At 46.7% G+C, this 56,041-nt stretch overlaps 2 protein-coding genes across 2 annotated transcripts; both read right to left on the bottom strand.

Moving 5' to 3' along the window:
* Positions 1 to 578: 578 nt before the first annotated feature.
* Positions 579 to 1,709, bottom strand: LOC146041741 (putative G-protein coupled receptor 33). The gene has a single exon (XM_083161648.1). The coding sequence runs from the start codon at positions 1,707 to 1,709 to the stop codon at positions 750 to 752; it is 960 nt and encodes a 319-aa protein (XP_083017774.1). The 3' UTR covers positions 579 to 749.
* Positions 1,710 to 16,807: 15,098 nt separating this feature from the next.
* On the bottom strand, positions 16,808 to 44,604 carry LOC146042232 (serine/threonine-protein phosphatase 2A 65 kDa regulatory subunit A beta isoform-like). The gene is made up of 15 exons (XM_083162154.1): positions 44,446 to 44,604; positions 41,863 to 41,953; positions 39,192 to 39,292; positions 37,571 to 37,803; positions 36,038 to 36,185; positions 35,759 to 35,914; positions 35,348 to 35,462; positions 34,200 to 34,270; positions 31,644 to 31,778; positions 28,673 to 28,846; positions 26,654 to 26,714; positions 24,982 to 25,136; positions 23,841 to 23,983; positions 19,129 to 19,220; positions 16,808 to 17,680 (listed from the first exon to the last, which is right to left on the bottom strand). Exons 1-15 carry the CDS (start codon positions 44,521 to 44,523, stop codon positions 17,664 to 17,666), a joined length of 1,770 nt encoding a protein of 589 aa, XP_083018280.1. The 5' UTR covers positions 44,524 to 44,604; the 3' UTR covers positions 16,808 to 17,663.
* Positions 44,605 to 56,041: the final 11,437 nt, after the last annotated feature.

Raw genomic sequence — 56,041 nt, 5'->3', positions numbered from 1 at the left:
GAAAGTGGAGAGAGGAGGAATAGGGGAGATGGGAGGAAGTGGAGAGAGGAGGAATAGGGGAGAGGGGAGGAAGAGGGGAGATGGAAGGAAAAGGGGAGATGGGAGGAATATGGGAGAGGGGAGGAATAGGGGAGATGGTAGGAATAGTGGAGAGAGGAGGAATAGGGGAGATGGGAGAAATGGGGGAGAGTAGAGGAATTGGGGAGATGGGAGAAATGGGGGAGAGTAGAGGAATAGGGGAAGGGGGGGAAGATGGAAGGAAAAGGGGAGATGGGAGGAAGAGGGGAGAAATAGGGGAAATGGGAGGAATAGGGGAGAAGAGAGGAATAGGGGAGATGGGAGGATGAGGGAAGATGGGAGGAATAAAGGGAAGATTAGATTTTATAGAAGTATAAGGGGAATGAAAAGGTGGAGAGAGAGGGGGGATGTGGAGGAATAGAAACAATACCTCGGCACAATAGCTAGCAACACAGAAAATGACAGATCTGAAATACTAGTAATGCTATATTATATACCCACATGATCACATAATTCCACAAAAAAGTATTTTTAATGCAAACAAATTGTTTTGGCTATTAATCCAAAATAGTTGGATTATTTTGTTTAAATGCAATTAAAAATTCAAATTAAACCAATTTAATTATTATAATATAGCAGAAAAAAAAACATGTTCTATCTCTACCATGGTTCGAACTTGCTGGAATTTATGTATCCTCTGAGGGATCTCTTATATCAGAATGTACCTGTTGTTATTTAGTTTCGGCAAAAGTTTCCTTAAAAACGGACTCAATGAGATTAAACAGGGATTTCCTGAACATGTTTTTGAAGCTTTCCACAACGAACAGGTAAAGTATTGGGGTAAAGCAAGAATTAATGCAGTTCAGACATGTTGTTAAGACCTGTAGAGGTTGCAGGACACTCTCTGAGAATCTGCCGTCCACAGACATTCCATACCATATATGGTACGGGGTCCAGGAAATAAAGAAAGATATTATAGCGATGATGATTATCTTGTAGGGTTTACTAGAGCTTGCCAGCTGTTCCGTCTTTATCTTGATAAATATTTGGACATAACAATACGCAACAATAGCGAACGGAATTAGTAATCCCATTATCAAACGCACGACGAATAGGGCCCATTTCATCTGCTGTTCATTCCACTTTCCGGAAAAGCTAAAATCATTGTGGCAGAGGGTGAAGTTCTTGTGGTCATCTCTTACTTGTCGAAACACGAGATAGGGAGAACTAAACAAAAACGCAAAGATCCACAAAAAAATGCAGACAATAGAAGCGTTATTAGGTGTCATGTGATTCCGGTACCAAAGTGGGTGGAAAACCAAGAAGTAACGGTCAACACTGATTGTTGTAAGGACAAACACTGCGCCGTACATAGCCAATGACAAAACCACATTCACGAACTTGCACAAAAACAATCCAAAGATCCAGTGGGGTTTCATCAAAAAATATATAGCAACAAATGGAATGATGAGCGTGAAAAAGAGATTTCCCAAAATGAGATGAAAGAACCAAGTTGTGTTTATTGTTTTTCTCATCCTGAACCAAAGGACCCAGAGGTATAAGGTATTTCCAACCAAACCAAACAAAAATGTTATGAGCAAAACCACGGCGGAAATGATCTTGGAAGCCGTGAAGGTTTCGTAGGTTGTCCCATTACTGAAATGATAACTTGAGGATGAGTTAACAGTCATTGTCGCTGCAAGATACAGATCACATCAAATTACATCTTATAACATTTATGTTATATGTGCTAAGCGGTCCCCCCCACCCACCCCCTGCACTTTGTAGTCAGCGCTGCAGCTGCCATTGATAACGAGGCCCGCAGCCTCAACAATCTACGCCACCACATCTGGCCCACAGACTGATAACATATACAAGTGCAAAATAAAATGTCATTTAAGCATACCGTACCTTCTCCCTGTGCTAGTTCAGTATGTTACCAGCGACTATAATGAGATAATGTAAAGCCAGAGGGTGTGGTTTTACTGGCACAAATATAAAATAACCAAACTTCCTGTTTCATACCAAGTAGGACAACCAGATGTTATCAACATTAAAAAAAGTTTCTTCCTTTGATGGTACTTTCTGTTTTGTTTTCTTGCCTATGTAGTTAGACATTAGAGACAGTTCAATAAAGATAATGGGCCATACAGTTATAGTTATATGGTGTTTTTTTTTTTTTTTTAAAGAGAATGTACCTCCCCCAAGGGTCTAACCAGGGCTAGATGGAGGGAACAGGGGAAACCCCCACAGGTGGGCCCCACTTGCTCTTATTGATGTAGCAAGAGAGAGAGAGAGAGAGAGGGGGGGGGGGGGGGCTCAACCAATGCTCTGTCTAATGGTTAGCCAAGCCTCTTCATTGACTACTACACCCCAACAGAGGATGGGTGCATTCTTAAAGCGCAAATATGTAAATTGACAGGAGCCAATTGGCTGGAGCATCATCCCCTTGTTCTTTATGGGGATAAATTTCTTCTCCTCCAGGCTTCATACATTTCCCCTTACTAACTGCATGAGCTTATGAATACTGCACATCTAAAGACATTCACTCAGGTACCTAATACCTTTTTTTGTTTTATTCTAGACTAGCTGACCCGCCCGGCGTTGCCCGGGAAACCCTCGGGGTTTTTTTATTTCCAAAATTGCTGAAAAATTTAATCTTACAATATGCTGTGCCAAAGACCTAAGATTGTAATTTGTTATAGATTCCACCATAATGTTAGAATGTGTTTGCATTGATACTTTATGACGGCAATGAAATCAGGTGTGGTGTTGTTGTTTGAAACACAACGCTCCTGAGTTGATAACTTGTATGTGTTGATGAATTCCACATCCACTCCTGAGATTTAGCACCTACTTGTATGACATATCCTCCAACATCTGAGGGTCAGAAATCGGTACAAAATCAGAAAGGGACGTGGCCACACCTCCATTTCTATACTTTCAAATTGTACAGTTTCTAGGGTGTATAATTACAGGCGCTGAGTGCGAAGGGACCGGGTTTGGCGTTACTTACCCCGCCATAATTAATTAAAAATTCACTGCTCCCTGCCACTGCCACTCCCCTCACCGAACCTGCAGCAGTCTCTGAGGTCTGGGGATCTGTAAAGCATATGCACCGGGCATCTCTACCAAACAGTGGGGTAGCCCCTGAGTGTGGGAGCAGGTCCACGGGCCTGGCCACATGATGTCATGACGCAACGCACGCTACCCGCACCACTGTAATGCCCCACTGGGAATGGGTGCAATGGGCGAAATTCTTCCCTACACCCGCCGAGCCAATCCACTGATCCAGCCATCACAATCATCAATGGGTGCATTGATAAGGTTTGAGTGTAAGAAGTTGAAGAATAAGACTGAGAAAAAGAATTGCCATGTTACAAAGTGTACAATTTACTCAATAAATCGTGAAAAAAATGTAAGTGTACATAGAAGTACAATCAAGAAATTAAATTAGGATTAAAAAATAAATTCTGATTCAAACTGATAATTGTTTGGATGGGGTGGGTTGTGAAACAAATCTATAGGTGGGGGCATGGATATTGTGGGCATAATTGGTGTTTGTTACACCTACATGGGGCCCTCAATTGATGGGATTTTCACTACAGTGTCACGGTCACAGTGTCACCATAGGGTGATTCCCAATTGGGGTCCAGGTGGTCTTTTAGGGACCCTTTACAATCCTGTAGGTCTCTTCTCCTTGAGCTTACGGTCTCCCTTAATGATAGTCAATCACCGAGGGAGACCATAGGCTCCAGGAGAAGAGACCCATGGAATTGTAAAGGGGTCCCTAAAAGACTACCTGAACCCCAATTGGAAATCCCCCTACGGTGACACTGTAGTGAAAATTTCTCATCATCTGGGTACCCCCTGTAGGTGTACCAAACACCAATTATGCCCACAATATCCATATCCCCTCCACCTATAGATTTGTTTCGCAACCCACCGCCATCCAAACAATTATCAGTTTGAATCATAATTTATTTTTTAATCCTACTTTCATTTCTTGATTGTACTTCTATGTACACATATTTTTTTCACGATTTATTGAGTAAATTGTACACTATAACATGACAAATCTTCATCTCAGTCTTATTCTTCAACTTCTTACACTCATAACATTCAAACAAATGCATGCAGCGCTCATGCCCATCGACCAAACATTATCTATGAACCAAAAGAGTCTGGGAAACCCTTAAGGCAGAGCAGTGCCTGATATCCAACTGACTAACAGGGTGAGTGCAGTGTACCCACTTTGTATAGATCAATGGGTGCATTGGCCAGGACAAAGATTTCTCAGTGCAACTGGAGGACTGGAGAGACGGATATGGGGAACAAAGTAGAAATGGTACATTAGGTACAGTTTTTATTTGCCGGTACAGACTGTTAAATAAACGGCAAATTATTTTTTATGTGTTCTGTGTGTTTGTGTGTGTTGTACTGTTTTTGTGTGTGTGTTGTAATGTATATGGTTTTGTGTGTTATATTGTATGTATCTGTCCAATGCGTAAGTGTGTGAGGTGTGCTATGTATATACAGTATGTGTGTGTTGTGTCTTTGTGTATCTGTGCAAAGTTTAAATGTGTGTTTTGTGTGTGTTGTACTGTTTTTTGGGTGTGTTTGGTGAATGTGGGTGTGTGTTGTGCTGTTAGAGGTATGTTATGTGTGTGTATCTGTGCAATGTTTAAGTGTGTGTTCTGTGTATTGTACTGTTTTTGGGTGTGTGTTGTAGTGAATGTTGGTGTGTGTTGTACTGTGAGTTGTGTGTTATGTGTGTGTGTGTTGTGTGTATATCTGCCGAATGTGTAAGTTTGTGAGGTGCGCTACGTATATATGTTTGTGTAGTGTGCTGTGCATATCCTGGCAATGTTTAAGTGTGTGTGTTCTCAGTGGCGTAGCTTGGTTTGGGGCGCCCCCACCCTGCCGTTAATGGGGGGGCGCCTCCCCCCTCTCCCCACCCCCACCGTTAATGGGGGGGCGCCTCCCCCCCTCCCCCCCTCGGCCGCCGGTGCCACCCCCCCCTCCCATCGCCGCAGGCTTACCTGTCTGCGTGTCCCGGCTCCCATCCTGGCTTCAATTAATCATTCTATGCAGACAAACCACGATAAAATGGCCGCCCCCATACCGCAAACAGTTTCAGAGAACTGTATGCTTTATGGGGCGGCCATTTTATTGTGGTCCGTCTCCATAGAATTGATTGAAGCCAGGAGTTGTGTGTTTGCTGTACTGTTTTTGGGTGTGTGTTGTAGTGTGTATGGATTTGTATTGTACTGCATGCGGTGTGTTTCCACCGATTTCAGCCCCTATCTCTCCCGTGTGTACACAGCTTAAGTGTGTGAGGTGCTCTACGTATAAATGTGTGTGTTGTGTGCTATGTGTGCGTATGTGTGTGTGTGTGTGCGTGTACAATGTGTATGTGTGTGTGTTTTATGTGTGGTCTATGTATATCCTCAATTATTTCCTAATTGTTTAAAGCCTTCACCATAATGTTAGAATGTCTCTGTCATACTCAATGACAGCAATGAAATCAGGTGTGGAGTTGTTCCTTCGTCCACGGTTTCCCAGATAGTCGATCTTTTCCCCAGATCATCAATGAAGGAAAATTAAAACTTGGTGTTTTTTAAAATTCTAAGTGAAATTTCCCAAAAACGGCTTCGAGGTGCACACCACCGGGTCCAGAGGTATCTTTTTGCCAAATTTGGTGTCTGTGAGTGCCACGGTGTGTCCGCAATGCGACGGACACGCACACACACACACACACACACACACACACACACACACACACACACACACACACACACACACACACACACACACGCACACAGACTCTTCAACTTATTATATAGACTAGCTGACCTGCCCGGCGTTGCCCGGGAACCCCTTGGGGTTTCTTTATTTCCAAAATTTCTGAAAAATTTCATCTTACAATATGCTGTGCCAAAGACCTAAGATTGTAATTTGTTATAGATTCCACCATAATGCTAGAATGTGTTTGCATTGATACTCAATGACGGCAATGAAATCAGGTGTGGTGTTGTTGTTTGAAACACAACGCTCCTGAGTTGATAACTTGTATGTGTTGATGAATTCCACATCCACTCCTGAGATTTAGCACCTACTGTATGACATATCCTCCAACATCTGAGGGTCAGAAATCGGTACAAAATCAGAAAGGGACGTGGCCACACCTCCATTTCTATACTTTCAAATTGTACAGTTTCTAGGGTGTGTAATTACAGGCGCTGAGTGCGAAGGGACCGGGGTGGGCATTACTTACCCCGCCATAATTAATTAAAAATTCACTGCTCCCTGCCACTGCCACTCCCCTCACCGAACCTGCAGCAGTGTCTGAGGTCTGGGGATCTGTAAAGCACATGCACCGGGCATCTCTACCAAACAGTGGGGCAGCCCCTGAGTGTGGGAGCAGGTCCACGGGCCTGGCCACATGATGTCATGACGCGACGCATGCTACCCGCACCACTGTAATGCCCCACTGGGAATGGGTGCAATGGGCCAAATTCTTCCCTACACCCGCCGAGCCAATCCACTGATCCAGCCATCACAATCATCAATGGGTGCATTGATAAGGTTTGAGTGTAAGAAGTTGAAGAATAAGACTAAGCAAAAGAATTGCCATGTTACAAAGTGTACAATTTACTCAATAAATCGTGAAAAAAATTTAAGTGTACATAAAAGTACAATCAAGAAATGAAAGTAGGATTAAAAATAAGTTATGATTCAAACTGATAATTGTTTGGATGTGGTGGGTTGTGAAACAAATCTATAGGTGGGGGTATGGATATTGTGGGCATAATTGGTCTTTGTTACACCTACATGGGGCCCTCAATTGATGGGATTTTCACTACAGTGTCACGGTCACATTGTCACCATAGGGGGATTCCCAATTGGGGTCCAGGTGGTCTTTTAGGGATCCTTTACAATCCTGTAGGTCTCTTCTCCTTGAGCTTATGGTCTCCCTTAATGATAGTCAATCACTGAGGGAGACCACAGGCTCCAGGAGAAGAGACCCACGGAATTGTAAAGGGGTCCCTAAAAGACCACCTGAACTCCAATTGGAAATCCCCCTACGGTGACACTGTAGTGAAAATTTCTCATCATCTGGGTACCCCCTGTAGGTGTACCAAACACCAATTATGCCCACAATATCCATACCCCCTCCACCTATAGATTTGTTTCGCAACCCACCGCCATCCAAACAATTATCAGTTTGATTCATAATTTATTTTTTAATCCTACTTTAATTTCTTGATTGTACTTCTATGTACACATATTTTTTTTTCACGATTTATTGAGTAAATTGTACACTATAACATGACAAATCTTCACCTCAGTCTTATTCTTCAACTTCTTACACTCATAACATTCAAACAAATGCATGCAGCGCTCATGCCCATCGACCAAACATTGGCCAGGACAAAGATTTCTCTTTGCAACTGGAGGACTGGAGAGACGGATATGGGGAACAAAGTAGAAATGGTACATTAGGTACAGTTTTTATTTGCCGGTACAGACTGTTAAATAAACGGCAAATTATTTTTTATGTGTTCTGTGTGTTTGTGTGTGTTGTACTGTTTTTGTGTGTGTGTTGTAATGTATGTGGTTTTGTGTGTTATATTGTATGTATCTGTCCAATGCGTAAGTGTGTGAGGTGTGCTATGTATATACAGTATGTGTGTGTTGTGTCTTTGTGTATCTGTGCAAAGTTTAAATGTGTGTTTTGTGTGTGTTGTACTGTTTTTTGGCTGTGTGTCGTGAATGTGGGTGTGTGTTGTGCTGTTAGAGGTATGTTATGTGTGTGTATCTGTGCAATGTTTAAGTGTGTGTTCTGTGTATTGTACTGTTTTTGGGTGTGTGTTGTAGTGAATGTTGGTGTGTGTTGTACTGTGAGTTGTGTGTTATGTGTGTGTGTGTTGTGTGTATATCTGCCGAATGTGTAAGTTTGTGAGGTGCGCTACGTATATATGTGTGTGTGTGTAGTGTGCTGTGCATATCGTGGCAATGTTTAAGTGTGTGTGTTCTCTGTGGCGTAGCTTGGTTTGGGGCACCCCCCGCCGTTAATGGGGGGGCGCCTCCCCCCCTCCCCCACGCTATGTGTGCGTATTTGTGTACTGTGTGTGTGTGCGTGTACAATGTGTACGTGTGTGTGTGTTATGTGTGGTCTACAGATGGGTCTGGTCCCATCTTGGCAGGGGATGGCGCTGGCGTCGCCAGCCGCCATCACCCGCCAGCGCCATGGCGATGGTGAGAAGGGGACGCGCGCGCACGAGAGGCGCGCGCGTCCCCTTCTGACGGCGCTTCCATCCGTTCCCCCGGGTCCCCGCCGCCTGCCCGCATCCCCCCCTAACCCTGTCCGTCTCCCTGAGGCGGAGACGGACAGGGTTTCCGTCGCGCTGGCGACGGAGACTGAGACGCGCGTGCGCGTAAGACGCACGTGCGTCTCAGTGTATTCGCTGGCGCGGCTGCTGGCGGGTCGCCAGCGCGGACGTTCTGGCGACCTGCCAGCCAGGATGGGACCTGACCCATCTGTTTGTATATCCTCAATTACTGTATTTCCTAATTGTTTAAACCATAATGTTAGAATGTCTCTGTCATACTCAATGGCCCTTATTCAGATCTGATCGCAGTACAAATTTGTTCTCAAAATGGGCAAAACCATGTGCACTGCAGGTAGGCAGATGTTACATGTGCAGAGAGAGTTAATTTTGGGTGGGGTGTATTGATATTGAAATCGAAATTGCAGTGTAAAAATAATTTAGCCACTATTTACCCTGCAAAAAAACAAAAATAACTCACACAAATCTAACTCTCTCTATACATGTTACATTTGCCCCACCTGCAGTGCACATGGTTTTGCCTATTTTGAGAAGAAATTTGTACTGCGATCAGATCTAAATAAGGGCCAATGACAGCAATGAAATCAGGTGTGGAGTTGTTCCTTCGTCCACGGTTTCCCAGATCATCGATCTTTTCCCCAGATCATCAATGAAGGCAAATTAAAACTTGGTGTTTTTTAAAATTCTATGTGAAATTTCCCAAAAACGGCTTCGAGGTGCACACCACCGGGTCCAGAGGTATCTTGTTGCCAAATTTGGTGTCTCTGAGTGCCACGGTGTGTCCGCAATGCGACGGACACGCACACACACACACACGCACACAGACTCTTCAACTTATTATATAGAAAAAGAAAAGATTTTCTTTTTCGGTACTTATGTATTATCTGGACTCCCATGTTAAATGCACCCCATTTTTTCATACCCCTACTATCCAACTACGCACGGAGTTGAATTTATATAGTGTGGCGAGCGCAGCGAGCCACCGTGCCCGAAGCGTGGTGAGCGCAGCGAGCCCCGCGAGGGGACGCGGTCTCATAAGAAAAGCGGGAGTCCAGATATTACATAAGTACCTCTTTTTCTTGGCATTTTAAAGCAAGGATATTACAAAACAATGAACAAAGATTAGAACAGAGTCAAATTACCGTGAGAATCGGTGCGTAGGAAGATTACCCCACATGGCTGTCAGTGTGAGGCCCCTTTTAGAGGTTTTGGGCCAGATGCACTTAGCCAGTGGTAGCCAAACCTAGCCCTCGAGAGCTACCAACAGTTCACTTTTTCCAGACAACCTAGCTGCTGCACAGCTGCACTCATTAATCACTGACACATTTTAAAAGATCCACAGATGGAGCTAATAAGCTCACTTGTGATTCTGTGATGAGACCTGCAAAACATGCACTGTTGGTAGCTCTCGAGGACTAGGGTTGGCTACCCCAGCACTAAGCTTTATAAATTATAAAATGGAGAGTGATAAACAACCAGCCAATCAGCTCCTGCCTGACATTTTTCAAACACAGTCTGTGCTACAGCAGGTAGGAGCCGATAGGCTGGCTGTTCACTCTCCATTTTATCACTTTTTGAAGCTTAGTGCATCTGACCCTTTGTATTTTAAGGGGTACATTTACTAAAGATTTTAAAAGAGTTGACGTTGCCCATAGCAACCAATCAGATTCTGTCTATCATTTTTCACTAGTGTGCTGCCCTGGAGTGATTGGCTGTCGGCAGCCTTTTTGGAGTCCTGCGCTCCAGATTATTAGGACTCACCAGATATACAAGGTCACCTAGACGCTGGTTCATGGTGGGCTAGTATTTCCTGGCCAATAAATATATCAAGAACCTTGATTATTGCTCAATATGAGATGGCAGAGATTAATATTGTGGAGTTGAAGTGTGCTCCTTACCTGAACCCTACGGAGTCCAGCGTCAGCAGCAGGAGCACTGCAGAAAAATCCAGAAAAATGGTGCAACAGACCCTACTGCTTTCCTCGTTGTCCTGGCAGAGAGTAGGGGGCCGGCTGAGGAGGCTGCACGCGCACCTCCTCCTCCTCTCTTAAGATGCCCCTCTTATTTGTTACATAGTACCATGAGCGTTGTATTGGATCTGGAGATTGTTACCGCTGCCGAATAGATACTCCGATTCTGGGGTGGTGACTGGGATTACATTCGATACATTCATTTTGAAAACAACGTATCGCATGAGATTCAGCCGCCAGGGAGCTGTCGGGGCATTTGAGGAGGTATCGTACAGTTAATACATACACATACAACTGACTAACAACACAATTACAATTTATTGTACTGGAACTTGTGCAAACTGAATTAAAACATTAATATTTTGCAAAGGCAGCAAAGTGGCAGCTCATTTTCACTTCTGCAACATTACAAGTTCTAGCTCTGACACTTCCTCAAAGTTTTTTCAGTTTGCAATTATCTATTCCTATGGTAATGGTAATTATACCTAACTAAGTACACTACACTACTATACATAAGAGCCTCATGGGTTTATTTACTAAGGTGGGAGGTCTATTGAACTATGCTATTGCTATGGGCAACCAATCAGATTCTATGTATTATCTTCTAGAAGGTGCTAAACAAGAAGTAGATTCTGATTGGTTGCCTATAGCAACATTCAGGGGAAGAATAAGCCTTCGGGGGCCCCTCCCACTTGTCATTACTGGCCACAAACTAAACAGGAGAATATTACACTGTCAAAACTCAGAGTTAAAGGCAGTATAAACTTGGTCAATGGGTAACTGCAGGGTGGGGGGGATATATATATATATATATATATGAAGAAAGAAGAAAAGTTCAGAGTGTGCTATAAGAGACTAATAAGCATATAAAGATGTTATTTTTTTTTTATCAAATTTTTTTTACCCTTTGGGTATAAAATCGAATAAACACAAAATAAAAACAAGTATACCATTCAATCCATTTTTGTATGTGTTTTTTTCACAGCATATGGACAAGCGGTTGTGTCAGACCCAACGCGTTTCAGCAACATGGTGACTTCATCAGGGGCGTATAACAATTTGAAATAAATGATGCATAAGGTGGTCGAAAAGAGACGGCTCCTTCTAAAAGATTTTAAAGGGACAAAAGACCGGTATGGAATCCAATATAACCGACTATCCTCAAAAAGCAATTTCTTCACAAAACCAGGAGCTGATATTCAGCTTAATGCAATGTTCACAGATATTCAAATATCAGCAGGAAAATAATGGCTAAGAGGAGATGTTTCAAGCAAGGATCCAAAGGTTTCCAGCCTTGTTGGGCAAGTATTCGTTCGTTGATGCACTTCTATAAATTTTGGCTGACCAGTTGTTTGCGAAAATATAACTGAAGTCAATGGAACTAAAGAAAGCTGGATGAATAAGAATAGTTGTATCCTTTTTACTACAACTAGGCCCCGTAGGTCTATAAAGCTAGTCATTGTATTGTGTAGATGTCTACAGAATTTCTAAATATGTTTCCCCTACCGTTCCTTTAGTGTAAGTTTTATAACTTATTCAATAAGTTCTGGAGTTTTATATGTCTTTGGATTTTTTTTGTAGAATATGAATATCCAGAGTGAATTCATTGGGGCTATAAAGTTTAGATGATGGTGAAAACCATTCTCCAAGCGCTCCTACCTTCTGTAGTGCCTTGGGTCTTTATACTATGGTGTCCATCATACCATGTGGTCTTCCTGGGATAGGTAATACGGTATGAAGACCACAGGCACACAGTGTTCCTTAGTTGGTAATTTACAGAATGTATTAAACAACAATGATAAAATAGCGACAGATAAAAACACATAAATTCAAGATATGAAACTCAAAAAAGAGATGAAACATACAGTAACAGAATTCCAGGATGATGGAGACAGTCTTACTCAGACTGTGGCATGGAGCCTGTATTTTCTCCAGAGGTGCAAATACCCTACTAGACCAGGCATTACCAACCACAGTCCTCAAGACACAACAGTTTTTAGTGACATCAGGCTTGAGCACAGGTGACTTAATTAATACCTGAGTGATTCTGATTAATCCATCTGTGCTGAAGCCTGGATATCACTAAAACCTGCACTGTTGGTGTGCCTTGAGGACCGTAGTTGGGAATGCCTGTTCTAGACTATAAAGGCTGAGGCTGGGTAAAGTCTTGGTACATAACATAAAAGTCACCAGTTGATTACCGACTTGTTTCGAGCCACTGCGGGCTCTTCTTCAAGGCTATAAAGTGTTTATTTATATTTGGTGGTTGTAGATTCTGTAAGCAGATAACAGTCCATCTATGTTAGCAGATCATTGATCTTTCCGGTCATCCCATTGATCTCATAAAAAGGTCTTTCTGGTCTCATAAAATACTGTTTGCCAAATCACTGCGCGTCTCTCTTCAGATAGATCACACCACTTTGCTGTATAACTCCGCCCCTCATTCCCCCTGTGAGGGATACCAGTGTATCTCCATGAACCTTAATGTCCCAACAGTTGTTTTTATTAATGTACATATATGCACAGTAATGTCCCATATACTGTATATATCATAATAGGTCATTACACTAATGGGGGTTCACACTCACCTGAGCGATTTCATTCACAATCGCCCAAACTTTATGGTTTTCAGGGTCTCAAAAATCTTGAGAACATCTGTAGTATTGGAGCTAATAAGAATTATCCTAGAATCTATTGGAAACCCATTATACATATGGGGTTAAAACAGGATATTTGAGGACTGATGGAACACCCAGGTGATGTAGATCATCCTGTGTTACAGAACCAGTCCGGATAATAGGCAAGATTAACTAGGGAATGGTTATGTCTGAAAAATGAGTTCCCCTTAATGTGATTCTTTATGGACAAACATTTTGGGTTGTTTTGCACAAAAAAAAAATAAGTCCAGAATTTATTTTTTTTTTTTTTATGAATACATTGTCCACTGCATGCTCCTATAATGGGACAGATGTACTAAGTCTTGAAGAGTGATACAATGGAAAGTGATAAATGTCCAGCAAAAAAAGCCTAAAACAAGGCAGTTAGGAGCTGATTGGCTGGTTTATCACTCTCCAATTTATCATTTTTTAAGGCTTAGTCACTTATCATTGGGTCACATGTTCTATCAACACGATCTTAATTTTGTTGCTTCTCTTGTGTTTAGTTTTGTTGCCACTGTCATCCTTTTGGTGCCCAAGCAATAACTATGTCCAAGAATAAGATCCACAGGAAGTTGCAAGGATGTAACTTCCTGTTTGTTAACACAGTTCACACCCTCACACTCAGGGGCTCTGGTCATGGCAGGGGATAGACCATAAGTGATTCTTCACTTCAGAATGAATGAATCCATCTTTAATCTATAGACAGAACTTACTGTCTGTTCAGAAGCTCCCAACATGATTGGGCAAGCAGTGGTCTATAACATGTTTTTTTAGAGTTTGTTTGCTATAGAATCAGTAACTAGTTTACTTCAAATTTACTGCATCACCCCCCCCCCCCCACACCTCACTTACTGTATGGCAGGCACCGGGTAGGTGAGCAGGAGGCGGAGCCGGCAGTACCTGCCTCCAGTGCAAGTGTAGCTCCCTGCTGTGAGCACGTGTTGCTCATGGCGGCCTCTGGTGGCAAGCGCCCAACGTACCAGTGTACCTACTTTTCATTTGAATGCTTCAACGAATTCGGGGCAGGTGCTGACATCATCCACCCACCCCGAGCAGGCAGGGGTACGTTTTTGGTCTGCCCAGCACTTCTACAGGCACGACCCCCGTTTTTGACATTTCTCTAAGTTACAGCTGTCAATTGCTATAGAAACGTGCTCAATGTCTACAGGTAAATTCTATATTTACAGATTGAGCCGGCGCTCACCAGAACGTCCCCGCTGGTGGAGAGGGACTCCATTAGACTGAGACGTGCAAGCATCTCACACATGCGTCCCAGTCAGTCAGCAGGACAGTGCCCATCTCCACTTTAGGGAGATTGGCAGTGTTAGGGGGCATTCGGGGCAGCGGTGGAGACCAGCATTTGGGACTGGAGAGGCGGTGGACGGCAGCGGGGAGCTCCGTCAGAACGGATCACGTGCATCCCTTCCGACCGCTGGTGGGGCCTGGCAGCCGGCGAGTATTGCCAGCGCCTGCAAGCATGACAGGCCGCTCCATCTGTATATTAGAACTGACTACAGGAGGATACATTTTTTTGTATCTTTGGATTGTATGGTTCATGCCTAGAATAACTTTACGTTTCATGGAATAAGGCTGGATATTGACATTAGCATATTATGTATTCTGGGACAGATGCAATGTATCCAGGGGTTCCACTGTGAATAATGGTCACTAGTGATGACAATACAGAATGTGATTAGGTGGGGAAGAACTGCTGCATGTAATCTGTGGCCGAGACAGGAATTATACTACAGATAGGATTGTAAAATACTTGTGGATAAAAAGAACCATGTTTATAAATGGATTGAGTTAAAATCCAGGCCGTCAAAATACCAACGCCGGAATCGGAACAATTTCTCCCTCTATGGGTGTCCACGACACCCATAGAGGGAGAATAAAATAGTGTGCCGAGCGTAGATAGGCACCGGGCCCCCTGCGTGGCAAGCGCCGGTATTTCGACCGCTAGGATTTAGTACTGAATCCGTTTAGAATACATTATTACATTTGTGGAATACCATGAACAGCATAGACTTACAACAAACCCTGTTTCTTTCAACACAGTAGGATCTAGCCACATGTACTCATTAGCCAGCAGATTGAGACCTAACAACCTAGGTAACAGAGTATACAAATAATCTATGTACCCACATGCTGGGATCTGCCAATTCATATGCAACAGACAGCAGTTTGAGACACAAGACAAACACAAGGTAACAAAAAATATCGTATTAAACTAATGTATGGTTTCATCATTGTGCAAAAAAGATTGTTCTAAAGCAGGAGTCCTCAAACTATTTTTCTCTAGGACCCCAACAGACAATAAAAATAATGACAGGACCCCAGCAATCTACTGCAGAAGGTCATCACATCACACATGTATGCAGCAGACAGCACATACATGGCAGCATTGTGGAGGCACAGAGTGATGGGAGGAGTCTAATAACAGACAATTCAACAGATTTTTCAGACTCCTTCAATCACTGACTGAGATTAGAAAAGTCATCAGCCTGATGGTCAGCAACATGGAGTCACAACCCCATACTGAGAAGGTCAGGACCCACAGTTTGAGAACCACTGTTCTAAAGCAACACAAAGAGGAGTGAGCTGTCATGTGCGTGGTGCACCTAATTATATTTAAAAAAAAAATAACCTTTATTAAATCTTTTTTAGGAACTTGTGAAATATAAAAATAGAATGTGAAGCAAAAAGAAAATATATGTGCATTAAAAATGGGGTGGCTCACTGAGGGTGCACGGATTTGTGATTTTTTAATGGCATTTATATGGTAGTTTTCAGGCGACGGGACTTGGCGGCACTAAACTGTACCTCTTCTTGGATATCATTTCTTTATTTTTGAATCTGTATATACAGATATTCAAAAATACAAAAATAAAAGAAATTCTACCCAAGAAGAGGTATAGTGCCACCAATATTGACTTGTGTATGGAGGCCTTAAGAATTCCTCTTCAAAAACAGCAGATGAGAAGATCATAAGAAACAATGGGGTAGATGTATGAAGCAGTGATAAGGGAGAAGTGATAGTGCCTAGAAATGTATCACCAGCCAATCAGCTCCTGACTGTTAAGTTAAAGGCTGGGTTTAAAAAGGGACAGTTAGGAGCTGAATGGTTGATGATAAAGTACCAGGCACTTTATCACTTCTCCCTGCTTCATACATCTACCACAATGTTCTAACGATGAAGTAGTCGACTTTAGGCCACGTGTGTACATAATGGTGTACCTCATGCCCCGCCAACCTGAAGTCAGCGCTAGATCCCATTAAATCTCTTCCATTTGTTTATTATTCAGTATCCTAACACACTCACTGCTATTCCCCTAGATCAGACCATTCTACACGGTGCTCAGGAGATCAAGGGGCAGACCTTGTAAACCAGTGGTAGCCAACCCTAGCCCTCGAGAGCTACCAACAGTTCACATTTTCCAGACAACCTAGCTGCTGCACAGCTGCACTCATTAATCACTGACATTTTAAAAGTTTCACAGATTGAGCTAATTAGCTCACTTGTGATTCTGTGAGGAGACCTGGAAAACATGCACTGTTGGTAGCTCTCGAGGACTAGGGTTGGCTACCCCAGTTGTAAACGATTGCCGCTTTTAAAAAAAAAAAAATTAAAAAAAATCCATGACCGACTGGTAGATTCGGACCCCATTACATTTAGGCAGAAAAGAATCCACCCTGGAAATTGGGGCTCAATCAACCAGTTTAAAAAATTGTGCATCTGGTCTCCATAACCGTGGTCCATATTACAGCAACCTGTACCTACTCACGGAATACCACAAAAGACTACTTCGGTATTTAAATTTCTTTATTTTACAACCAAGGCAGCTTGGGTGATGAACATTAGCCTGTTACACTCCAAATACTTCGACGGTGCAGGTTATGACACTAATGAATGGCAATTTTTTTGTATTTTCTCACCAAACGTCTGACCTTTTTGAAGGTGTTGAAAACCATCCAGAACACTTGTAGCTGTAGGTGCAACACTTGCTGAAGTTGATTATAGAAAGTAAAGCAAGATACTACACCCAGACAGAAACACGGCAGCGTGTACACAATTGACAATATGGAAATGTAGCGTTTCAAAATTCCCGGTGATTCCCAGTGAGTGAAGGAGACGCCAGAGCCACAAAAATCGCATGAGAATTTGACAATCCTTGGCTAGCTCCTCCGCCGGAGAATAACGTAGGAGCTTGGCCCCAGGTGGAACGATAGAGGGCTGCCCAAAAATTACTGATACATTTAAACAGCATTGTATAGGAATATAAACACAGGCCTGAAAGCGATCGTTTACAAAAATAAAAAAAGCTGCCAAATTTCCTTTCCCACTTGGTTTATTCCTCGTCATAAAAACAAAGCACCCATATGAACAAATGCTGCCCCCTTCTGCATCCATCGGAACGGTGAAATAACGTATTAGGGTTGAAAGTCACAGCCGATAATCTATTGTCGAGTAATGTTCAGGGAGTTAAGGAAGGTAGCGGAGATCCGGGAGGCTGTGGGAGAGAAGACGACACCACTGCGCAGGACTGGACCAAAGGGTTGGTTGACGGTGTAGAGCCAGAAGCATTAACGAGAGTCAGAGTCGTGCAGGGAAGAGTGTTGCCCTAGTGGTAGCGGTGCGGGGGCTTCTGAAATGGATGTTCTCACGCCAGAGCTAGCACTAGGAGAAAAAAACATGCCGTTATCGTGCACTTGTAGCTTTTCCACGATCTGCTCTATATGATCAGACGCTCAGGAACAATCACAAGACCAGTACAGACAGACTATGGGGATAGAAGTATGAAGGGGTGGAAAAGTCAGCCACTGGACAACCAATCAGCTGTGATGTAAGATTTATTAAGTGCATTCTATATAAGTACAGGCAGCAGTTGCTTATTGGCTGCTGCATTATCACCCACGACTATCACGGCACCAGGCTTAATAAATCTGCCCCTCTGAGGAAATTCCTGGTCTACCAATGTACAGAGTTCACCAATAGCCAGGTTCGTTAATACCGAGCCGATTATGGGGGGTATTCATCGTCGGACGCTATTTCTGCTGGGGGGGATAAAGCGGCTGCTGCATATTCAATGCTGTCGCTTCCAACAGAACAGACTTCATAACAAGTCTATTTCGGCGGATTGTTGAATTATGTGTTGTTTTCGCCACTTTAGCACTCGACAGCCAGAACATTGAACTCCAGCTGTCGAGTTTGCCTAGCGGAGAGAACGGTCCGGGATTCCGACTGTCGGGACTTTCTGACAGTCGGAATACTGCCCTCTATCTGACAAACCGCCCCAGCATCACCAGTACCTAATGATGGCCCATCTCACTTGACAAATCCCAGGCTCCATACCTAACCCTACCATATGCAAGACCTGTCACACTATTGCTTATCCAAGCCCAATGTAATCGCCTCTGTGTTACAGGCAATTGTGAGAATTCAGAGATGTGTCTTGAGATTCTCAGACACCATTTTTATTTTTATATTATTATGTATAGGCAAAGTCAGGCCGATTTAGTACAGACGAGTAGGTACATTTACTAAAGCTAAGAGTGAAAACTGGAGAGTTCGCCAATAGCAACCAATCTTTTGTGAAGCTACAATAGAGAATTACAGCTAATTTGACTGGTTCCTGTGGGCGACATCCCACTTTTGGAAGCTTTAGTAAAAATTTACCCAAATGTGCCTTCCCCCTACATAGTACCAGCGGGAACATGCCGGGGTGAGCAGAGTGACAGCTGGGGCACACAAAATCCCAACTGATTTGTGTTCTATTCAAGGCGTCGCCGTTTCTGCGGGGAAAATGCAGACGGTGTAAGTGGACATAACATAGGTACAGTAATAGTAAACCGATTTGGAAAACCAAACGAGGTAGATGGGATTCAGGCAAGAAGTCGAGGTGGGTAACTCACTGTATCTGGACAGACATGCAGATGACCGTCACAGTGAGGGGACGGCCATTCAGCACTCAGTGAAGGGACAGCATGACACTAAGACATTGGAGCAACAATAATACTAGGGACAAGCGTGAGGAGGGAGGGCCCTGCCCTGAGAGGCTACATGCAAAGATGTATGTAATGAAGATGAAACAAAAGAACGTGCCACATCCAGCCACAATGACATACCTGTAAGTGCTTCTTGTGCAAAGTATTTCACATCGACATCTTGGTCTTGAGTGAGTTTCTCCAGGACCGGCTTCACATCGTTCATCAAGGTACTGAAACGGCAGAGAACACAGAAGCATTAAGCAGAGGATAGAAGGTAATCGGAGATACTTACACAGATGGGTTTCTCTGGGCCTTCCACCACCGCGCGAAATAGGACATTAATCTTACTATAAAAATCTAAAATCGTATGTGAGATAGTGTCCATACAATAGAGCAGTGGTTCCCAAACTTTTTTGGTTTAAGGCACCCTTTGGGTCTCCATGATTTCATCAAGGCACCCTTAAGCCGGGATCGGCAGTGTGCACAGGCACGGCACACCCGGGCTGGCTTCAGGCGTCTGCGCGCTCACACAGTGCGTCCATGTCACTGTCCTCAGCAGAGCCGTTCCGCAGCATCATCACTGTGCCGGGGCGTACAAACGGCAGTATGGGTCTGTTAACCCTAAATTTGCCGCCCTTAATAGGTGCCTCACGGGCTGAGTGGCAAATCCGGCCCGGTCTATCACACTGACGCAATCCCTCAATGTGTAGCCTGCACTCTATTACACTGACACGCTCCCTCACCATGTGACCTGTGCTCTATCTCCCTTGCCCCTCAGCCTGCGCTCTATCGCACTGACGCACTCCCTCACCGTGCAGCCTGTGCTCTCACACTGCTGCGCTCTCTTATCCCATGGCTTGCTATTACACTGCCGCAATCCCTCACCACGTAGTCTGCGCTCTATCACACTGCCGCAATCCATCACCATGTGACCTGTGCTCTATCACACTGACGCTCTCCCTCAGCGTGCGGTCTGTGCTCTATCACACTGACGCGCTTCCTAAACACCACCCCCCCCCGCAGCCTAATCCTGACCCACATATATACACACACACCACTCTTACCATAAAAATTACATTGAAGTCTGGCTGGGTAGGGCAGGAAACGCAGCAGCTTCTCCTCTCCCATTTTGCATAGAGCAGAAGCTGCCTGATTCTACTTTAGCTCCGCCCCCTGTCATCACGTGAAACTCCGCCCACATGTAGCAAAAGCCCGACGGTGCAGCTCCTTCCTTACCTCGCTGGGTGTTCTGCTGGCTGAGGGGGAAGGGAGACTACTGGAGGTACTGGGCAGGGGGGATGAGAGGCTGCTTTGGGCAACATCAGATCGGCAGGCACTAGTTGGCTGTCCCTTTTGATGCCCCTTGTCGCTGGGAACGCAAGCCCCCCCCCCCCTTCCTCCTACTCCATTCACCCGATAACCAGCCCTCTCCCCCCTGCCACCAGCTGATTACACTCACATCTGCCCGCCCATTGATCTGTCCTTAGCGCATCGCATCCAGCCCGCACAATACACAGACTGGCTCTCCACTGAGAAACGTGGCTGGCTGCCAGCAGGGTGCCTCAATAGTCCTGTCAGCCGCGGCTACCCTGTGACAGTGCTACGGCACCCCAGGGAGCCGCGGCGCACAGTTTGGGAACCACTGCAATAGAGGTATAAAGAGAAAGGACACTTTTACATGAGTCTGTAAACCAACATAAAAGCACCGCACAGTATATAAATGCCGAGGTTATGAGCAGACATGGTTTGATGCATGACCACCCCACAGTGGTTACAGAGTCCTTGTGCGGGGCAGTGAGGCAAATTCCGAAACCCTAGGGACAATTACTGTTCCTGTGAATGTTGCTGGCATCATTAGAATTTAACTTGTGGTCTTTAATATGTTTAATGTGCCAGGACCAACGCCTTTCTGTAACCAGCCCATTAAGTCACCCATGCACTTGTGATTTGATGCTTTTGTGACCAACCAGCATCTGCGACAGACCTGGTACTCCAGGACGCTCTCTCAAAACACAGACGGGGGTTACTAGGTGACCCACTGAAATTTAATTCTGTTTTGATGAGGCTTATGTCCACACAAACTGCAAATACTGCACCATACTGGAGCAGATTTACTATTAAACTATAAAAAAAACACTAAATATGAACACCTATTAGAATAACCATTTAAATAGGATACACTGGTATGTGAAAATATTAAACGCGAGATCGTAGGACGGGGTGAGAAAAAAAAAAAAAAGACAACTTATCCCTTTGAGTGCCAAGTGAGATTTTTATCCATCATAATGACCTGTAATGTTATCTATAGGAAATCATTTTTTACGCTTTTTTGTTTGAATTTATATAACAAATGAGAGCGATGCTGTAATTTTTGGCGGTTGTCTTGAACATCTCACATAGATGTTGGCATTCAAAGGGTTAATCTGCCACATAGAATACAAAGATGCATTACGTACAATATGACGTTTACGATCTGCTCACAAAATATCACGGTTTTATGGATCGTAGGTTATCACTTGAAATACAAGAAAAATGCACCAAACTATTGCTCTCCCCTTACAACGGAACATGTATTTAGAATTGATGAGAACGTATTCTATGAAGAGTCCATCTCCCAATGGTTCTGGACTGAACTGCGCATTGTTCCACTCCGTAGGGATTTGCGCATTGCCCGAGGCTCTACATCGCAGCGGACAAAGAGTCCGGGAGGTGTTAAAATTTTCATGAAATAAAAATACCCATTTTAATGAGGAGATAGAAATTTAAAGTACTAATAGGGCAGTATTCAATGCACCCGAGTCGGGGGGATTTACCTGCTCGCTAGGCCTAACAAGCATGTCTGAATCAGACCCTTAGACACCATTGTTTCAGTGTTGTACAAATCAGCTACAAAACATCCACAGAACGGATCTTACATTCGATAGGGGAGAAATTTGTTATAAGGATCGAGCGGCGCGGTAGTCGCCGGGGGCGGGGTTTGGTGGACTCTCAAGGCTTTGAATTTGCAGCCTTGTGAATCAGTCACAATAACCTTAATATCTCTAGCTAAGATCCCTTACACACAGAGCAGAATAGAAGTGGCCATATATAATGTATCAGTCATATTTATCATCATTGTATTGTCCTTTCATACGCAGGAGGGAAACCCGCAGTGCTACAGAGGACGGAGGCCCCACAGAAGGAGAGCGGTTCTGTAGTCACCGCTAAATAACGGGGTCTGCTAGCGATTACCGGCCGGATTCTGTGGAATTCAGAGGCACACATGATATTGGTTACACTGTATATAACTGGAAGCTATAGAAGGATAGAACAACGCTTTAAAAACATACGAACTGCCATGGACCATAAACAACAGACTAAGGGGGTCTATGTATGAAGTGATGGGGATAATTACTACAAGCCCAACACAGATCCTGAATTGTGCAACTCTGTAGAAACAGGATTCTTTCCTGCACTGGAAACAGACCATACACTGTAGTCATTAGGTCTTCATTTACCTTATACATAGGCCACCCACATAGAGGGTGGCCTATGTATAAGGTAAATTACCAAGATGGGAGTTCTATTGAAGATGGGCTATCGCCCATAGCAACCAGTCTGATTATACCCATTGTCTTCTAGAAGGTGATAAATAAGTAGAATCTGATTGGTTGCCCATAGCAACATCCCACCTTCAAACTGGCCAAGTGGAGACCCCTCATTACCTGGCAGTAGTGCTGTTGCTGTTCTGCAGGGTGGCCAGGGAGGTGCATTGTTTACAACTGTATATTATTCTCAGAGCATGGCCACGCCTTCTATGATTAGGCCACACCCCTTGAGAATGACCTGGGCCCAGCCAGGATCCCTACTGCCTGGGACATAATACAGATGTAGCTGTGCTCATCGTTGCAGCGGTTCAGCGGCTCGTACTAGTTTGCACACTCCAATCGCTGGCAATATGGTCACTCAGCGACCATATTGCCAGCGATAACTGTACCGTGTGCACACAGCTTAACCCGTAGTCCGCCAGCTCAGGTCATTTGGAGATAGAACAGGCTGGCTGACTCACGCTTCATTTGTAGGTTCACATATGTGGCGACAGCATCACGTCATTCCCCATGGGAGTCAGAAAGGCGCAGCACCGATGCGTGTGGCTACATCTGTGCCTCAGTCAATTTCACTAAAGCATCTGTGCGGACCCACGAATATACTTAAAACCTGGAGTGTTGGGGTGCTTTGAGGACCAAGTTTGGGAATCTCTGGCCTATAATGTAATAGTCTTCAGGAAGTCCATGCAGCGCATGTTTTGCATATTTCTTTAGCATTCGCTCTACCCGTGGATCTTTTAGGAGTTATTAATGGATAATGCATCTAATAGGAGATCTGGCAAACATGCACCGCTGGTGGTCCCTATAGACTGGAATTGGGAATCACTGCTGTATGGTCATGCTGGGTACACTAAGCAGCGGGAATACCCAGCGACGGTACAATACATTACACCGTCCTTACATACTGCCCCACGCAGTGGACAATACAATGTAAGCAATAGTTGACCACCCCATTTACAACGCATGCCGCCAGTTCCTGGGTTTTCCAATTGGATATGCAGCACTCCAGACAAAAACAACCCAGGGAACGTCCCACCAGAGTGTGCGATTACAGGAGCACACCGAGCGATGTGGCCAATATATATATCTCTTTACATTCTTCATCTTAACAATATATCGACCAATCAATCGTCCACTGTGTACATGGCTTTACATTCTGAGGAATAAATAAATCTCATATAGCAACTGTCCTGCTAAATGGGATGACTACGTTATGGTTCCGGCTCTGATCTTCCCCATGAACTCTAGCGGCCAGACTCCTACCTGTTGTCCAGGGTGGGTCCAATCTTCTGGAGAGACTTGGCGACATTAAAGCGCACATTAGCCACGGCATCCCCGGCCATCCGCACAACTGTCGGCAACATGTGCTTCGTAGTGATGTCTTGTCCGCACACCTCCGATAGAACCTGCAGCCACAATTAAAGACACAGCCCAAATTCAAACCGATTCAGCAAACCAGTTGCTCTACTGGAAACACCAATAAAAAGGAAGGCAACCGTATCACAATAAAAAGCACAGTATATTATACACAGGAAGAGATTTAACATGCAACCACACAACAGCCGCGGAGGAAACGCTGAGATTTCTATGTGGCTCAGACGCTGCTCTCAAACACAAACGCCAAGTAAAACAGAATACAGAAAAATAACAGAAGGAGACTTCTAGAGCAATTAAAGGGATTAAATGAATGATGGGCCTCAAACAAGTTCCTTGCTGTACTTGGAATAATTTTGTCTTGTGTGATTGAGAACAACGCCATCAGATAAGCATCTGTATTCCCACACTGTGTGTATACGAATTACTTATAATTACCGTTAATGGTCTTGTGAATATATTACACTAGGAGATTTCAGCCGGCGAAGGGTGAGCGCTAAGCTCCCGTTGCTGAAACGCCACGGCAACAGCACATTGAATCTAATATCATTGCCCTTTAAGTACATTTTGGGTCTCTGTGCATACAGAATACAATAAAGCAGTGCCGCCTAGTTAGGCTTATCCAGGAAATTTTACATTTTACCTACTGGGTAATTCACTATTCCATGAGCATCACAGTCTGATGCTCCTGGAACACGTTATTGAACTAGAAGTGATCTTGTGTTTTGTTCTGTCTTAGCTTCTCGGCCCACTGCATGGCTTTTCAGAAGGCGGCTAGTAGATTTTATATATAGGACCGGCCATGTTGCAACAATTTTAACTTGCATTTTTTGCAGTAGATCAGATCCCTTAAGTCACAGCATGCGGCATCAACTATAGGTGTGGAGTTCTTAAAAACCGTACATGCCGCCACCCCCCCCCATTTAATGTTTAGTCGTCTTTTAAAAGTAAAAGGTCAACATACATACGGGAAATAGATCATCTAATTGTCGAATACAATAAGGACAAAGAGTTGATGTAGTATACTTACATTGATACAAAACAATGTAGTCATTCGATGCAAATAGTTGGGGTCGTTGGACATGGCGAGAACTTTCGGGATGATGGTGGCCTGAGCCCAGTCTTTGCCAAACTTCTCCACCAGCTTCTTCAGGTTGCTCGTCGCTGCCTCTCTGATGGCATAAACTGAGACACAAGAACGGTACAGACGCCATAAGCACTAGGGTACACTGCGGCAACTGCTCCCAATTTTATTCACACAATCACACACACACAGGCGCAAGCACAATGGGGGCGATTCAACTGTTCCTCCCCGCAGTTAGCACTAGATGGCGTTTATGCTCAATGAGCTACAGGAGACGCATTTCAAATTGCAGACGCCTCTGCTGGCATGCTGAAATGTGACAAAAGGGACTTGTTTTCGGGTTGTGGACAGCACTTGTCAGGTTTAGCCATTTTAAGAACCTTTACCGAGCCTGTCAGTTATGTGATAAACAATTGAATCACCCCCTCTGTGCGCTATGTTACACTGCAGCAACCACTCCAGCCATTGTCCATCTAAACGCACAAAAACAAAACTGTTTGTAGATCTTATATTTTGGAAATTAAATAGCTTTACTCTTTGTACTCGAGTGAATTTTTCAGTTTCCTTTGTAATCAACAGGGGGAAAGAAAGAAAAGCTCCCCCCGGTGAGTTGCCGGGGGGAGCTCACGGGAAATCAGGTTCATCTTGTGCGCCAGAAAAGTCAGACCAGTGTATGGGCCATTACAGTCTATTACACAGTTAGCAGATAGATACAGTGGTATATAATTGTGCACTTTGATTGGATAAAGTGTATGCATGCAAAACAGAATGTGTAGCATATTTACTAGCTGTGAAGGGACGTATCAAATACTAACTGGGCAAAACCATGCTGCACCGCAGGTGGGGCAGACGTAACATGTGCAGAGAGAATTAGATTTGGGTGGGGTTTTACAAAAGTGAGATCTATATTGCAGTGTAAAAATAAAGCAGCCAGTATTTACCCTGCACAGAAACAAAATAACTCACCCACATCTAATTCTCTCTGCACCCTTTACATCTGCCCCCCCCCCCTGCAGTGCACCAATGGTTTGCCCAGGTGTGTGCTTTTTTGCTTTGCTAATTAATCTGCATCCGGCTTTAACTAGAACTCGGTCCTAAAGCTGATGGAAGATGCAAGGCTACCATTGGTGCAGCACTTGCAGTGCACCAGGGCCTATAAGGACTGAGGGGCCCGCTGTTAAACTGGCCACCCTCTGCAAGGGTTGCATATTGTGAACGTGAGTTGGATTGGAGGAGGGGGCCCCAAATTCTATTTCACCCCCCACAAGTTCCGCCACTGCATGAATGAGAAGGGTTAAGGAAGAACCGTTATGAATGAAGTCTAGTTACATTGGGCGTGCAATTGCATTAGCACTAATGGGTTTATCGCCATTTCTCTCCCCTGTAATAGGAAACTGCTGTAGGCCGGTGAGAGAGGACACAGGGTTCCGGGAAACCAAATACTTATTACTCATATTAAGTGGAAAATGAAAACGATATTCACATTGGATTGTTTATTACACCCCGCGGCTGCCGGGGATGGTGTCTTAGTAATGTGCGTGGCAGCCATATCACCAGCATCAGGGGGGGGGGGGATGCCCTAAGGCATTACTATATAAGTAACAGACACGTTCCATACCATGATCCACTAGCCAGGCCATGCATAATGAGTTCAGCTTCTCATCGAAGAACTCTACACCCTGCACAGAAACAAAGATAAATCATTTGCAGGAGCCAAAAATCATCACGGCGCACCGTCGCTGCGAAATATGCTGCCAGCATATGTGATACATGCTAAACACTCTGCATTAGTAGTCATGCACAAGAGCGCCCTCTTCTGGTAAATAGGCAGATATGCTTAGATTGAGTTCAATCTCAACAAAGCTGTGGATTGCATGACGCCAGCTCTCGGACTCTTGTATGGCTGCATCCACACAGACTGGCACCTACTTAAGCTCTTCGAACACCAAGGGCAAAAGTGTACTAGCTTTTAGCAAGTTACATAGGGGCAGATGTATTAAGCCTGGCAAAGAGATAAACTGGAGATAAAGTGTAAGGAGATAATGCACCAGCCAATCAACTCCTAACTGTCATATTTCAAACACAGCTGATTGGCTGGTGCATTATCTCCTTCCACTTTATCTCTTCACCAGGTGTTATACATCTGCCCCATAGTTACATAGTAGGTGAGGCTGAATAAAGACTTGCGTCCATCTAATTCAACCTATAACACAGATGCTGTAACCCGTATCAACAAGCTTTTTTTTTTTCTTAAGGTGTACTAGGTGGTCACAGTGAATCCCATAGGCTGATAAAAGTTCCCCCCCAAAAAAAAAAAAAAAAAAAAACCTGTAGCTCCACCATGTAGCATGAAAGAACACCTAAAGGTCCAGCGAGTAAATCTGCAATAGATATAAGTATGCCGCCTACACATACCTAGGCAGAGCACTATTATATGGGGTGGTTTCTCCCAGACCTCTTGCTAGGCTGAGAGCTTAATAACACTGCTTCGAAAACTGCAACCACAGGGTCGCAGCGGGACTTTTAAACGGCTCAGTCACGGTGTGACCCTTTATGTGCGGTCTGTTCCGATTGCAGCAGCGAAGCAGCAATATTTTGCTGCATCATCCATAGTGTGAACTGGAAAAGGGTGCCTCGCCCGTTTAACCTGTTCACACTGCACAGCAACGAACCGGTAAGAACGCTTTTTACCCGGTTCGGATTGCCGTGTTGCTTTTCCTTAGCTGTAACCCCTTTCACATCGCACTAATTACCGGGTCGAACCAGCTTGTACTCGGTAATTAGGTGCGATGCGAAAGGGGTAGAATAGAGATTAAAGATGCAGAGATTATCTTTATTTAGCACAGTAGAGCAACAAATGAATCCAGTTTTAAAATAAAGAACCAGCAAACCAGATACAGTAAACTTTTGAAAAAAAAAAAGGGGGGGGGGGGGGGCAGAATAACCAACCAGAGGTCACAATCTCTTGCTCCTCCCTTAAACAGGACAGATTGGCACAAATGCAACACTCTCCCTGGCTTTGGCATCAACATCCATCAGAACATAGAAAATATACATATACACCATATATACTCGAGTATAAGCCTACTTTTTCAGAACATTTTTTATGCTGAAAAAGCCCCCCCTCGGCTTATACTCGAGTGAGGGTCCCACTTGTATCAATACATTTTCCCAGTTTTTTTGTTGTAAAATTAGGTGCCTCGGCTTATATTCGGGTCGACTTATACTCGAGTATATACGGTACACACACCTCTATATCTTGTTTTTATTATTACTAGCAGACTGCTATTCATCTAAGCCGCAAACATCTCTCATCTATATAATAATGGGTCTATAATTTCCAGAAATCCGTAAGAGGAGAGTATGATTATTCATATTGCCAGGTAACAGAACAAAGAGCGTAATTGCCAAACCCAACAGACAACGGATATGCAGCCTCTGCCCAGCTCTCCGGGATACCACGGATGGTTACCATACCGGAATTAGCATCTATTGTCTGCAGTAATCAACACGAACAAAGGAAGCAATCTCACGCCCGGCTCCGCTTCCATAAAACACTTGCGTCACGCAGTGAATAAGAGCTCTTGAACTTGAACAATGTCACACAAAATACTTGATGGTTAATAGATGCACATACCAATTGCCCAGCCAGGAGAGGCATGTACTCGATGATGGCCAGACGCACGCGCCACTTGGCATCCTCCGCCAGCTCCACGATGGCAGGCAGGAGTGACTGGGATAGCTGGCGGATCCCGATGACCTCGTTCACGCAGTCCAGGTTGGAGATGATGTTCAGCCGAACCTCTGGACACTGGAGGGGAGAGATCGATGTCAGGGAGCAGCTGAGACACTAATCCCATAATACGGCTTTGGAACAGAAGAGCGGGAGCGGCGCACAGCCCAATAAATGACATTTCATTTACAAAGCGACTGGGGACCAGGCTTCAAGCAAGAACTCTCATAGGGGCATCGTTACATGCACTAGGCCAACAGAACGTTTGGCGTCACGGTGAGCGGACACTAAAGGGAACATGGCTTTATTTACTGAGACGTTCTGGGCAACTGCTCTCATATTTGGAAAATGTTGGGAAGAGCAGATACCGGATAGCTACATGCCTTGGGTCGTTACATCAGATGCGACTGCACCAGGCTGGGCTGTCCCTGACAGGGTCGCATCTGATGTGACCAGTCAGCAGTGCCCACTGGGCGGCTCTGGGAGTATAATGCTGATGCTAACACAATCACTGGTCAGATCACCACTAGACCAATGTAAAAAAGTAACAGATGTTAGTGTTCACTCTAGGTTTGGCTTCGGGCAGGGCGCCGGGGGGGGGGGCGGCCCGGGCCCGCCGACGTCACTGCTGGGGGCGGTCCCGTGCCTCCAACGTCACTAGAGGGGCGTGCCCGGACCGCCGCCGTCATGAAAGGGGGCGGGCCCGGCACCGTCATCAAAGGGGGCGGGCACGTCTGCCGCCGTCATGAAAGGGGGCGGGCACGGCCTCCGCCATCATGAAAGTTGGCGGTCCCGGCCACCGCCGTCACCAAAGGGGGCGGGGCCCGGCCGATCCAAAGTCACTATGCTGCCGGGGAAGCACCAGGCATCGCCGTCTACGGCGACGCTGGGCTTCCCCGTGAGGCCGTTTTAGCGGGGCGCTGCGAGAGGGGCAGGGCGCATTTTGCCCTTTAAAAATCGGGCAGGGCGCAGCGCCCCGCTAAAACAGCCTAGCGGGAACACTAGATGTACTGAAATATATTTTTTATAAAATATGCTTTTAATCTAATTCCATTGTAGGCGGAAAATAAAATGACAGTTATGGTGTGTACACACTGGTACAATCACTCTGCGATTCTGACTATATAGTCAGAATCGCATCGGTATAGCACGCATTAAAACCCTTGCGATCCTGATGCGCGCTCCTGTATCGCACAGCAGAAAGCCTTGGCTGCCTTGACTATATAGTGCAGATCTGCACTATATAGTCAATATTGTATGCCATTGCATGCATGCCGTGCGATTGCATCGGGGATCGCATCGCACAGGACATCTCACCGTGTGTACACACCATTTCAGAAAGTGTTTTTGTGGGGAAAAAAAAAAAGACATCCAAGTTAGCATTTTTGGGTAACTGAGTCAGAGCACAATGGATGCGTAACAGCATTTTCCTGAGTACGGAGAAGCCTATTTCAGGGGGATCTCTTGCATCTATGCGAGGATACTAATTATAGTGGGCCGAGCAGCTACCCGTGTGACGCCGTACAGATCTTCACATTGTTGCTATGGAAACTCGCAGTAGAACAAGGCAGTGAAGTGGTATCAGGCGCACACAGCTACTTAGCGTTGTGGCATAATAAACAAACCGCTTTTTATTACAGATGCCTCTATTATATAACCACCCTTCATTTAATACCGAGGATTTGCGAGAGGAGATCCCCACATCAACCTGGCAATAAGAAGGGTCGCTGATGTCACAGAAAGCGGGCGGGGCATCAGAGGGCGGAAGATACGTCAGCGCTTGGAACTTATGATGCCTCCTCCCTATAGTGTGAACGGGAACCGGGTCCAACCCAGGTCGGCATGTAGAGAATGAGATGCTGGACCCGTGTAATTTGAGAAGGCCCTTTCACAGAGCACGTTGACCCAACAACGCAGGTCAGACCCGGGTTATGTCAGGTCAGAAAAACGATATTTAATAAAAAAAAAAAAAAAAAAAAAACAAACAAAAAAAAAAACCCCATCAGGACAACTACGATATTTAATCTTTAATGTCTCCAACATGTAAGGATCCACTATTATTAAGGGAGCAATTGGTGCAGACCAATCTTCTCAATATTGGGCAGATGGGTCTGGGACACCAGGACTAAAGCAGCAATGCCTCTGGTCGCAATGTGCCATTACGGTGCCGCACGTTGCAGCCGGTATCCATACAATACGTGGACCGACAGTTAGAAGGTGGACATGACATTGGTCAACAGGTTTTCCTAACTTTTGCCTGATTTACTATCCACATGCACTATAGCCTGGGAATAGCAGCCTTGCCCAGTAAAAATAAAGCCACCGTCATGTTGACCTTTTGCGTGGACTGTAGATATTCTATACCACACCGATTGCATTTAATTGGATCGGCTGCTTAGTATAGTTTTTCAAAAAGGCAGGGAAATTAGTTACTTTTTACACCCATTCATTGATATAACGACAATGATTTTCAAGTAACAAGCGCCCCCTAGTGGCAGAACGAGGAAATGCTATTACTAGAATATAAAATGAATCCATTTGTGCACATTCAGTTTTGTTAGCAAACCAAAGAACACAAAAAGGGCAAAACCATGCTGCACTGCAGGTGTGGCAGATGTAACGTGTGCAGAGAGAGAGGTTTGGGTGGGGTTTTAAAACTGAAATCTCAATTGCAGTGCAACATTAACAATGGTCAACACATGTGGGGCAACATGCAAAAGCAGACAGTATTTACCCTGCACAGAAACACATGTATTTGCTCCCTTGCACGGCTACATGTTTTTTTCCAAACTCAATCACTTGGTTATTTGAGTTACGGAATCTGGCCCTTTGTGAAATCACATACAGCACTGGAATAGGATGGAGCTGGGCTTACCTCGTCCTTCAGCTGGGCCAAGAACAGAGGAAGAAGATGCTCAATAGTATTGTCCTTCCCCAGGATAGGAGACAGACCCATAATGACAGCGGCCAGGGCAGATTTCACATGCTGGTTGGCATCTGAGACCAATTCCTGTTCCGGAAGGGGAAAAAAAAAATGCCAGAAATGAGCAGCAATCAGACAGATAATACAAACTTACTGAACATGTACAGATACACTATTGCTGCAGTCATACATCCCTTCTCTACATGCCAGAGAACTTTGGACTGTGCCGATTTCATATGGGACACGTGCTGTGGCTTACTGACTATTATACTTACTGATTCCGGCACTTACTGGTGATGTGGAGTCCAAATCCCCTATAAGTAAAGTCCACACTGGGCGATTTTGAGCTGGAAGCTACTTACTTTCGCCGTTTGAGCCACTTTCCGCACAAAATCAGCCCAGTGTGTATGCCCGGCAATGAGCGCACCGCATCCTCGCCGCACATGGCAGTTTTAACAGCTGAGTGGACAGCTTCCATTGCGTCCTGCACTGTATGCGTTGAGCGATTTTTCAGGCAGCGGTTTTCACTACTTAGCTGTCCATACACGCTGGGCAAAAACGCCCAGTGTGTATGGTCCTTAAGATTTATTTTTGGGATCACCGCCCCGGAAGCACACCGGTCCGCATCTTTTTACTGATCCTATGAGTCTTTAACCCCCGCGCCGGCTGCTCACTATTCAACGCAGCGGGGAAATCCTCGCTGTCAGAGTACAGCGAGGATTCCCCCCAACAACGAGGCTCCAAGCTAATGCAAGAAGCCTGAATTTAGCCGCAAGCCTCCCTGTTTTAGTGGACGTATATGCAGTTTCCCCCTTGCTCCAAAAACCCAGCAAGGTGGAAATGGCATGTGTAGGGGGGGGGGGGTCAGTTGAATACTGAGCACTGCTCGCAGAAATCATTGAATACTACCCAATGTGTTGCAGATTTCAAAATCTTATTCATTGCATAATGAATGTAAGTTTACAAATTATTCTAGATGGCACTCTGGGCAGATGTATTCAGTCTTGACAAGAGATAAATGCAAGGGTGTTAAAGAGATAAACGTCCAGCCAATCAGCTCCTCCCTGACTTTTTTCAAACACAGCCTGTAACATGGCAGTTAGGATGTGATTGGCTGGGCATTTATCTCTCTATGGGGCAGATGTATCATAGCAGCGCTTATCGCGCCGCTATAATACTTCCTGCTTCGCCTCATTAACGAGGCGAAGCAGGAAGGGACATCGACAAGATGTATTAACATCTTGTCTGCCGAAGCGGGGGAGCGCTAACTCCCCCCTTCGGCGATGTCCCTTTCTGGATATAGCGCATCAGTTAATACTGATGCGCTGTCTCCTGTCCCCCGGCCGGCTGCACTGGGCATGCGCGGGATCTCGCTACTCACGCGAGATCCCCAGAGCAGCCCAGACTTAACAGCAGGGACAGCGCTGTCCCTGCTGTTTAGATAGGGCTTCGCCAGCCTGATGCTGGCGAAGCCAAAACCAGCAGCGGGCAGAACGGTCAGCGATGCTGACCGTTCATACATTCGGCCTGCTATCATTTAGATAGCAGCGCCGATATGGACAGGGGCGTATAGCGCCCCTGTCCTTTACCGCATCTCGGCTCCTTCATACATGGGGGAGAAGCGGTATAAGTGCACATAACGTGCACGGATACCCCTTCTCCCCCATAACGCCCAGTCATACATCTGCCCCTTTATCACCCTTGAATTTATCTCTTGTTAAGGCTTAATACATCTGCCCCATTGCCACAAATGAATGCAAGATGAAGTTTAGATCATGAACATTCGTTCAGTTCATTAATAAAAAAATAAAAAAAACACCTCAGTAAAAATACAGGATCTAAATACAGATTTACGAGACCACGTCTGCCCTATGAAGTTATTATGAACATGTTGAACACTGCCCCCACCTGGTAAATACTAGCACTGCAGGACATTCACTAGAAAAGCTGGAATCACAAATTTTACTGGAAGGATATAGAAAAAATATATATATTTAATTTACAGGTGTATTCCCTCATCCACATTATCATTCAGCAAGAGGACACTCACTAATTTAACCCTTTGAGTGCTAACGTTGCTGTGAGTGATTCTCAAAATATAGCTGTATTTATTTATACTACAAGAGCAGTCGCTGTGAGGGATGCTGGCATTTGTAGTGGATATTTTGAGGATCAGGGGGAGAACATGTGACATTAGGTGCTTGGGCGGACAGCATAGGTTGCATGATGTCACTCGCACGCTTAATACAACACCACGGCGGCCCCTGCGCTTGCCTTCAAAGCTATGCTGTGCAGGCAAGGGACATTCCTGGCAGGGCTTCGACATGCTGGGTGGCATTGCACTGTGCTGGGCAGCACCCAGCAGGTTAGAGACCAGCGATGCAGTTTTACATTTCAATTTTAGCAAAACTGCGACTGAACCTGAATTAGGCCCTATGCTTGTTACCTTCAGCCACGGTTGAGCAGTGTGTGTTTGGTGTACACAATACAACATGCAGGCACGCGTACCTTTACACACGGCAGTATTTGGGTCATGATGACATTTTCACGGCAGTCAGCTGACAGGTTCTCGCAGAACTCTACGATATAAAACATCACAGGCTGGAGTTAGTGAGAAACACCACACATCCTGTAAGAGGCCCAGACCGGCCAGGCTGACGCACCAGTGGTGTTCGGGGATCGGAACAGCAGAAACATTAAGCGCAATAGTTTGACCTTGCGATTAATACGTGGCTTTTTCTGACACAATATATGGCAGTCAGTGAGCTGGTGCAATGCCCCATGTACACACAGTACAATTTGGTCTATTATTTAAGCAAAATTGTATCAAAATCAATGGGACATCAAAAATTTTCAGCCACATTCGATCTCCCCCCCCCCCCAGTTCAATATAGACCCTTGCCGGCTAACCTTAAAACTCCAACTGTTGTTGAACTACACATCCCAGCATGCTCTGTATCAGATTTAGCATGACCAAATAGCAAAACCAAAGCAGAGCATGCTGGGATGTGTAGTTCAAAAACAGCTGGAGTGTCAAGATTAGCCATCATGGAGGTGGACATTACTGTTTCAATTAGTGCAACGCGGCCCTCGCCATACTGCGGGTTCAACATGAAGGGTGAAGGAAGAACAAGTCAGTTTAAAGAAAGAAAATGAAAAAAAAAAACACATGTCGGCCATGCTATGTGTCTACCTTTTGGGGTAGAATTTAAGACACTGTAGATCTGTCGACCATTTTTATCCAGCCCACTCACTGAAGGCTCAACTGTGGGCTTCCGGGAATAGACAACTATGCTTAATGATTACCAGTTACCATGAGGAGGCCTCCTACTGACGGTATGCAGATGGCAAGTCAACAATGTGTGTCGAAAATAACTAGGTCGACAGTGAAAATGGTCAACATACACTAGGTCGACAATGACAAGCAAATGGTCGACGAGCTTTTCACATTACCCAGACATGCTCCCCTATTGGCGCAGGAAGGAGTAATAAGTAGTTGCTTTAATATTGCAAGTGATGATTAACATACAGTATAAAGGCTGTCCACAAAGCCTCATATCAGCGGCACAATACACTGGAGGGTCTAGAATTTGCAGCTACAAAAATCGCTCAAGGTGAGGGAATTAATCCGACTTTATAAATTAGCCAAGTCTCACCTTTAACCTTGTGGGAGGAGGCAGCTCGCACCTCAGCCTCACAGTCCTTCATCAGGTTCTGGAAAGCAGGGACCAGGTCTGTCTTGGTAATTTCTGGGCCGACCGCTTTCTGGAGCTGGAGAAGGGTACACAGGATGAGACACAGATCATACACTGGGGGTCATGCGGACACTGTAATAGGGCAGTTTGCCTTAGAGAGCAAGAGGAGGCTCCAACGTATGAATGAATGAGAACACCTATTAATGGGGTATTAAACTATCCCCTTCGCTGGGGTTACTTGCCTGCAAGCATTTCTGCATCCTAAAACCCAATGGATTTACAGGCAGGTCTAAGATTCCAATAGGTAATCTTCCAAAGGGATCCGGCTTAGAGTTGGAACATACTGACACTACGGCGTCATCCAGTATTTACCTCTGTGAATTTGTCTGCCACCATATAGCGCACACGCCAGGACTTGTCCTCGGCTGCCTGACGCAGTGTCGGCATCACCAGCGGCTCCAGCTCTTCCTGGGGCAGAAGCTGGGCGATGTTCACACAGGCCTCTACAGCCAGCAGGCGCACAGAATCCTGGGAAAACATAAGTAACCAGGGAAATGGACATGAGAGGCATGGCTGGAGGAAGCACAAAGCGGTCCTTGGTGGGTATTTCTCCAGCAGCTAGGACCATGTACAATCCCGAGCAGAACTTACCTGTTCATCGGACGCAAGGTTCGAGAACATGGGGATGATTTCACTCTTCACGTTTTCCAGCTCCAGGACTTTAGCAAATTCCCCCAATTTGGAGGCAGCAGCTCGCCTGACCATTGGAGTGTCATCGGAGCACAGGTTTCGGAAGTGTCTGGGAAAAAAAAAAGAAAAACCATATACATTAAGTTACTTTAAAAACATTCAGAAAAACGCCAAAATATCAGAGGCTGGAAAGGCTGAGCAGCATCGTCCTGTATTATTACACACAGCACCGGATAGTGAGCCATTGTGCATTGGAAGTGGTGAGGACCGGGCAGAACATTACTCTATTACCACAGGTAGCAGTGGTAGTGAGGCTGCAGGATCCTAGCAGAAGGGTCCTGTATAATAACTACAGTACTGTGCATTGGAAGTGAAAAGGATCATGCACAGCATTAATGTATTACCACAGGTAGCAGTGGTAGTGAGGCTGCAGGATCCTGTATAAAAACTACAGCACTGTGCATTGGAAGATGTGAGGACCTGGTAGAGCATTACTATAGTACCACAGGTAGCAGCGGTCGTGAGGCTACAGCAAAACGATATCATGTACAGCACTGAACAAAGGTGTTCAAACAATACTGCAATAAAGCCCAGTTCATGGTAAAGAGGCTGGTGGGCCAATGGTAATCTCCTGTATTACAAAAGCACAGTATAATTAAGCAAACTGATACAGGCAATAGGTATGTATTATAACATGACAGCATGGCCCAGGAGAGTAAGGGTAATATAGTCTATTAATATATTATAACATGGTATTATAAAATAGATGGGTACAGCCAAAACAAATACTCATGATCAAGAAAATACAATGAGGTAGGAATCAACACCGCTCAGAGAAATAAAAAAAGACAGTCGAGACAAAATAGTACTGTAATAGGACATACAGAAAGTAGGGAATGGGATCATTGGGTCGACCAAACGTAAGGGAAAATTAAAGTCATTGCATGCTTTTTTAACCATTGATTATAGCCCATTGTATTTCTGTAACAGAAAAAGATTTACTCATGTACTTTTTAAAATAAATATTATTGTTTTTTTTACAATTCCAATAGTGGTGCCCGTATCATTATTTTAGATAAGTGATAATTGTAATCACTCCAAATAGGTTTACCCGTAGCGCAGAGTGACACCGCAAGGTGTAATCCCCCCCAACCAGGTATAAGGAGGCCAGGGGAAGAGTCCTGTTTGATGTCATAAACAATGGTACAGTGAGGAACGTGCATCCAGGCAGGTCAGTGCAATATCACCACATATCGCAGAGTATACTGAGGCTGGTAGATGTACAGTAAGACTAGTCCATAACAGAAACCGTGCAGCATTATCACACAGTACAGTGAGGCAGATGGATCAGTGTAATGTAGCACCACATGCTGACACAGATCACAGTATAACGAGACAGCGAGATCCAGTGAGAATACTGAAGTACAGTATAGGGATAGATGATCCAAGCAGCACAGTAATGCATTATTACACAGGATCTAGGCTAACACTTACTGTCTGAGTTCTGCTTTGACAGTACTGGAGACCCGGGGATAGCATACGCTGAACAGGCCACAAGCAGATGTGCGAGACGTGAACCAGTCCCCGCTGGCCAGGCGCTTCAGCAGGGGCACAAAGTGCGCCTCCAGGTCCGAGGGGGAGTGCTCATGGGAAATTGCTCGCAGAGATTCCACCGCTTTGTCCCTCACCACGGTCTCCTCAACGGTCGCTAGGCTCTCCAGAGGCGGCTGCAAGATAAAGGGTACGGTCACGAGGGTTCACAACAGATGGTAAGGTTTCAGGAGTAATTCTCATACACAAAAAGGATAGGACATAGATTTTACGCTTGCAGGCAGGGCCCTCCTACCATCTGTCTAACTACCCAGTTTGTTTTAACCCTATCCCTAATTGTAAAGCACAACAGGACCTGATGCAATGTATAAGAACCTGTTAATATATAATTATAGGAATATCAGTAATAAACTTCATTTTAGTGACCTTACTAATGGGCTGATTCAGAGGAAGATCCCATCTCACGTTCATTTTAGCTCATTCTCCGTCACAACCCATCTACTCCCTATATACTGCCTGGGATGTCACTCTATGCTCTAGCACACAATGTTCTGTATCTCAGCACTGAGAGGCATTAAGCACCATAGCAGACAGCGACGCCCCAGGCAAGAAAAAGGAATTGCACAGGTTGAAACAGTGTTGAACTGAACATCAAGAGTCACTGGAGACGTGTTGAGACGCTCACTGCGCTGCTTCTGTGTTCCGCAGGCTGCATCTGAAGATGCACCATTGTATCCACCTATGAATTAGCCTCAATGCAACAAGACACAGCAAGAAAAAAAAAAAGTCTGAACCGATCAACAAGCATGCACATTACATTGGGGTAGCTTATCCTGCGAGACCACGTAGCGGTCCCTCCATTACATACATAACCCCTTATACAAAGCCAAATAACTGCAGAACTTACTTCGGGCTTTTAGCTCTTAAGGTGCCCACAGACGCTACAATTGTACTGTGCTATGCGTTTTTGACTGTACAATGGTTCTATACAATTTTTCTTCCAGCTTGCTATGAGATGTGCACTTGGATGCATGTGATGAACCCATGTTTGTAATGTTAAATTTCAGATGTAGTCTAAAAAGTACGTGCAGCGCGTACTTTTTTAGACATACAATATCGGGCTCCCGGGAACATAAACACCATCCAATAATTGTACATAAGATGCAATTTGTGCTTAAAAAGTACAAAACGCATTCGATAATTGATGCGTCTGTGGGCACCTTTAGGTTAAGAGTTCAGCGCTATTCAATTACTTCCAGTGATAAGCCCCAAGCACGCACGCTGCTAATCCACCAGGAGGACTTACTGCATGCAGTAATTGAATAGCTCCGGACACTTGACCCAGAATCTTTGCCCTACAACACACTAGCCGCTGGGCTTACTGTGGTATAATTGAATAGCTCCAGGCACTTAACTAAGAGCAAAAAGCACCTACCAAATCCCGTGGTTAATTGAATTTCCCCCTATATTCATCCTCATTTTGTCACTGACATCACAGAGGACCCCCCCCCCCATTACTGCTGTTTCAAACACTGCAATAGAGAGATGTATATAGGAAATCTACCAATAAGCAGTGCACAAACTCCGGTCCTCCAACCAGCGTAGTGAAGGTCCCCAACTGCTCAGCCAATGCCAGAAGGACTTCATCTTCATCATAGATTGTATCTGCAAGAGAAGGTGACATATCACACCTGGGTTCTGATTAGAACTAGTGTAACAGAGTGGCATAAACCCACAGCCAGATGCCTAACACCAAGTTCCAATGCTGAGCTATGAATACAAACCATATGGGGTCACTCAGAAACGGCTTCCCACATAATCAGAATAGAACTGCTGTATCTATCATTCGCTCTCCTACACCCATATTACATAGGCATTACATCATTACTATGTACCACTGGGGAACCCTGCTCCCATCTATCATTCGCTCTCCTACACCCATATTACATAGACCTCACATCATTGTTATGTGCCACTGTGGAACCCTGCTCCCATCTATCATTCGCTCTCCTACACCCATATTATATAGACCGCACATCATTGTTATGTACCACTGGGGAACCCTGCTCCCATCTATCATTCGCTCTCCTACACCCATATTACATAGACCTCACATCATTGTTATGTACCACTGTGGAACCCTGCTCCCATCTATCATTCGCTCTCCTACACCCATATTATATAGACCGCACATCATTGTTATGTGCCACTGGGGAACCCTGCTCCCATCTATCATTCGCTCTCCTACACCCATATTACATAGACCTCACATCATTGTTATGTACCACTGGGGAACCCTGCTCCCATCTATCATTCGCTCTCCTACACCCATATTATATAGACCTCACATCATTGTTATGTACCCTTGGGGAACCCTGCTCCCATCTATCATTTGCTCTCCTACACCCATATTACATAGACCTCACATCATTGTTATGTACCACTGGGGAACCCTGCTCCCATCTATCATTTGCTCTCCTACACCCATATTACATAGACCTCACATCATTGTTATGTACCACTGGGGAACCCTGCTCCCATCTATCATTTGCTCTCCTACACCCATATTACATAGACCTCACATCATTACCATGTACCACTGGGGAACCCTGCTCCCATCTATCATTTGCTCTCCTACACCCATATTACATAGACCTCACATCATTACCATGTACCACTGGGGAACCCTGCTCCCATCTATCATTCTCTTTTACCTACACTACTCTGTACCACCAGGGAACCCTGCTCATATCGATCATTCTCTTACCTCACATCACTACTATGTACCACCGGGCAACCCTGCTCCCATTTCTTACCTGCTCCCATATTAGAGACCTCGCATCACTACTATGTACCTGCCACTGGGTAACCTTGATCCCAGCTATCACTCTTACCTGCACCCATATTACAGAGGCCTCACATCACTACCATGTATCACTGGGTAACCCTGCTCCCATATTACAGGAGTCACATCACTACTATGTACCACCGGGTAACCCTGCTCCCATATTACAGGAGTCACATCACTACTATGTACCACCGGGTAACCCTGCTCCCATATTACAGGAGTCACATCACTACCATGTATCACCGGGTAACCCTGCTCCCATATTACAGGAGTCACATCACTACTATGTACCACCGGGTAACCCTGCTCCCATATTACAGGAGTCACATCACTACTATGTACCACCGGGTAACCCTGCTCCCATATTACAGGAGTCACATCACTACTATGTACCACCGGGTAACCCTGCTCCCATATTACAGAGGCCTCACATCACTACCATGTATCACTGGGTAACCCTGCTCCCATATTACAGGAGTCACATCACTACTATGTACCACCGGGTAACCCTGCTCCCATATTACAGGAGTCACATCACTACTATGTACCACCGGGTAACCCTGCTCCCATATTACAGGAGTCACATCACTACTATGTACCACCGGGTAACCCTGCTCCCATATTACAGAGGCCTCACATCACTACCATGTATCACTGGGTAACCCTGCTCCCATATTACAGGAGTCACATCACTACTATGTACCACCGGGTAACCCTGCTCCCATATTACAGGAGTCACATCACTACTATGTACCACCGGGTAACCCTGCTCCCATATTACAGGAGTCACATCACTACTAGGTACCACCGGGTAACCCTGCTCCCATATTACAGAGGCCTCACATCACTACTATGTACCACCGGGTAACCCTGCTCCCATATTACAGGAGTCACATCACTACTAGGTACCACCGGGTAACCCTGCTCCCATATTACAGGAGTCACATCACTACTAGGTACCACCGGGTAACCCTGCTCCCATATTACAGGAGTCACATCACTACTAGGTACCACCGGGTAACCCTGCTCTCATATTACAGAGGCCTCACATCATTGCTATGTACCACCGGGTAACCCTGCTCCCATATTACAGAGGCCTCACATCACTGCTATGTACCACTGGGGAACCCTGCTCCCATCTCTTACCTGCTCCCATATTACAGTGGCTTTGCATCACTACTATATGGTGAATGGGTCATTCCTACTCACCTCTTACATAATGAACACACTCAAATTACAACAATGTTTTCAGCAAACAGAATGAGTAAGTTTCGACAGTATGTCAGCATATCAAATATGTCAGCATCATCATGTCAACATGTTTACTGCCCACATATGTATTCTGTGCCCTGTTTATTCTCCTCATGCCACCACAAGGAGCACTTACCTGTCAGGAAGGGCAGAAGCTCGCTACGTGTCCTCTCTACACCCAGAGCCAAAGCGATGGTGGAGAGCTTCTTAATACTGTTCAGACGGAGCTGAAAGACAAACAAGTTCAGGCTTAGGTCCCCTGGGAAAGGACTGGTCACGTGATACAGATCCCTGGACAGACAATACAACCGAACATGCTACATACGAGTCATTCCATCAGTATTCACTACTACATGTCCGGATGAAGTAGGTCATCACCTGGGCAGCACAGAGTAAGCATGAGTATTATGGAGTCCCAGTATTTGCCATGCTCACCTGAGTCATTCACTGCCACCAAGCTGCCAGCCTTCATCACCTACATCACCAGAGCCCCTGCCCAAGGCTGATGTATACAACACTGGTATCCGGAACAACTCATACATACACGAAACCGAATACTACAAAGTATATGTTTAAGAATCTATTCAAACCATAATGGTTCTGTGTCACTTGTGCAATTACCGCTGTGTAATATTACACACTGGATCTATCATCAACAAATCAGATAATTACCAAACGTGGAGATGCGGATATTCATTTTTACAGGTAACCGGAAATAACCGTATTCACACTGTGGAGTAACAAGCACACCCGCACTAAGATTTCACCCACCAAGTTAAAGTCCCTATATTGTATACCGGGGTATCACATGCGGCGGTACTTCAGCAACTCGCTGCTGGGCTACCCAGCACTCGATGCGCTATACTATGTACAGTATGCAGTCATTTTGTATATGATGATGTTGTGCGTGCAATCCCATTAACTGCTCCGGGATACAACATATCCTTGGTGCAGCAGTGACAACCTGCAGATCCAATGATATGAGCACCAGGTTGGAATTGTAAGTAAATGCATACACCTCCCGGATGTCCCCTTTTCCACAGAAACGTCCTGTTTTCGGGGACATTCCCGCGTCCCTCCTGGGGCTGACAGGAGTCCCCACCTGTCACCCGCTGAGCTTCAGCACAGCTGCTATTCCTGCAGGCAGAAGCTCACAGAGCCACTAGCCAAGCCCCCACAGCGTCAAAAACAGGGGCAACACCGGAGACGTCTATAAAGTTGGGAGGTATGTAAAGGACATATGACATGACACTTTCCACATAATTTAATCAGGCCGATGTGTCAAATTTGTGTAGTAAAGGGCAAAATTTACCAATTTCTTTATACTGCTGCCATTAGAACAGTGGTTCTTAATCTTTTTGAGTGCTCTTATCCCTTTAGTTTTCACACATTGTACCTCTTTTGTAGAACTAAGGGGCAGATCTATTAAGCTCGGTGAAGTATTATTTATTAAATTTCTTATATAGTGCACACATATTCTGCAGCGCTTTACAGAGTATAGTTGCTCATTCACATCAGTCCCTGCCCCAGTGGAGCTTACAATCTATATTCCCTACCACATTTACATGCACACACAGATATTCTAGGGTTCATTTTTGTTGGAAGACAATTGACCTACCAGTAAACTTTTGGATTGTGGGAGGAAACGGGAGTAAACCCACGCAAACACGAGGAGAATATACAAACTCCGCACAGTTAGAGCCATGGTGGGAATTGAACCCATGACGTCAGCACTGAGGCAGTAATGCTAACCAGTACACCATCCGTACTGCTGAAGTAATAAAGTGTCTGGTTTTTATCACCGGCCAATCAGCTCCAATCTGTAAAATTACAGGCTTGGTTTGAAAAATGACAGGTAGGAGCCGATCGGCTGCTTAGTAAAAAACAAGACACTATCACTTCACCGAGCTTAATAAAATCTACCCGTAAGTTACGTTACTAGATTTATAGGGCATAAGCCTCACGATTACAACTACTGACCTAGAGGACGATATTATACATAGAAACGCCAACCATCCCAGCCTCAGTGAACTTCACAGTGCTACTTCCCGCACATTATACCACATTCATACTAACACTCCTTTTACACAAAGACCCGGGTCTGACCCTGGATTTAGAACGCCAGTGTGACTCTTCTGCGGGCGCTTGGTAATGACATCATTGTGGTGTGACAGACTGGAAAATGAATGCAGAAACCAGCAGCAGGTACCTATATAGTATATAGTGACATTATAGTACCCCTGTATATGGAGGAAACACATGTCTACATGTGTTTCCTCCATATGCAGGGGTACGATAGGTAGGCTATGATAGGTAGGTCAACTTCTCCCGTCTTTTCACTGCTTGATACAGCAACCCCTTAATAATGAATGGGCCCCACAGTGAGCTCCTGGTAGAAGGGATCTGTATATGAGTTACTCAGTGCACGCTGCCAAATATACATAACACCCCCACACCCCAATGTGGTCATATCCTGCGAGTGTGGGCTGCGTGCTTCCTCCAACCTCTCAGTGTGGGTAACCCCTAAGTGGACAACAACAACCAGCATGGCTTAGACAGGGTGGTGGGGTGCGCAGTAATAGTCCAGCAAGAGCTGGGACACACAGACTGGCCGGGGCCTGTTGCTGGGACATGGTATCTACCCCCGCCATGCGATGGCGTGGACACTGTGCCCGCTGGTGGGCGGTGCCGAGCTTCCCTCCCGTTCCAGGCCACTCACCTGCACATCCTCATTGCGCAGCTCGTCGATAAGCACGGCGATAGGATACAGGGAGTCGTCCCCGTCAGCCGCTGCCATCTTGCTTCTTCCTGTGTCAGGGAGAGTCAGTCAGTGTGTGAGTGAGTGAATGGGGCGGGTGCGGGGGCTCCTACGCTGTCACGCAGGGGTAATAGGCCACGCCCACTCCATCGGCGTCAGTGTTTATAGAGACGCGCTGACCAATCCGGAGAGACGTCGCGGCGTTGCTCGGGCGGCCGTTGCCAGGCAGAGGCGTCGCGGGAGGTGACGTCACACATTGATGAGGAGTGATCCGCCATGTTTGGTGAGGGCGGTGCTGCCCACACCTTTGCATGAAACCAGGGCAGGGGCGAGCTTTTCTGGGAGAGCTGCTGCTGCTGCCGCTGCCGCCGCCGCCGCCGCCGCCGCCGCCGCCGCCGGTTGCATTGAATTCACGCTTGTTCAGATGGTCTGCTTCTGATCAGCTGCTCCATGTGACTGTGCTCTCCCAGTTGTGATGTCAGTCCTGTCATGACTCACCAGTGTGCAGGCAGCCAGACACGGGCACAATAAGGGCCAGATGTACTATCTTGAAAAGTGATAAAATGGAGAATGATAATTAGCCAATCAACTTCTAACTGGCATGTCACAGGCTGGGTTTGAAAATGCCCTGCATGCTGGGACTTGTGGTTTTCCAAGTCTCTGCATGTGGGGGAGGCTTGCTGTGACTTATGGTTCCACAGCAGAACCCAATGTTATTTTACTAATTCTTTTTTTCACACAAACAACCCGGCACCCAATGCTCAAAGGTGCCAGGGATAGCCCCGGCATCAGCCCTAGACGTCAAAAATTTTCAACATAATGCCGATTACACGTCACACACCCATTACATAGTGTACAAAATGCCATAGTATACCACATGCCATAATGCCCATTACACGTTATGCCCATTACATGTTACGCCATACACCGCAATGGGCATTACACAATATGCTAGTACTGAAAAAGGTTTTTGTTAAAAAGGAACAACACAGACAGTGCGCGCCGTAGGCGCGCGTCAAAAATTTTCAACATAATGCCGACTACACATCACACACCCATTACCTTGTGTACAAAATGCCATAGTATATCACATGCCATAATGCCCATTACATGTTATACCACACAGCTTCAGGTGATAAACCATTGTATTTATCATATATGAGGGAGTCTATTTGTTGTTTTTAAATAAATGATGTAAGTACATACTTTATATTTCTTCTAAGTGGCCCAGGGTCGGTGGTGGACTGGTGGTGGAGCCTGGAGGCTGGGTGGCTGACCTGGCTCTGCCGCTCTATCCTCTCTGGCAGCTGATGGATGGTGAAGCCAGGACTCGGAGCCTAGGAGGGTGGGTGGCTGAGGGTGAAGGAGGCTGGCTGGGTGGAGGAGCCGCTGCTGACGGAGCTCCTGACTGTCCTAACCTCACCTTGGCCTGCCTGCCTTGGTCGGTGACGGTCAGAGAGAGAGAGAGCGACGAGGCTGGCTGTGTCACCCTGAGGCAGCGCGCCAAATGCGGAGGAGAAGCCGGGAGATTGAAAGAGTTGGAGGCAGACAGTGACACATACACACTATCTGTGTGTGTGTCCATTTAGTCTCCGTCCGCCTCTGCCTCCCTCCTCCCACCGCGCGCCGCGGCGGAGTGACTGACAGTCAGTCACTGATAGTGAATGGTCACTCTGCGCCGCCTGCCCTGCATCGATCCCCGCCTCCTTGCTGGCTTCAGCAATCATGGCGACCCGCACCCAACCGGCGCCACTGCACAGCGTAGCGCTGCAGCGCACCTCAGCCATGCTACCACTTTAAAAACTAGCGGAGGGAGCCGGGGCGGGCAGAGAGGGGGACTCATTCCTGGACTATGTATTGTCCGGGAACGGCACCTGTCCGGATTCCGGTCTAATTAACGGACTGTCCGGAGTTATCCCGGAAGGGTGGTAACCCTAAATCCCACACTAAATCACACACTCACTGACTCACCACTGTCTATGCTGCACGGCCGTACGTGTTTGACAGTCTCTGACGTCACTGTATCATGTGGAGGTGAGCGAGCCTGGTGGCTGGAGGAGATTCACTGACTGCTGTCTGTTGTCTGCCAGCCCACTGCCCAGGCCATGGAGTATAGCTGGCTAATAATGGTGGTGGTGGACTGAGGCAGGCTGGACTCTGGAGGCTGGCCTGGAGCCCTGGGCTGCCTGGGCCTGCTGGACACTGTCTCCCTGTGTAGCTCTGAGCTCAGTAGCTGGCTGGCTGGCTGGCTGGCTGGTGGTGGACTGACTGAGGCTGGAGTGGTGCCCTGCCCTGGGCTGGGCCTGGGCCCTGCCTGGACTCTGTCTGGACAGAGGCAATAAGGGTGGTGCTGGGCTGGACTCAGTCTGGACTGTGTGTGGACAGGCTGCCTGTGCCTGAGGCAAGGAATCAGGATGGGTGATGGTGGTGGTAAGGAGGCTGGGTGGAAAGAGGCCTTGTTGTTCCACACTCCACAGCGTGCTGCTAGTCAGAGACTGAGGCTGGGAGTGTGTGTCAGGTTGATCGCCGGAGGGAAATCGGAGGGAGGAGTCCGGTGGAGCACGGGAGCCTGGGGAGGTGGAGTCAACACACTGTCTATGTGTGTCTGTACAGTCCGTCCGACCCGACTCTGCCTCCCTCCTCCCAGTGAGCGCCGCGGCGGAGTGACTGACAGAGAGTCACTCTGCGCCGCAACGCCGCCCCCAGGCCACCTCGTCATCCATCAATCATAATGGACATGGCCGCCGCCAGTCACCCGCGACCCGCCCGGCCCGGCGCCCTTGCTTCACCGCTGCTAACAGCGCCGGCAACCAGGGGAGTGGGGACAGACACTCATTCCCGGACTAAATATAGTCCGGGAAAGCCACCCGCCCGGACTCCGGTATAAATTACCGGACTGTCCGGAGTAATCCCGGACGGGTGGTAACCCTATCTGTATCTCTTATATATTTAGCCAGATCTGTCACTCATCCCCTGTGTATCTAACGTTCCCGCCCAGCGGCATACACAAACCCGCCCCCCCTATGGAAAAGACCAGTGTTTTATGTGTATAACGTTTTCATGTGTATAACGTTCCACCCCCTTGACATCACCTCCCCCCGCCCAGCCAGGGCTACAGTACACGACCACCATCCACAATTACTCCACAGCCACCATCCACCATTACGCCTGCACCACCCCCGGACCCCCGCGAACCCCCTCCCGCGATTCTCGGTATCCCCGCGACCCCCCCACCAGCGATTCACGGGACCCCGCGACCCCCCCTCCCGCGATTTGCAGGACCCCCGCGACCCCCCCTTCCCGCGATTTGTGGGACTCCCGCGACCCCCCCTCCCGCGATTCGCTGGACCCCCATGACCCCCCACCCCCCCCGCGCGATTTGCGGACCACCGCCCTTTCCCGCGATTCCCGGCACCCCCCCTCCCGCAATTCGCGGGAACCCCGCGACCCCCCCTCCCGCTATCCGCGGGACCCCCGCAAACCCCCCTCCAGCTATCCGCGGGACCCCCGCGACCCCCCCTCCGGCGATCCGCAGGACCCCCGCGACCCCCCTCTCCCGCGATCTGCAGGACCCCGCGACCCCCAGGACCCCCGCAACCCCCCTCCCGCGATTCGCAGGACCCCCGTGACCCCCCAACCCCCCGTGATTTGCGGAACACCGCCCCCTCCCGCGATTCCCAGCACCCCCCCCTCCTGCGATTTGCGAACCCCCCCCCGCAATTCGTGCCCCCCTCCCGCGACCCCCCCGCGATTCGCAGGACCCCCGCAACCCCCCTCCAGCTATCCGCGGGACCCCCGCGACCCCCCCTCCGGCGATCCGCAGGACCCCCGCGCCCCCCCCTCCCGCGATCTGCAGGATCCCGCGACCCCCAGGACCCCCCCTCCCGCGATTCGCAGGACCCCCGTGACCCCCCACCCCCCCGCGATTTGCAGAACACCGCCCCCTCCCGCGATTCCCAGCACCCCCCTCCTGCGATTTGCGAAAAAAAAAAACGCAATTCGTGCCCCCCTCCCGCGACCCCCCGCGATTCGCAGGACCCCCGCAATCCCGCTATCCGCGGGACCCCTGCGCCCCCCCTCCCGCGATCCGCGGGACCCCGTGATCCCGCGCTGTCCGCGGGACCCCGTGCTGTCCGCGGGACCCCCGCGCCCCCCCCTCCCGCGATTTGCGGACCACCGCCCCCTCCTGCGATTTGCGGCCCCACTCCCGCAATTCTAGCCCCCCCGCGATTTGCGGATCCCCCGCCCCCTCCCGCGATTTACGGAACCCCCCCGTAGCGCCCCCCTCCCTCGATATGCGGACCCCCTCGGCACCTCCTGCGCCCCCCCTCCCGCCGCGATTCACCCCCCCCCCTCCTGCGCCTACTCCCGCAATTTGCAGACCCACTCCTGTGATTCGCGGACCCCCCCTCCCGCGATTCATGCCCCCCTCCCGCAATTCATGGCACACCCCTCTCCTGCGATTCGCAGCCCCCCACGACCCCCCTCCCGCGATACATGCCCCCTCCCGCGATTCACGGACCCCCGCGCCACCCCCCCTGCGCCCCCCCTCTCTTGATTCACAGCACCCCCCCGCGCCCCTCCCACGATTTACGGACCTCCACAACCCCCCCTCCCGCAATTCACTGACCCCGACAACCCTCCTCCCGCAATTTGCGGACCCCCCTTCTCGCGATTCAAGCCCCCCCCGTGCCCCCTCCCACGATTTTCGGACCCCCGCCCCTCCCGCTAATCGTGGATCCCAGCACCCCCCCCTCCCGCAAATTTGCAGGCCCCCTGACCCCCTTCCACCAATTCCACCCCCAGCGAACCCCCTGCGACCCCAGTCCCACATTTCACGTACCCCCCTTGTCAATGGGGGATCCTATACCACCACAAGCAGCCCCTAGGTGGGAAATCCGGCCCTGGCTGCCTCACTGCAGGTTCCCCCACTGCCAGAAGTGTCCCCACAGTCCTCTGCACCAGCGCCACAACTTTTATCAATGTCTTGCCCACATACCACTATTATACAGCCTCCTGCTCTCATGCACGCTCACTCCCTCCCAGTGGGAGGAGACGCTCACCCACTGCCGGGAGCTGCATACTGTCCCCCCACCCTCCTCCAGTTCTAGGGATGCCCATCGAACCATCAATGATTTCAAATAATCGATGGTTTATGGCCGATGTTGAATACTTTTGCCATCGATGTGGGAGAGCCAGATGGTTTCCCTACATCGATGTCAAAGGAGAACCGATCAAGTTTCAAATTTTTTTAAGGTGCCGGGACATGGAGCATAGCTCCGCCCCCCACACCCGGAAGTCCCGTCACGAAGTTCTGATTGACCCACGGCCTATTCAGTCAGATATAATGGATGAGCATTGATAGCTACAACAATCAATGGTTATCCAAGTAATATGTTACGCGGTACGCGTCCTCCAACCTTTTCATACCCCCACTATCCACGTCGGCGTGGAGTTGATTTTAGATAGTGTGGCGAGCGCAGCGAGCCACCGAGCCCGAAGCGTGGCGAGCGCAGCGAGCCCCGCGAGGGGACGCGGAATACATGTAAAGTAATCCGCGTCCCCTCGCGGGGCTCGCTGCGCTCGCCACGCTTCGGGCTCGGTGGCTCGCTGCGCTCGCCACACTATCTAGAGTCAACTCCACGCCGACGTGGATAGTGGGGGTATGAAAAGGTCGGAGGGCGCGTTCCGCCGCCCCACGCGGGCTCGCTGCGCTCGCCACGCTTCGGGTTGGCGTTGATAGTGGGGGTGTTTTAACAATGGGGGTGCATTTAACATTGCAAATCACATCGCATCGCATGCCACTTGCTGGCATGCGTTGCTATGCGATATTTAATTGTACAATCAGGGGCATTTTCCCGAAAATCACATCGCATACCATCGCATAGTACCTGGGGGTGTGCAAGGATGGAATAACATGCAAATCATCAGGAAATGGACGAAAATCGGCAACAAATCGGCCGACAAATCGGATGCGATATCGGATGCGATTTGGATGAAATCGGGCGCCGTTATAATACACAAGTACCAACAAAACAATACACACCCCTTCCACATCATATGCTCTCTATTTAACACATTTCACCTATAACTCAAGTTGCAATACAGGCCATCTATCATACAATTCTAACCATATTTCACACAATACAAACGTTCACAAATTAAGGGGGCGCAGCCCCTTACGCCGGTGTGAAGAGCGCCCGTAGGGCGCGATGAATCACCTAGTAATAATAATAACAGGACACCATAGGCTGCTTCCCCTGCATAAAACCAGGACACCACAGACTGCTCCCACCGGCATAATACCAGGACACCACAGGCTGTTCCCCCGGCATAATACCAGGACACCACATGCTGCTCTCCTGGCATATCATCAGGACACCACAGGCTGCTCCCCCTGGCATAATACCAGGACTCCACAGGCTGCTCTCCCTGAATAATACAAGGACACCACAGGCTGCTCTCCCGGCATAATAACAGGACAGCAAAGGCTGCTCCCCCTGCATAATAAGAGGAGGACAGCATAGGCTGCTCCCCTGTATAAAAAGAAAAGGACACAACAGGCTGTGCCCCCTGAATACTACCACAGGCTGCTTCCTATTCATAATAACAGGAGGACACTACAAGCTGCTCCCCCTGCATAACACCATGAGGACACCACAGGCTGCTCCTCCTGCATAATATATATATATATATATATATATATATATATATATATATATATTATATATGTGTTAATTTAGATAATGACTGTGTCACCTGTTATGACTTGTGGCTGCGTCTCCAGGTTTTGCCAGTCTCCGGGTCTGTGCTGCTGCAGCTCCCGCCTCTCTGCCCTTTCCTCCGTCCTCTGCCTGCCGGCTCTTCCCTAATCCCCACATGTCAGTTTCGCGGGTGGACAGAGTCGGTGTCATCTGCACTGAGGACATGTCCTCAGTGCAGCGGGCCGGCGGCCATTTTCCTGTAGCCATGGCCATGTTCTGTAAGCCGCGGACGCGTAACTGGTAAAGCGGCCCAGCCCGCCCCTGATGGCCAGGGCTGACCAGCCAGGGGGTGATGCTTTGTCCAGGGTCCCCCGGCTGCGGCATCCCCCGTGCTGGCTGTTGGCGCCCTGTGGTGGGACCCCAGCACTTTTGTTTGGGTCTCTACCAGAAAGAAACAGGTAACCATGGGCCTGATTCTGGTTTAATCGGTATGGACCAAATTCTGCCCAGTGACCGATGTTATGGGTCTACGCATGCCTATGGGCAAAAATACGCATGTGCCGGCACGCTGTGTGAATGCCATTGGGTAGTATCATACTCACTGAGGCGTTCCTACACTAAGGGGAGGGAAGGGTGGCTGCAGCGGAACACCCAGCATTTTATGGTCGTCGTCATGAAATTGCTGTGCATTCCCCTAGGAACGCAGGCGGGCCAGTGTCTGTGTGGGGCAGGCGGCTGATGTCACATGATGTCAGTGCCCGCCCCCTTTTCAATGGATAGCGGCTGTATAAAAGTCAGGGTACTTATGTATTAGCAGGGCGCCCATTATGTAGTTTGCGTAGTGGTGTATTGAGAATGCCAATACACCACTATGCTGGCTACGTAAACTACATAACTTACGTAAACTAGGTAATTTACGTAATACATAATGGTACATATTGGTTTATATCCCCACTATCCACGTCATACCCCCATTATCCACGTGGGCGTGGAGTTAATTTTATAAAGTGAGGCGAGCGCAGCAAGCCACCGAGCCCGAAGTGTGGCGAGCGCAGCGAGCCCCGTGAGGGGACATGGATATGTGGATACCTGTCCCCTCGGGGGCTCGCTGCGCCCGCTCGCCTCACTTTATAAAGTTAACTCCACTGCCACTTGGATCATGGGGGTAAGACTTGGATAGTGGGGATATATGTTAGGAGTCATCACCTATGACTCCTATCTTTCTGCCTGGCATGGGATTATTCCAGCCTGTGTGTGTGTTTACTCGCTGGTGGCATCCAGTGGTCAGCCTGGGCCATTGCAGCTCACTCCCAGTGGTGTGTTATTAGGACTCAGGTGTGTCTTAATTAGGCTGCTAGCTTGCAGAGCTCACCTTCAGGCAATGTGTGATTATCACCTCCTTGTGATCACTACATAAACCCTCTGGTCACTCACTCCCTTGCCAGTTATAGTATCTCGTCAGCTTTGTGCAAGCCTGTAGTTCTGAGCTCCCAGCAAGAGTCCTGTTTGTTACTTTTGCTGTCACAGATTGGTGGACCCTGCACAGCAATTCCTTGGTGTTCCAGGTTCCTGACTCTTCCACAGCCGTGCAGTGTTGGTTCCTGCATCCTGCTCTGGACTTTTGCCTTGTATTCCTCCTGTCTCCTGGTTTCCCTAATACCAGCCTGGGTGTCTGCATTGTGGGTTTTTTTTCCCTTGCAGTGCAGGATAGTACAGTTGAGGTTTATTATTATTGCATACCATCTTCTGAGCATTGTTGCTATTGTTTATTATTGTTACTCATACCATCTTCTGAGCATTGTTGCCATTGTCTATTACTGCATACCATAATTTTAGCATTGTTGCTATTGTTTATTATTGTTACTCATACCATCTTCTGAGCATTGTTGCCATTGTCTATTACTGCATACCATCATCTAAGCATTGTTGCTATTGTTTATTATTGTTACTCATACCATCTTCTGAGCATTGTTGCCATTGTGTATATGTACCACAGTCACGCATTGCTGCGTCCAGATTACCTTGTCTCGTCACCTGTGGGAGCATTCCCAATCTCCCTGTGTAGTCACCCCCTTGGGGGTTTCTGGGAGTTCCCCGTTTCTTGTGGGAATTAGTTAGCTTGTCCCCTTGCTCTCTCCTGGCCTCGGCGGACGTGTTGTCCGTACATAAGACCTGCCTGTAACGGAGTCTGGGCGGACCTAATTCGCCCTTACAGCCGGGACGGGTACAGGCGAAGCCTAGCCCTGCACACATCCGTCGACTCCAGGGAGAGGCAACAGAGTTAGTTTTGGCGGGGACACTCCCAGAACCCTTACAATATAAACCATTATGTATTACGTAAATTACCTAGTTTACGTAACTTATGTAGTTTATGTAGCAAGCATAGTGTTGTATTGGTATTCTCAATACACCACTACGCAAACTACGTAATGGGGGTATGACGTGGATAGTGTGGATATGATTGTGTTAGTGTGTGTGTGTAGTGTATTATCCCCTTCCTGACAGAGCCAGTTTTTGCGTTCCTGACAGAGGCCTTTTTTTCAAATCTGACATGTCTCACTTAAGTGGGGATAACTTTTTTTTGCTTTTACTTATCCCAGTGATTTTGAGATTGTTTTTTCGTGACACATTGTACTTCAAATTAGTGGTAAATTTGGGTCGATACAGTCTGTGTTTTTTTGTGAAAAATACCAAAATGTCGGGAAAAAAATGGAAAATTTAGCAATTTGCAAAATGTTAAATTTTCTGCTTGTGAGACAAATAATCATACCACTCAAAATAGTTAATAACTAACATAGACCATATGTCTACTTTATGTTTCCATCATTATTTCAACTTCCTTTTAATTTTTTTGGACACTAGGAGGCTTACAATATGAATAGCAAATTCTCAAATTTTCAAGAAAATTTCAAACACTGATTTTTTTAGGGACCAGTTCAGTTCTGATGTGACTTTGAGGGACTTGTATGTGAGACACCCCCATAAATGATACCATTTCAAAAACTGCACCCCTCACAGTATTCAAAACAGCATTTTGGAAGTTTGTTAACCCTTTAGGTGTTTCACAGGAATTAAAACAAAGCGTAGGTGAAATTTCAAAATTTCATTTTTTTTGCAGATTTGCAATTTTAATACATTTTTCTAAGGAACACAGTACATTTTACTAGAGAAATGTGACTAAAAATTGATTCCCCCAATTCTTTTGTTTTCATAAATATCCTATATGTGGCCCTAGTGTGCACGTTGACCAAACCACAGGCTTCATAATAGAAGAAACACCTACTTGATTTTGGAGCCTCCTTTTTATGAGATTATTTTTTAGGCACCATGTAGGTTTCTAGGCACCATAAGATGCTAAAAGTTAGGAACCCCCCCACAAGTGACCCCATTTTGCAAACAACACCCCTCAGGGAATTCATCTAGGGGTATAGTGTACATTTCAAACCCCCAGGGGTTTCACCAATTGTGGTACAACTGGGCAGTGAAAATGAAAAATATTTTTTTTTACACAAAAATGCAGTTCTGGCTCCAAATTTGTCATTTTCAGAAGGTATGAAGGAGACAAAGCACCCCAAAATCTGTGCCCCAATTTCTCCCGAGTACGGCAATGCCTCACATGTGACCAAAAAATACCAGTTGGGTGCATGGCAGGACTCAGAAGGGAACGAGTGATTTTTGGATTTTGCAGCTCAGATTCTGGTGGAATTTTGGTGGGTGCTATGTCGCATTAGCAAGACCCCCCAAGCACCAATACAGTGGAACCCCCCACAAGTGACCCCATTTTGCAAACTACACCCCTCAGGGAATTCATCTAGGGGTATAGTGTACATTTCAAACCCCCAGGGGTTTCACCAATTTTGATACAAGTGGGCAGTGAAAATGAAAAATTACATTTTTTTACACAAAAATGCAGTTCTGGCTCAAAATTTTTCATTTTCAGAAGGTATGAAGGAGAAAAAGCACCCCAAAATCTGTGCCCCAATTTCTCCCGAGTACGGCAATGCCTCACATGTGACCAAAAAATACCAGTTGGGTGCATGGCAGGACTCAGAAGGGAAGGAGTGATTTTTGGATTTTGCAGCACAGATTTTGGTGGAATGAATGGTGGGTGCTATGTTGCACCAATACAGTGGAACCCCCCCACAAGTCACCCCATTTTGCAAAGTACACCCCTCAGGGAATTCATCTAGGGGTATAGTGTACATTTCAAACCCCCAGGGGTTTCACCAATTTTGATACAAGTGGGCAGTGAAAATGAAAAATTACATTTTTTTACACAAAAATGCAGTTCTGGCTCAAAATTTTTCATTTTCAGAAGGTATGAAGGAGAAAAAGCACCCCAAAATATGTGCCCCAATTTCTCCCGAGTACGGCAATGCCTCACATGTGACCAAAAAATACCAGTTGGGTGCATGGCAGGACTCAGAAGGGAAGGAGTGATTTTTGGATTTTGCAGCTCAGATTCTGGTGGAATTTTGGTGGGTGCTATGTCGCATTAGCAAGACCCCCCAAGCACCAATACAGTGGAACCCCCCCACAAGTGACCCCATTTTGCAAACTACACCCCTCAGGGAATTCATCTAGGGGTATAGTGTACATTTAAAACCCCCAGGGGTTTCACCAATTTTGATACAAGTGGGCAGTGAAAATGAAAAATTACATTTTTTACACAAAAATGCAGTTCTGGCTCAAAATTTTTCATTTTCAGAAGGTATGAAGGAAAAAAAGCACCCCAAAATCTGTGCCCCAATTTCTCCCGAGTACGGCAATGCCTCACATGTGACCAAAAAATACCATTTAGGTGCATGGCAGGACTCAGAAGGGAAGGAGTGATTTTTGGATTTTGCAGCTCA

Source organism: Crinia signifera, chromosome 19, assembly GCF_055691185.1.
Source record: "Crinia signifera chromosome 19, ASM5569118v1, whole genome shotgun sequence".
Taxonomy (NCBI): domain Eukaryota; kingdom Metazoa; phylum Chordata; class Amphibia; order Anura; family Myobatrachidae; genus Crinia; species Crinia signifera.
The sequence above is the reverse complement of the archived record's forward strand: the minus strand, read 5'-3'. Positions and strand labels throughout refer to the sequence as shown.

What these genes read in the sequence shown, in the direction of transcription:
- LOC146042232 (XM_083162154.1), bottom strand. Translation starts at nt 44,523, where the DNA reads ATGGCAGCGGCTGACGGGGACGACTCCCTGTATCCTATCGCCGTGCTT. An exon ending in GTCAAAGCAGAACTCAGACA is followed by an intron (nt 36,186 to 37,570) that starts GTAAGTGTTAGC and finishes TTTTTTTCCCAG; the next exon opens with ACACTTCCGAAACCTGTGCT. An exon ending in CTCCTCCCACAAGGTTAAAG is followed by an intron (nt 34,271 to 35,347) that starts GTGAGACTTGGC and finishes TTTATATCGTAG; the next exon opens with AGTTCTGCGAGAACCTGTCA.
- LOC146041741 (XM_083161648.1), bottom strand. Translation starts at nt 1,709, where the DNA reads ATGACTGTTAACTCATCCTCAAGTTATCATTTCAGTAATGGGACAACC.